The sequence below is a fragment of the Gordionus sp. m RMFG-2023 genome, chromosome 1, assembly GCF_954871325.1.
Source record: "Gordionus sp. m RMFG-2023 chromosome 1, tfGorSpeb1-WG-v2, whole genome shotgun sequence".
Classification (NCBI taxonomy): domain Eukaryota; kingdom Metazoa; phylum Nematomorpha; class Gordioida; order Chordodea; family Parachordodidae; genus Gordionus; species Gordionus sp. m RMFG-2023.
This window is the reverse complement of record NC_088775.1, coordinates 92999329-93071417: the sequence shown is the minus strand read 5'-3', so window position 1 is coordinate 93071417 and position 72089 is coordinate 92999329. Positions and strand designations below refer to the sequence as shown.

The 72089-nt window shown below is 29.1% G+C and overlaps 2 protein-coding genes across 3 annotated transcripts; one reads left to right on the top strand and one right to left on the bottom strand.

Moving 5' to 3' along the window:
* The first annotated feature begins 21147 nt into the window (after positions 1-21147).
* LOC135932022 (cysteine-rich motor neuron 1 protein-like) lies at positions 21148-24581 on the top strand. Its single transcript, XM_065469361.1, has 11 exons — positions 21148-21256; positions 21369-21677; positions 21795-21845; positions 22006-22134; positions 22686-22907; positions 22994-23044; positions 23372-23488; positions 23541-23765; positions 23880-23930; positions 24240-24356; positions 24439-24581. Exons 1-11 carry the CDS (start codon positions 21154-21156, stop codon positions 24564-24566), a joined length of 1503 nt encoding a protein of 500 aa, XP_065325433.1. The 5' UTR covers positions 21148-21153; the 3' UTR covers positions 24567-24581.
* An 11538-nt stretch (positions 24582-36119) lies between these two features.
* LOC135922981 (G-protein coupled receptor-associated protein LMBRD2-like) lies at positions 36120-59505 on the bottom strand. Of its 2 annotated transcripts, XM_065457550.1 has the most exons (13): positions 59294-59505; positions 58833-59185; positions 53242-53409; positions 51688-51913; positions 50239-50313; positions 45276-45400; positions 44952-45199; positions 43899-44086; positions 43653-43786; positions 42616-42757; positions 39969-40083; positions 39348-39581; positions 36120-37902 (listed from the first exon to the last, which is right to left on the bottom strand). In XM_065457550.1, the coding sequence occupies exons 1-13, from the start codon at positions 59465-59467 to the stop codon at positions 37370-37372; spliced, it is 2715 nt and encodes a 904-aa protein (XP_065313622.1). In that variant the 5' UTR covers positions 59468-59505; the 3' UTR covers positions 36120-37369. The 2 variants fall into 2 exon arrangements, with proteins under 2 accessions (XP_065313622.1, XP_065313623.1); XM_065457551.1 differs by lacking the exons at positions 53242-53409; positions 58833-59185; positions 59294-59505 and adding an exon at positions 52288-52409 and having other exon boundaries at positions 36122-37902.
* Positions 59506-72089: the final 12584 nt, after the last annotated feature.

Sequence of the window (72089 nt, the reverse complement as noted above, 5' to 3'; positions counted from 1 at the left end):
TACTGGCTCGACCCTTTTTAAAGATCAAGCCGTTTAACAACGCTACTAGGCATAGCTTTGAAAGGCATCTTATACTTATCTCCATTCTTTTTATATGTATAAACATATTATAAAAAAACATAAATTAGATAAATGAAGAATTCACGAAACAAATAAAATTATATATCAATTATTATTTTCAAATCTTAAACTGTCGTAATTATGATATCATTAAATCATGGGGTCATCTTTATAACATTTTTTTTATTAAAGATTATATAAGGGTATTATGGTTAATTTTAGTTAGAATTGTGATTTATAGATATTTACAATTATTCTTTTTCCAATTTATAATAAAACTTTGGGATATTTAGTATATGAAATACTTTTTGAAAGTTTTTTTTGTTTTCTTTTTAAAGTGAATTATGTAAATATTTTTTTACCGAAGGTAATATATAAAATAAGAGTGATAAATTATATTCAGGATTCGGATATACACTATAATTATGATAAAAAAAATTAAAAATACAGCAACATATTTAAAATATTTCTAATTTAATTTAGATGGTAGCTAAAAGGGTTAGAAAGATGGTAGAAAATACAGGTTAGAGTTGATATATATATATAAGTGGTTGATGTGATTTTGGCAGTTAGCAATCCAAACAAAAAAAATCAAAAGTATACGACTTGTTTGAACCCTTAGATACTGTTTATTATTCCTAATCTCCGAATAATATAAATGTAGCATAGTAGTAGCACTCCAGAGATTTTAGAATTAAAAAAAATCTTACGTGATCAGGTTTTATTCAGTAGACTTTTATAATGCTAAACTATATGCATAATGAAAAATTTATTTTTTTATCGAAGTGGTTTTAACTTTTAAGCGATCCCACTATCCAAAATCTTTTATCTCGAAACACTTTGTATCGAAAATTTTATCACCAATGTCATGTATCGCAAAGAAATTGAGGAAAGTTGCCTCGACAATCGGAGCGGATACAATATCGCGAACCTTTTACTGCGAATTCATTTCCGAGAAACTGAATAGCGCACACCATCGAGCAAATAAGATTTTAGCGAAACTTTAATGACGAACCCATTTGTTGAGAGATTTATTTATCGCGAATGTATATGCGGTTTTGAATGAGATGTAGATTTCATTTTATGCTAGATGTTTACAAAATAAAGAATATTGTCCTTTTATTGTGTCGAAGGCATTAGTGAATTCGAGTTTAAATATGACTCTGTTTCGGCATTAGCGAAGTAGAGAAAGTGCTATCGGAAACTCAAAGCTTAACTGAAGTGAAGGATACACAGAAGAAGCATAAAGAGCTTCCTTTATTTAGAAAACCGTTTAATGGGAGAAGAAATCTTGCACAATAAGGCTAATTAAAATTTCATTATGTTTATTCTCTAATTAAATAAAATGAATCCTTTTCAAATATAACAAAAATCTAATAAATCATAAAATTTAAAAAAAATATATATTAATAATGTGAGTTGGTTAACAGTGCAATTTTGTAAAAGAAAACAAGTAATGACTCTCATCATTTAAAGCCTGTAATTAAATGCTGTCATTAGGAATATATCGGAAATATACATAAATAATCCAGGTAAAGATGATGTGTGAAAACTTAAGTGAAAATCCTTCATATCTATACTTAAAAGGTTGGAAGATTTAGCCACGGAGTCATAATTTGCGATACAAAGATGACGATACGACACTAATAAAGGTTATATCTCCTTGTGAGAAAGTGGTAATTTATTTAAGGTAGGTTAAATAAAAAGCGAAATCAACGCCATCATTCCCTCTTTATTTTTATCCGGTTGAGTAACTGCCATATTTCTAAATATGTATTATTATTTTTTGTAGCGCCCCTAAACTAGATTTTAGAAAAAAAATAACTTAAATGTGGCCTTTATTAAAGGATATTAAATAAATGGATGCTAAATATGACTATCGGTTCTCCACTCTATTTGATTACTGTGTCTAATTGTGAGATTCTAAATGATACCATTATATAAAAACTATAAATAATAGGGACAGACACTAAAAGAAAAGTATCGCGAATATGTATAATTTAATTTTTAATATATATATATATATATTACAAGATATAAAATTAAGAAGGAAGCATTCGGGACCTAATAAATAAGGTTCACTTTAAGAATTTATTTGTAATCCATAAAAATATAAATGAGGGCGATTTCCTGATAATGCTGCTATCTATGAATCCCGGGTTTCAGAGTTATTAGAGCCTCGAGTGCCGGTTATTACCTATTTTATTTCAAGGAATAGTATAATAAATATTTTATTTCAAGGAATAGTATAATAAATATTTTATTTCAAGGAATAGTATAATAAATATTTTATTTCAAGGAATAGTATAATAAATATTTTATTTCAAGGAATAGTATAATAAATATTTTATTTCAAGGAATAGTATAATAAATATTTTATTTCAAGGAATAGTATAATAAATATTTTATTTCAAGGAATAGTATAATAAATATTTTATTTCAAGGAATAGTATAATAAATATTTTATTTCAAGGAATAGTATAATAAATATTTTATTTCAAGGAATAGTATAATAAATATTTTATTTCAAGGAATAGTATAATAAATATTTTATTTTAAGGAATAGTATAATAAATATTTTATTTCAAGGAATAGTATAATAAATATTTTATTTCCCATTTTCGGATCTATTTTAAGTTTAGCTCCTCCAAATTAAACTATACCAGATCGGGTTGAAGAATATATTTTCAAAGCCCTTCTGAAACATCCATGAAAGTACTTAGTTGAACGTTTTAATAAATGGATTAATAATTTTATAGGTATTTTAAATAGCATAAGTGACCCATCTTAAGGGGATCGAGATGATAAGTATGTGATAAAATATTTGATAAATAATATTTAGCCATTAATTTTCATAAAAATGAATGTGAATAATAAAATTATACCTTATCATTATTAAATATTGACATTAATTTGAATGGTTAGTAGGTTGAATAAGTTTGTTGAAGGTTTATTTTATTTAAGGTGGGATCATAATGAGTTTTAAAAAAATAGGAATTAATGGAATGATATGTTTTGAAATTTTCTCGACATTTGTTATGATGAGCTTAGAGGATTCAAATAGTTCATATAATATGTTGTTGAATAAATTTATTAAGGGATTCGTCGCGGATATCCTGGGAACTCTTGAAATAAGAAATGGTTAAATTTTCAGGTGAGATAAGTTGAGTTGATTAACATATTATGTTAGTGGTAAGATTTTATGGGTTTTTTTTTAAATTAAGTTAACCGTATAGTAGTAGGTATATGTACGGATTTTTAAATAGCTTTAAGAATTGGGACATTAGATTCTAATACCAAGAGTCCGATAACACTATCTAATTTGATTTTAAATATTATTAAGTAATAGTAATCCTATTAGGGAATTTTAATGAATTATTATCGCTCACAAACTATAGCATTATAAATGGTAATATTTGAAAATCATGTTAATGTAATTGCGATAAATATATTTCTTAGATTAATTCGAAGATAAAACATAGTAGTGTAGGCATGCTATAAATTGAATGCTTTTTAGGCAAAATAATAAATCAGATTTTAGTTCTAAGCATTAAAAAAATAATAATTTCTGGTCCTATGTAAAATCCTAGGCTGAAAGTATTACTAAAGCTGAATGGTTATATTAAATTTATTTGAAAAAGAAAAATTCTAGTTATGAAACCTTTAAAAGCCTGTGTTACATTTACTAAATATTATTGGTTTATTAAATTAAATTTATTAATATCAAACATGGGAATGACTGTTACAAAGAAATAAATAAAAGAATAAATTTGTAGCTATAATATAGAGCCAATACAAACATTATAATTTTTTTAACATATTCACTAATTGAATTATAAATATATATTTAAAAAATCAAATAAGGATATAATAAGAATTAAATTTTTTAAAAAAAATACATGTATATAATCTATGAAGAAATACATAAAAATGGAACTAAGAGGAAAAAAGAAATTATTTTAAAAAAAAAGGATTCAAAAATAGGAACGGCAGATTTCCCGGCAGATTTCCAGGGATCTGCTGACGTAGGCTAAATTCTTCATTGGGATCCTCTGAGATCTGTCATAGTTTAAACTAATATTTATTTTTTATATATAAAAATTATATATAGTTGAGGGAAAAAAAAAATTTTAAAATTGAAATTTAAAAAGTTAAAATTGTTGCATGTGCGCCATTGTATATTTAAATACTTAAATAATTTAATTGTATATTTAAATACTTAAATAATTCAATTATTTATTTAAAGTTCAGTGAAATTTATTTGTATATCTCAAGGCAATTAAATATATATATATATTAATATATATTTTCATTTTAAACTATACTTGTTTTGTTTTTTTTTTTAATACATAAAAAATATATTGTACTTGAATAATAATCGTTCCAAATTTAATCTTCAAGACTATAATTTAACCTTTTGAATTCCTCCGTAATTTTTAATACAATCACACACCATTCTTTTCCACCATATTCATTAAAAATAAACCTTTAATCATTAGATGTATAAATTGGGCTTGATATATTTTAAGAAAGAAATTAGGGAGCTGTTGCTTGACTAATCTTTATGGAAATGCTATTTGTAATATTTAATAAGTGGTTAATATATCAAATTTAAAATGCTTGATTAATATATCAAATTTAACATGCTTGTATATTACTTAAATTAGAAATTAAATTTATTTAATATTAAAATTTAAACACTTTATTAGGGCCTAGCATTAAATTAAGATAAACTAATTGAAGGTCTTTATCTTCACCAACGCCATTTGGTACAAAAGTCATCCAAAACAATTATAATCTATTTTTAATTATAAAATGAGGATTAATAATACATTTATAACGACCCTTGGACTAAATAAATATTTCCTTTGAAATTTCCATTTTAAGGTTAAAAAAGATATATATATCGAGCCAAAATAAAATTTAATATTCTTCTACTAAACAGGAATAAATTTTAATTATTAAATCTACATATAACTGAGATAAAAAAAATAGCCTAAAATTTATTTATATGATATATATAAGTAAACTTCTACCAATATTCTTCTTATTGATCTTGTCAATTTGCCAATTTGATGGTAAGAAAAATATTATATTCTTTTAATCATTAAAATTATTTAATATTATAGCTTTATATTAAAATTGATATATAAAATTAAGGTATTTTGATATAGAATTAATACACATACCCACTAGCTAAGCTAAATCCAAACCTGTTCAAATATCCTACCAGGCGCTGGTTAAAATGGTATATTAATTTGAGCCATTAAAAATTAAAATAAAGGCACAAACCCATACCATACAGTGAAATTTTATATGAAATTAAAACTATATATAAAATTTAAAATGCTAGTATTTTGCTAAAGTTAAAATTAAAGAATTTTGCTTAGTTGAGGCCAGTATTTTTCTATGGGAGAATGGAGAGGCGTTAGAAAAGCATCGTTTATTAGAGTTTTTTTTTTCCAATAATTTATAAAAGATCTTTATATTCAATTATTGCGTGTTATTCCACAAAAATTAACCAAGATAAAAAGCAAAATTAATTAAATTTTAAAAATGGTAAAATATAAATATTTGTAACTTTGTGCCACGATAAATATTTCCTTAAAAATTTTCTTTTTTCTTTCGCGCAAATTTAGATATTATATAATCATTTTATGTACAAGAATACCAGGAGTTTAAAGTTAGTGCCCATTAAGACTAATATAATGGTAAACATACGTAGGTGGTACTGGCACACAATGAGAAGGCCTATGAACTACGTAGGATTGAGAGTTTGGAAGTGATGGGCAAACGTAAAAGAGGAAGGCCAAAACTTCAATGGGGCCAATAAAGTTAGAGGCCAATATGAAGAAGATAGTATGAACAACATAAGGTGGAACTCGATATTGAAGGAGCTTACCACCAGAAAAGGTGAAAGCTTAAAGAGAAAAAAAAAATAATCATTTGGATGAGTGTTAAAGATCGAGTCATAATATTATTATTTTTTGTTTTACTTTTAAATTTTTGGGAAAAAATTTTTCTTTTATACTTAATTAAATTAAAATTATATTTATTTATTTAAAATTATATTGAGTTGAGAAAGCAAAAACCTAAAATTAAATTTATAAGATACGAGTAATCTTTGATCCATTATTCTCGCACATGGTTTTTTAAATATATCATTTTTTATTATTAGTAAATTTATAAAGAAAAAAAAATCAATTATATTGGTAATTAATCGATTTCTAAGGTTAATGGTTTTTTTTAAAATATATTTTAAATATAAAAATTGTTCAATTTAAAATTATAAACTCTAACCTTAAAATTTTTAATTATATATTAATTAATTATGAAAATATAATTAAATTATATAAATAATTGGTCATATATGAAATTTAATTGTACATTGCTCAAATTAAAATACAATTTATTTTAGATTGAAAAAACCCTTTACAATAGGCATAGCCAAATATTATCTTAAGATTATAAATTGTTTAAAATGCAAATAGATCAAAGATTTTTATTTAGCTTATAAAGAGATGTTTTGAGCTATTATGAAATTGATATCTTGAATAATAATTTGATTTTTAAAATGTTCCAAATAATTACATGAATAACTTCAAAGTACTAAATATGCATAGCTAACATATTTTATATAAATAACGAAAAATCTCTGAATTGTTTCTTCATCGAAATAATGTATATTTCTCATTCATTTTTTTATGAGTAAAACGCCTTTCTTTGAATACCTATCTACAAGTATATATATCATAGGATTATTGGGCACTTAATTTTTAATCAAACATTTATAATATATTGATATAAAAAATGAAGGTCATTGAATCACGCGGAAATGTTTTTTGACGCCTATTGGTTGATTTATTCTTATGGTATTGCAGTTTTAAATAATGGTTATTTAGTAAAAGGAGCTAATAAAATTAATGGCTTTTTGGAATGAAAAAGATAAATATTTTGTAAATTAAATATACGAATATCATATTGTTGCATAATGTTAGGTAATTATATGTTTATATTTTTTTTAAACATTATTATAAATGTAATTTATATTATGTATTTTAAAAGAAAGAAATAAAAGATGCATTTTAATTCAAGGGAGTCTATTTTAATTTAATCTTTCAAATTTATTGGTTATTTAATTAATCGAGGTAAAGTTAATGAACGAATTTAAAGTTTACTAACTAATTAAGAAATATATTGAAAAAGTCTTAGTTTCATAAAAGTGGAAAAAGTAAAATTCATATATAAATAAGAAACAAATTAATCGATTATAAAATGCTATCTATTTTCTAATATGAAAATGAATTTAAAATATTTTTCAACACAAAAATACATCAATTTATAATGAAAATGTCAAATTATATATTTATTCAGTTTAAATTATATTAACTTTAGCCACACAAAGAAATGACATGATTTTTAAAATCAATAGGTCTAAAAAAATTAAAAAACTGGCCCTGGCTAATCAATTTTTATTTTTTTGCAAATAGAATCAATTAATCAGCTGACCAAAATAAAACTTAGGTTCAAAGTTGTCAAAATTCAAAACTTTTGGAAATTAGGAAAGAAAACAAAATCTCCAAAAGCGTTTTCTTTCTGACTGGGGAAAAATGATTTGATTTTATAACTTTTTGATATTTGACTCGAATACAAATATAATTCTATAAAATTAATAAAAATTTTTTAAAAAAAAATTTGGAGATGGAAGAAATAGGCTAAATCTTTACAAACATGGTTTTATAAAGTATAATCATCGTTTAATATAATATTTATTCTTTCGATTGTTTCATTATTTGAGTAGAATATAACGAATAGTGTTGTTAAACGGATAGTTTTGAGCCGATCTTTATAAATGGCTCAATCAAAATTTTAACAAGAAAACAATTGTCCGAGCATAGAGGTTTCGTTAATAGAACCTTTGTGCTATCTATGGGTGAAATCTTCAGGCTTGCCTAATATTTTTGCGGATAAAATATTACCAACACTAATAACTGATATAATATATTATAAAAGCTTATTACCATTTTTATTTTTCAAGGATAAAATTGATAATGGCGATAAAATATGAAGGAGGACACAAGGATAAAGATTAAAAAAGACTAAAAAAGAAGCATGGAAAATTATTCGATTTAAGAAATAAAAGTTTAGGGCTACACACCGAGTAGAAGTCCCTTATCAAAAAATCGTCAAGGATTTCGGCAGAGTATATTTAATCCTATACAAATATATGAAACATGATGGGGTTTTCTTGAACTAATATAGGTGGTTTTGTCGATATACGAATGAAAATAATTTAATCTTTTATATTACCATAACTTCAATAATAATAATCTAGTCATATATATATATATGCTTGGTGAAATAATTTAATCGGTAATATGTTAAACTAAACGGCCTTAATCAATGATATATAAACATTAAATTTTAAATTGAGATGATATATTGCTTATAATATTATAACAAGTCCAAATTACGATATAACATAATGTCTTAAAACCATGATTTATAAATAATCTATCATTTAAACAATATATGTTTTAACTTTGTAATATTATTTTTTTTATAACTAATGATTGTATATTTTATTTGTATAAATTTATGGATTAAATTATTAAAATTATAACAAAATGAATATCAACACATAGACTAAACTATGAATTTACCATCATACCGTAATTATGTTGTTGGAATAAATACTTTTGAAGATAGTTGAGATTATAACTTTATAATAGATGGATGAATCGAATCATCGGTGTAAAGAGCATTTCATGATTGGCTGGAGATGGCATCTATCTAGGGCGCATAATTCCGTAGCCGCATATCCGCTTAGATGAAGCTTGCGATTTGTTTACCATCGTTTCAGCGTTCTTAACAGCTACTATACATTTTACTTATTTTAACTTTTGTTTACAGGTAATATCGTATAATGTGGTAAAATAGTTGATGAAGTCTAATTTGCACGACTATATCTATTAGCTAGCAGTTTAGTCATTTTAATTTAACATTGAATACGGTAATTCGCAGCTTGGTTCATTTTAACTTAACATCAATTACCCCGACATGTGTTTAAAAATAATATTCCTTTCAGCAAATTTGACACTATAGAATTCAAGGATACTTTTGGCTCTATATTTATGAACGGAAAACATATGGACAAGACAAACTGCTAAGAAATTATCTGCATTCATTTTATGAAACATCTAAATTAAAATTTATCTCGAATAATTTCTGTTTCCAGGGGTATTTGGACAGGTCAACTCATTGTCCTATTGTTCAATTACTATACATTAGATAACTAAGAACTGGAAAATAAAAAAAATTACCTTCTTGCTTTGATAGAACTCCTTCACCCGCTCAGTAGACAAAATATAGCCAATTATATATTTAAAATCTCTTGAAACATTTACGATCTAATATTTGGCATTAGCTGTTGCGTTATTCAATCGCCGTTTATGATATTATAGCAATGGCCACCCCCACGTTGAACCCAAAATCGACACTTCCTACCTGATACTTATACATTTAACAAATGATGGTGTATTTTATGTTTATACCAATTCTTAGCAGATGACCTCATTCAAGACCTTCACCTCTCTCCCAGAACGCTTCTCCCGCTTCTCAGCCCTTTCAACGAAACCTCCTTTAAATCAGGCTTCTAATATATTTTTCTCGGAATCTATTCCTCTTTACCTAAAAAAAAATCTAACATCATATCAAAAATTCCCAAAGATGCCAGGTTTTACAGGTCGTTAAGTCTCTCTCTGATTGCATCTCCTCTCTATTGCAATGTTTTAACAGTGAGACGGAATGGCTAAATTTCCTATTCTTTGGTTATAATACCTTTAGGGAATTTCTTTGACCCCCCAAAAAACTGAAGACTCCTGCTGCAACATTTCTCCACATCTCCAAGATTTTAAGGGTCACATAATTTTTTAAAAACAAAAAAAAAGGTTCCCCTATCTAAAGCTAACTATTTTACTAAGAAAATCGACTTTTTAAATATTTAAGGTGCTCTCAAATTGACTTCTTCTTATGATACACCAGCTGACCATTCAGATGAGATCCTTTCAAAATACCCTTCTTCCACATCAATACCAATCACTCAGCAACCATATCCCCATTGTACTTCCGATTTCACTTCAGACGAAGTAAGTAAGGCAGTCCTATTATCTCCGACTCCTGTAACAGCCTAGATGGAACCAGACCCATATCCCTCCAGGACACAACTTCTCTATTAATCAGTTCAGAAACTTCCATCCCCATTAAAATCACAAACTTGTGCAACCGAATCTTATATGGTGATATACCCAGCTTTGTATCCCCCATACTTTTTGGTGCCAGACTTATAGCCTTGCAGAAATCTGGCTAAGATATCAAACCCATTAGCCTTGGATTCAACTTTCCGCTGCCTTGTCTCTAAAATGATTGCAACCAGGATAAAATATGAGGCCTCTCACCTTCTCATCCCCACCTCAATTAAAGATAGGAGTCTTTGGAGATGTGAGACCGCTGCATATATCTTACTCGTCTTTATTTGGAGAGCAATCCACATATGAAACATATCGAGTACATCTTTCCCATGCTAAACCAAATTTCTATATTCTTATTACTAATTTCCATCATTTAGCAATTCAACTCTCAAAAAAAAAATACTTTCAACAGAGCGCTTTCACTCCACATCTGGTATACAGACGGCGTAATCCTTAGTGGACCTAAAATGGAAACCAATAAGGCCGAACCCATTATCGAAGAAATGGGTTGCGTTGTTGGTCTCATTCTCAACCTCCACAAAATTAGAATTTGTGCAAGTTAAAACTCCTCCGATCAAAATCTCGACAATTATCAAAATTACCTCCAAGGAGGAGCCAACACATCTAGGATTTCCGGCATTCACGGTGATTAATAGGGAATATTTTATCAGACGTTGATTGGGCAAATCTTCCCGCCGATCAATAACAATTTAAAATTTTGACGAATAGTGTATGTGCACAAGGTTGGATTTAACTTTCTCCAGCTAAGACACAATATTTTGGTTTTAATAAGGTTTACTTTCATTAAGAGATTGCATAAAATCGAGTCTCTTTTCTGAAATCGACACTTCATCTCCCCTATTTATTGGCACCAAAAAGGTTTTTACCAGGCATTTCACGACTGTTTTTTTATATTAGAATTATTAAATATTTCAATATTGATAACGATTCCTATAGGCTAGAGCATGTTCTTTTTCCGAACTCAAACTTGGCATCGCATATGATAGATCGGACTCTATCACGTGATTCGGTTAATATACGTTAGAAAAATTTTGGTCGTCGACACTTATAACTAACCTCTACATTTAACTCTGTAGAGCTCCGATACGATCACTACTACTTAAAAAAAGTATATTACGCTACTTTCAATAGGGGGTGGGGGGGGGGGGTACTCAGCATTGTAAAATTATGATGATATCATTTCCGGTTAGGCATTAGCTCGGAGCTCAGAATTAAAGGATCATCAGAGCAGTAAGTATCTTATATTAGATTCAAACAACGGTAAAAATCCCCAAATAATAATAAATTTTTTAAAAAGCGTCAAAAAATATTATATTTTATGTATTTATGATTTTCACAGCTGATAATGGCGATTTCTATCCGGTTTTAATATATCCGGCTCGGCTCGGCCCGACTCGACCCGGGTATATTTAAAAAAAATTAAAATACGGGTGGGCTTAGGGCCGGGCAATATTTGATAAACATAATACTAGAAATATTACTTACATTTCCAAATTTATACCTTTTGTTAAATTAATTAATTTATTTCTTATTTTCTTAATATATTATTGCACACATAGTTTGTATTTATTGTCTAAAATTTATATTCTGAATCTCACTTTTAAGAAATTATATCGAAAAATGATTAAAATTTGAAAAAATTGATCGAAATATGCAATTCCTTGATCAAAAATAAGGAATATGTAAACCCCCCCCCCCCTAAATCTCCCTTCCTCTCCAAATTCCTTCTCCCTAAGTAAAGAATGGACTCCATTCTTTTTTAAAGATATTAGTTAAATGTTTGATTTGAGGAAATTTCTAGGAAAACGTAAATATATGAATTTTGTGATTTTTCTAAGAATATAGAAATTTTTTTTACATTTTGCCGAATCCCATACTGCACTTCCGGATTAAACATTTGAAATCACAAGAAGCCTGACCGAACCCTAATTTTGATTTAAAAGCTCTAGAATTCAATTTTCATAAAATCATTTATATATAAATAAAAACCTTTGTTACAAAAGTGTTTATATTATAATATGGCAGTAAAAAATATAATTAACCCAACATGAGGAAATTCAAATTATCGAATTTTTTTCAATGGCCCATCCATAAAGTTCTAATTTTGAAACGCGTCCATAATAAGCACGACGATGGATAAAGCAAAATGAAAAGCGTACGCGAAATATCATAGCCCCATCGTTAAATCTGAGGAAGAAACTGAAAAAGAAAGATAAGAAAAGAAAAGAAAAAAGAAAAGAAAGAAAGAAAGAAAGAAAGAAAGAAAGAAAGAAAGAAAGAAAGAAAGAAAGAAAGAAAGAAAGAAAGAAAGAAAGAAAGAAAGAAAGAAAGAAAGAAAGAAAGAAAGAAAGAAAACACGATAAGAAAACTGAGCAAAAAACGAATGAAGGAATATTATTTTCGATAAGAATCGAATGAATTGATATGGAGAGAATAGGCTAAAGAATAATTAACAACTTATAAATGAAATATTCAACTGGGACAATATTCATTAATGTTTACCTGCACGACATGGATGAAATAATAATATCTAATAATACTAAATATTCATTACAATTTTTTTTTATAAATAATCTATTAGCGAAGGTTTTTTATGACCAGATCCCTAACCCCAACCAACCCTATCCCTAAATTTTTCTAACCTTGCCCGTGGCTCATGAATCTTCAAAAACACATGTTCTGATCTTACCGGAAATGTATCCAGGATATCTTTCTCACAAATTTTATCCAATTTTGCAGTTTAATTTACGAGTCATCATAGGTTAGGTATTCCAAACATGGTGGAATTCATTTCCGGTAGAATCAAATCTCTTAAATTAGATTTAAACGCGCACCAAGTTGGCGGAAATAACACAATGCCGCCAATATTATAAAACTTATTTTATAAGACTTGAAAATTAACTAAGGGTGGGGACCCATTTATTTAGATTTCAATATGATTGATTTTATTTAAGGTTTGAGCGAAAGGTGTCCTAACCGAACAATTTAAGGTGATATTGTTTGAAACATAAATATCGAGAGAATAATTTTAAATTTAAATTAGAACCCAAAAATACATGCCCTTTGAGAGATTACAAGTCTTACAAAAACCGCTGTCTCGACTCCTAGAAATTTATTCTCTTCTTTTGTTCCTAATAAAAGCTTTAATCAGATCCTTAGCATCTGTTGTAATTTTTATTAAAATATTTAGCACTATAATTCCTATATATTCATATAATTCATTACATTTCATAATTTATTTAATAGGGTTGTTTTCAAATGAGATTTATCGTTGCCTAGGGACAACCCCTGCAAATTTGGCAAGTAGCATAATCAGTTAGAGGACAGATGAAGCAGTCATATTGAATAAAGCAAGGCCGACCTTCATCAAATTATGAAAAATTTTACAAAAAAAAACAAAATGAAGTATTCTATAAAATGCATTTTTCACATATTTTGTTTTACATACCTCTCGGTCTAGGAATGGAATTCCTAACCGTCGTATCTACAGCTGTATCGATAACCGGAACTATGCCGCTCCGCGCACCTTTAAATTTTTTTATCATATTCACAATTATAACAGTTGATAAAGAATAGAACAAACAAATCCGTTTAAAAATTGAACTTTTGTTGGTTCCATGAGAACTTTGGTTTAGGTTACTACAAATTTAAAAAGGGGATTCGAGGATTGGTTTCTAGATTTGTTCAGATATTGGTTCCACACTCGTTAAATTTATAATTTATACCTTTAGGGGGGGTTTTTTTCTGTAAAATTCATCTTATAGCAGATATACCTTGTGAAGTGTCGGGCAACGACGCCAAGTTACTGGGTCTAGGGTTGCATTTACAGATTGGACATCCATTGGCATCCAAAACATTTCCAAATAAACACAACATTTCGCATACCGCTGGACATTTCTGGGCTAAAAATTATTTTTACAAATTTCTAAAAATATTTCAAGTATTTTTTCTTGAAATCATAGTAATTCGACGCAATAAGAAAATAGCACAATTTGGCAACCCTGTTAGTTAACCCTGGAGATATTAGAAAAATGGTAATGATTGATCTTAACTAAAAAAAAAAATTAAGAAATAGAAAGAATTCGTACCCGTCTTATCTACAGCTGTAAAGGCATTCGAAAATAATCCGCTCCGCCCACCTTTAAAATTTTTTTTAAAAATATATATTCACAATTATAACAGCTGATAAAGAATAGATCAATAATTTTGTTTTCGTTATATATAATGTGTAAAATTTATCTTGTAGCAGATATACCTTGTAAAGTGTCGGGCAACGACGCCAAGTTACTGGGTCTACGGTCACATTTACAGATTGGACATCCGTTGGCATCTATAACATTTCCAAATTGACAGTATATATGGCAAACTGGTGGGCAATTGGGATTCGGATTACATTGACAGATTGGACAGCTATTGACATCCAAAACGTTTCCAAATTGGCAGTATATACGGCAAACCGGTGGACATCTCAGGGCTAAAATTATCATAGAAATTCGATGTCATAAAATAGAGACACTATGCAATAAGAAATTGTGTACAATTTGACTACCCTGTTAGTTAACCCTAGAGAGATCCGAAAAATGTTCATGAATCTTTACTAAAAAAAAAAATTACGAATAAAAAGAATTCGTACCCGTCATATCTACAGCTGTAACGGCGTTTGAATCGGCGTTCGAAACTAATCCGCTCCGCCCACCTTAAATATTTTTTCCAAATTAATATTCACAATTATAACAGCTGATAAAGATTAGAATAAATGATACATCTTGTAGCAGATCTTACCTTGTAAAGTAGTGTCTGGCAACGACGCCAAGTTACTGGGTGCAGGGTTGCATTGACAGGTTTTACAACCACTGGCATCCATAACATTTCCAAATTGACAGTATATAGCGCAAACGGGTGGGCAGTTCGGGTTAGGCTTACACTGACAGGTTGGGCATCCATTGGCATCCAAGACGTTACCGAATTCGCAGTATATCATGCAAACCGGTGGACATTTCTGGGCTAAAATTATTTTTTACAAAATTTGATTTGCTTATATTTTTTTTCGTCAAATATTTTTTTTAAATATTCGAAAAAATGTAAATGTCATAAAATCTTACGTGTCATCACTGACATTCCGTTGTCCCGCTTTTCTAAAGTTGCCCCGTTCGCTGAAACGATCAAATTCACAGCTGTTAAGATTATTAAAATTAATGATTTCATATTTGTAAATTTTTTTAAATTTTTATTTTATAATGTATATGTAAATATGGAAAGAAGAAAAAAAGTGTGGGGAAAACTAGGTGCTTATATATGTAGTGGGATCATAATCATTATTCACCCTCCAATTCCTAATTTGCTTGATAAATTTTATAAACTATTTAAATATTTCATGAATATTATTATTATTATAATTTAGGAAAATGAATAATAAAAAAATACAAAAAATTTCATTCAAACATTTTGAAAAGTTCATATTGCAACAATTCAATAAAAAAAAAGAAAGAAATAAAGAAAGAAAGAAGGAAAACACCCTTTTTAATAATAATGTAAGAGTTTTTCTTTTTAAATTTATTAAGTTATATGTCCAAAAAATCAAAAAATAATTATTTAAATTCTCTAAACTTTTGGAGCTCTAATGAAAATGAATTAAGTAGGCTATTTTAAATATAAACAACACATTTTTATATTAAAAAAATTTAAGTTTATTTATTTAAATTTATATCATAAAAAAAATATATAATCATAATATAACATCTTTATTCTATAATTATGTCACATTCACTATTCCACTGTGTCTCTTATTTTAGATCTGAACCAAAAAAATCTTTGAACAATCATAAGACAAATACAAATTAGCTTTAGTCCTTGTTCAAATCAAGAAAGAAAGAAAGAAAGAAAGAAAGAAAGAAAGAAAGAAAGAAAGAAAGAAAGAAAGAAAGAAAGAAAGAAAGAAAGAAAGAAAGAAAGAAAGAAAGAAAGAAAGAAAGAAAGAAAGAAAGAAAGAAAGAAAGAAATATGATACAACCTTAATGCTCGAATTATTATATTTTTTATATATAAATTTGTATAATTTTAAGAAAAAAAAAATTAAAATTTTTAGACCTTTTGGGAAAAATTTTAAACGGTTATATTTTTAACATTCTTTTGCTACGATACATATGTAACCGTAATTTATATTATACGCGAAACCCGACCCGTCTTAAAACTCGATCTGATGGTCGGTTTCAGGTAAAAATATCAACGATTCCCGGGTTTTTAGAACTTTGATATATTTTTAATCCGACAGGCCAATGTTCTTCTTGATTACCAAACTGCTCATTTTCTTTGTATCTTCTTTTAGAGCCGTTCCGAACTAAAACACTAAGTCTAAAAATAATATTGTAAATTCCGGCCAAGAAAAACTGCGCAAGCGCGATAAATACGGATATCCGGTAGTGTTAAACGGTTTCGTTTTGAGCCGATTTTTTAAAAATGGCTAAGTCAATATTTCATCTAGAATAATATTACGCAAGACCTGAAGATTTTGTTTGTAGAAGGAAGCGAAGGTTTGGACATTTATTAATTAAATCTCGAGTCTTAGGCAATATTTTCTGGCTAAAATTGTGAGTTAGCTGGGTTTAAAGATATTGAGATAGCCGGTTTTTAAGAATCGGTTTATTGTAGAAAAGAGGAACGATACGAAACCCTTTAATTGACATTGGAGGGAAACTAAAATAGGATATAGATATTAGAAATGTATGGCTAAAAAAAATTGTAGAAAAATAAAAATTTTAACGGGTGGGGCGAGTCTGGACCGATCAATTTTTTTTAAAAAAACAGGCCGGGTCGGATAAATAATATTCGAACCGGACCGGAAAACTTGTGCAAAAATTTTCAACGGCCGTTCCCGGCTCGAGGTATTACGATTTTTAACTATAGCTAGTTCACCTATTAACTTCAATTTTGATACCGTCTTTATGTATTTGTTGCATTTAAGATCTACTACATTATAACCTATTTGGCAATCAGAACTATTTCTTTGAATCTGACACCAAGGCATATGAATCAAATTATATTGGTTATTCTTGAGAATAAACTTTATCAGGAACCTGCAGGAATGCGGAGGTACCATAGTAATTATAACTAATAATAGCGATTTAAGGTTTAAGGTATTCGATTTTCTCAGCATAATAAGACTCGGGGAGTGAAATGAATGATCATGTGACGCAAAGTTCCAATAAGGCGAGAGAAATGATAAGATAGCCCTTTAAATCTGTGCAAGAAACTGCAAAATGTATCCAATTTAAAATTGTGTCACAAATAATTGATATATATAGATAAGAATGTCAGTCAAGGCACGGAACGAATAACGCAGAAATTTAAACCGGAAAGGCGCTTTAATTTTTCGCTGTTTTTTGGTATATAAAATAAGACGCGAACGGATAAAAAAAACATAGGCTGAATAAAACTGATGCAGAAGGGAAGAAAAAAAGAAAGAATAATTGAAATATCTAGCTGGGCACGAATGAATAACTTCCAAATTTGACCGGAAAGATGCTCAATAACCATATCTGTGCTATAAATGATATTTACATACCGATTAAAAGTGTTCTACGCCTTATAATAATCAAATATCCCAAAGACCCTAAGAGCGGGTAATGTACGAATTAATTCTAACAACTCACATATACCTTAAAAATTTTATTTAAATTTATATTTGTTTTTTTTAAAAAAAAAAGATATTCTTTATTATAAAATATATTACAATAAAATTATATGTAAAAATTAACAAATAAAATAAAATACGCGAATAACTATATTTTATAAATATATAATTTGTAGATTTTGAAGATTTGTACAATCAATAATTTTGTTTTCGTAAAGATACAATTTTACATCAGTGTGAAGTGTATGATCACGACTCCAAGTTACTGGGTCTTGCATTTACAGATTTTACAACCATCAGCATCCTTAAGATTTCCAAGTGGACAGATGATAGGGCAAAGTGGTGGGCAAACCCTGTTCATTTTACATTGACAGATTTGGCATCCATTGTCATCCAAAACGTATCCGTACTCGCACTGCTTATTACAAACGAGCAGGCATTTCGGATCTGATTTGCATTGACAGATTTGACATCCCCTGTCATCCACAACTTTTCCGAATCGGCAGTATTGAGAGCAAACTGGTGGACATCTCTGGGCTAAAATTATTTTTTTACAAAATTTGATCTAAAAAATATTCTTTCTTTTTTTTTTTGAATTCATAGAAATAAATTTCGTAAAATCATACATGTCACTACCGACATTCCCATAATCAAAGTCACAGCTGATAAGAATATTAGAACCGATGATTTCATATTTGCGATAAAAAAAAATGATTTTTGTACAAAATAAATTTTGTATTCTAGATAATTTTATTCTTTTTATCAAGGCATATTATATATTTTATATACAAATTAACTATTAAAATATTTCACGATTATTATTATTATTATTATTATTATTATTATTATTATTATTATCATTATTATTATTATTATTATTATTATTATTATTATTATTATTATTATTATAATTATTATAATTATTATTATTATTATTAATTATTATTATTATTATTATTATTATTATTATTATTATTATTATTATTATTATTATTATTATTATTATTATTATTATTATTATGATGATTCACTGGGAAAAATGATTAGTAAAAAAAAAGAAGAAGAGATTTAAAATTAATGGTGGGGGGGGGGAGATTGCAGACTCCGATTCACGCACTTCCGTTTAAAATTTTTGAAATTAAGAACATGATCGAATCCCATTGTCATTCGGCTAGATCGGGATGATCGTTCTTAGTGGGACAAGATTTTTATAATTATGGATATTATATTTTGAATTTTTTTAATAAATAATTGCATTTCTTTCTTTCTTTCTTTCTTTCTTTCTTTCTTTCTTTCTTTCTTTCTTTCTTTCTTTCTTTCTTTCTTTCTTTCTTTCTTTCTTTCTTTCTTTCTTTCTTTTTTTGGTTTTTTCGTAGAGGCTAAAGAGTATTTGAACAAGGACAAACGCTAATTTGGCTTGTTTTAATAGAAGATACCTTTATTTATTGTATTTGTCTTATGATTGTTCAAAGATTTTTTTGGTTCAGATCTAAAATAAGAGACACAATGGAATAGTGAATGTGACATAATTATAGAATAAAGATGTTATATTATGATTATATATTTTTTTATGATATAAATTTAAATAAATAAACTTAAATTTTATTAATATAAAAAAGTGTTGTTTATAATTAAAATAACTCAATTAATTTTCATTAAAGTCTTTAAATGTTTTGAGTTTAATTTTTTTTGATATTTTGAAATATATTAAATTTAAACGAAGGAAAACTTTTAATTTAAATAATTATTAAAAAGGATGTTTTCTTTCTTTCTTTCTTTCTTTCTTTCTTTCTTTTCTTTCTTTCTTTCTTTCTTTCTTTCTTTCTTTCTTTCTTTCTTTCTTTCTTTCTTTCTTTCTTTCTTTCTTTCTTTCTTTCTTTCTTTCTTTCTTTCTTACTTGACTTGAACAAGGACAAACGATTGTATTTGTCTTATGATTGTTCAAAAATTTTTTGGTTCAGATCTAAAATAAAATACAAAATGAATTATAGAATAATGTTATATTCTCTGATTGGTGTTATATGAAATATTATACAGTATTATGAATTATAATTTTTTTATAATATAAAATTTAAAAAATAAACTTAAATTTTAATATAAAAAAGGTGTATATACATACTTTGCCACATCCTGATATTATGGTATAGTATAATTAAGTATGGATTAGCAAACCAATCTCATTTGATTGATTATTTCATTCTAAAATAATATGATATAATTGTAACGTATATAGTAATTATCATTATTTTAACATATCATTACGAAAAAAAATGATTTAGCCATAGCCGAGATAGATTTGATCAAAGGATTTTTCTCCCTTCCCAAAATTATTAGTTGTTCAAAACTAACTAAATGAATACAAATAAAATATTTAAAAAAATTAAGTTGTCATTATATGTTCTCTAAGTTACATGTTGTGACATGCTATTTTTAGTGATTACTACAAAGGAGACCTAAATCAGTTTAAATAAAAATTTTTTGTTAAATTTCGAAAAGTTTCAAAACTTTTGCAAATTTTTAAATTTTAATCAAATCGTAAATGTTAATTTTGGGAGATTTATAAAAATATTAGAAAATTATATTTTGGACATGTTTATATGTTTATATTTAAAATAGCCTTCTTAATTCATTTTCATTAAAGGTCCAAAAGTTTTGAGAATTCAAATAATTTTTTTTTGATTTTTTGGACATATAACTTAATAAATTTAAAAAGAAAAACTCTTACAATAATTATTAAAAAGGGTGTTTTCTTTCTTTCTTTCTTTCTTTCTTTCTTTCTTTCTTTCTTTCTTTCTTTCTTTCTTTCTTTCTTTCTTTCTTTCTTTCTTTCTTTCTTTCTTTCTTTCTTTCTTTCTTTCTTTCTTTTTTATTGAATTGTTGTAACTTTTCAAAATGTTTGAACGAATTTTTTTGTATTTTTTTTATTATTCATTTTCCTAAATTGTAATAATAATAATATTCATGAAATATTTAAATAGTTTATACAAAATATATAATATGCATAGAGAAAAAAAAGAATGAAATTTATCAAGCAAATTAGGAATTGGCCGGTGAATAATGATTATGATCCCACTACATATATAAATCCCTACTTTTTCCCAAACTTTTTTTTTCTTCACTTATTTACATATACATTATAAAATACAAAAAAATTTTTTTTTAACAAATTACAAATCATTTTTTATTGCAAATATGAAATCATTAGTTTTAATATTCCTAACAGCTGTGAATTTGATCGTTTCGGCGAACGGGACAACCTTAGAAAAGCGGGATAACGGAATGTCAGTGATGACACGTAAGATTTTATGGCATCAATTATTTTTTTGACGAATTTCTATGATTTTCAAAAAAAAAAAATACTTTTAACAATATCTTTTAGATCAAATTTCGTAAAAAAACTATTTTAGCCCTGAGATGTCCACCGGTTTGCATGATGTATTGCGAATTCGGTAACGTCTTGAATGCCATTGGATGCCCAACCTGTCAATGTAAGCCGAACCCTAAATGCGGACCCGTTTGCCGTATGTACTGCGAATTTGGAAACGTTTTGGATGTCAATGGATGCCCGATCTGTCAATGTAATCCGAATCCGAATTGCCCACGAGTTTGCCGTATATACTGTCAATTTGGAAATGTTATGGATGCCAACGGATGTCCAATCTGTAGATGCAACCCTGCACCCAGAAACCTGGCGTCGTTGCCCGACACTTCACAAGGTATTATCTGCTACAAAGATAAATTTTACACATTATATATTACGAAAACAAAATTATTGATCTATTCTTTATCAGCTGTTATAATTGGGAATATATATATTTAAAAAAATTTTGAAGGTGGGCGGAGCGGATTACTTTCGAATGCCTTTACAGCTGTAGATAGGACGGGTACGAATTCTTTCTATTTCTTAATTTTTTTTTTTAGTAAAGATCAATCATTAGCATTTTCTAATAATTGTTGCTATTTTCTTATTGCGTCGAATTTCTATGATTTCAAGAAAAAAATACTTGAAATATTTTTCAGAAATTTGTAAAAATACATTTTTAGCCAAGAAATGTCCAGGGGTATGCGAAATGTTCTGTCTATTTGGAAATGTTTTGGATGCCAATGGATGCCCAATCTGTGATTGCAACCCTGCACCCAATAACCTGGGGTCGTTGCCCGACACTTCACAAGGTATATCTGCTAAAAGATGAATTTTACAAAAAAAATGTCGTAGTTTCTATATTAAAAAATGTTAAATGTGGGCGGGCGGATTAGTTTCGGACGCCGTTACAGCTGTAGATATGAGGGGTACGATTCCTTTTTATTCGTAATTTTTTTTGAGTGACGATCATTGATGAGCATTTTTCGGATCTCTCCAGGATCACGGAAATGATGCTAATTTTATTTCCCCACGCTTTAACTACCGGGTAGTGTGCTATATTCGCATTGCTATTATATCTATTTTAAATCCTGCCAAGTACATCTTATAAACATGTGCCAGGGATCTGACCAAAGCTTTTATCGGGATCAAAAAAGACGTTCTTCTACGAGTAGAAGAAGCCATTTTTTAGCAAACTTCGGATCTGTCAAAGACATATATTTTTGGGTTCTAAGTTAAAATTAGATTTGTCTAAAAAAAATATCGATATTTTCTTTTAGCAATATCACCTTAAACTGTTCGATTGTGACACCTTTCACTCAACCTAATCTTTTTTCGAATGATTTCAAAAAAAATGTATTAGCCCGGAAATGTCCACATGTTTGCAGGTTACATTGCGAGTTCGGTAACGTCTTTACTGCCGATGGATGCAAAACCTGTCAGTGTAAACCGAACCCGAATTGTCCACCTGTTTGCGCTATATTCTGTCAATATGGAAATGTTATGGATGCCAATCGTTGTAAAACCTGTCAATGCAATCCGGCACCTAGTGACTTGGCGTCCTTGCCCGACACTACTTTACAAGGTAATCTCTGCTATAAGATGTGTTACTTATTCTAATCTTTGACAGCTGTTATAATTGTGAATATATATTTTAAAAAAAAATTTAAGGTGGGCGGAGCGGATTATTTTCGAACGCCTTTACAGCTGTAGATACGACGGGTACGAATTTCTTTTTTTTTGCATCAATCATGAACATTTTTTGGATCTCTCTAGGGTCACGGAAATAATTCATAATTTTTTTTTCTCCACACTTTAACTACAAGGGGTAAGTCAAATTGGGTAATTTATCATTGCTTTGTTTCTCTATTTTATGACATTGAGTTGTTACTAAGACTTAATTAAGCCCCCTATATTACCCGCGCTTAGGGTCTTTGAGATATTTGATTAATATTATAGAGTGGTGTTAGAGGTGCTCAAATATCTATATTAAACATAAGCAATATTTCTTTTAAATTATACTCCTTTAAAAATTTTTTTTTTTATTAGACACTAGAAGATGCCCTAAATATAAGTGCTCCATATTTTGCGTATTAGGTAAACGTGTGGATGCTAATGGCTGTCCAATCTGTTCTTGTGAAGAATACCCTGATTCTAGATCTAGAGGTAATTTATAGAATACTTTTTTTTTGTATGTCTTGTAAAAATTTTCATGAAGGTGTAGCAACTGTGTGCCTTCCTATCATGTGCCCCCCCTGTCCATATGGATATGTTATTGGGCATCATGGATGCCCAAACTGTCAATGTAAGCCAAACCCGAATTGCCCACCCGTTTGCGATATATTCTGTCAATTTGGAAATGTTCTAGATGCCAATGGTTGTAAAACCTGTAAATGCAACCCTGCACCCAGTAACTTGGCGTCGTTGTCTGACTCTTCACAAGGTACATGAGACCAATTTTACATTATATATTACGAAAACAAAAGTACAGATTGTTCTATTCTTTATCAGCTGTTATATAATTGTGAATATATATTTTATAAAAAAAAAATTTAAGGTGGGCGGAGCGGATTAGTTTCGAACGCCTTTACAGCTGTAGATACGACGGGTACGATTTTTTTTTTATTCGCATCAATCATGAGCCTTTTTCGGATCCCTCCGGGGTCACGGGAATGATTCATAATTTTTTTTCTCCGCACTTTAACTACAGGGCGATTGAGTTGTTCTAAGAATTAATTACGCCGTATATTAGCCGCGTTTAGTGTCTTTGAATGCTTCTATTTAAATACAATATTTTCACAATTTTATTTTTAGAAATTAAATAAAAAATATTCTTGAACGGTGTTCAAATTCTCTAACACAAACGTATGCAATATTCCTTTTAAACTCCTAATTTCTATTTATTTTTTCTTATTAGTCAGATCTAGATGTTCTCCTATCAAATGTTTAATATATTGCGAATACGGTAACGTAGTGGATGCTAATGGCTGTTCAACCTGTTCTTGTAAAGATTATCCTGATTCCGCATCTAGAGGTATGTTAAAAAAAAAGTAGAAAAAGCATTTTATAGAATACTTATTTTTTGCATGTCTTGTAAAATTTTTCATGATTTGTAGCAGCTCAGCCTCTGTGCCCTCCTATTATGTGCTTCGTCTGTCCATATGGAAATGTTGTTCAAGAAAATAGTAATGGATGCCCAATTTGCAACTGCAAAATGTACCCAACAACGATAAATCTCGATTGAAAACTCTATGAAACAAATTATGCAATATATTATTATTTTTTTATATAATATAGCTCTATTAATTGCTATTCACATTGTTACTTATTATAAATATTTTAATAAAAATTTTAAATCTACACCAAGGGACATCTTATAAAAGCAGGATCAGAAGAATCCAAAAAATTTTACAGTTATCTTAGTTTTTCTAAGAGTCGAGACCGCTGTTTTAGTTAAACTTGCGATCTGTCAAATGGCATGTATTTTTGGGTTTCTAATTTAAATTTAAAACTAGATTTGCCTATAATAAATTTAATTCGATCTTAAAAAAAGTATTTTTTTTCAGCAATATCTCGTTTAACTGTTCGGTTGTGACACCTTTCGCTCAAACCTTAAATAAAATTCTATCGTATTGAAATCGATATAAATAGGTCCCACCTATAATTAAATTATTTTCAAGTCTTGTAGAAAGAAGATTTATAATTGGAGTGGGTGACGTTCCCCTTATCTATGTTAGCGGCATTGTGTTATTTCCGACAATTTGTAGTGCGCGTTTAAATCAAAATTAAGCGGGAATGTATTCCACCATGTTTGGAATAACTAATGAATTTCAGATAAATTATGTCACGAATTTTTTGAAACTTTGTGTGTTTTCTATGAATTTTTATATAAAATTATATAAATGATTAAAAAAATTAAACTTATTGTCTAAAAAATTAATGCTGGGAGGGAGTACACTTCCGGTTAGATCGGATTTATGAATTGAAAAAAAATATGCCCTAAAAAGATGATTCCAAGTTTGACAAAAACGTCAAAGCGAAAATATAATAAAATAAATTAGAATAGAATAAATTATAATAGAATAGAATAGATTAGGTTAGGTTAGGATAGGCTAGGAGAGGATAAGATAAGATAGGATAGGATAGGATAGAATGAGAATAGAATAGAATGAAATAAAAATGTAAAAAGGAAATATTCCTATGACTAAGGAAAGAGTTCTCAAAATAAAGATGAAAATTAAAAATTAAATAGTATACTTATTTTTATGACCATAAATTACAATTTTATACGTTTCTATAATGGGCTGAATTAATATTTTATTTTTATCTTGAATTTATCACTTTTAATATAATCAATAGATCGTGTCCAGACTAGTCACCAAATTTAACATCCTATATGAATATCGCATTAATTTCTTTATGACTCTTCATACTTAAAATCTGTCAAGAGTTCTAAGAGGCCCCTGAATATCGCTAATTCTTTTCATTATAAATGTTTCCAATTGATATTTCTCCTTTTTTTAATTTATTATAATATAATATATATTGTCATAGATATAATATATATTGCATATATAAATTTAACCTGATAATAAGATCAATTATTTAAAAATAAATTTTAATATATTTAAAAATATTTGAAAAATATATAATAATACTATTAAAAAAAAAGAACGGAGATGGTGTGACGCAGGGAAACAAAAATGAAAAAGGAACGTAAGCGTTGTCTATGATAGCTCTTTGGCTAGAAGGCTACCATTGAAACTGATATAATTAGCTTTGTGAATCGCTTTGGATAATCGTTGACGAAGAAAAAAACCCTCTCGAGGTTCTTCTGAGAGTTTGCTGATTTGTGATCCTAAGTTTTTGAAAAATGCTAAGGCGAGTTTGCCGAAGGTGCCAAGAGTGGTTGATATGATTGGGATGAAGCAATGATCGTTTATTATTTCTGTGTATTTAGAAATTTTAAGTTGTTCCTTCTGGTCAAGGATGTTGATGGCGTGGTTGGATGGGGCCAAGGGGTCAATACAGGAATAGTCCCATACCAAAAGTTGACCTCTCCTCCATGGGATTTGAGAGATCCCATCAGGACGTTTACCGTCAGATCTAAAAAGACCCTGTGGTTCTAACGTGGAAGGAATTTGGGCGGATTTCAGACATGTTGGATGATTGTATTACATTGCTTGTGTCTGATGAATCGTCCATTGCAGGAGCGACAATGTAAACTATGTCTACCCTTCGAGTCAACTGGCTAGTTGCACCCTGAGCAGATGTGGGGGTGAGTGATGGAACAATTTAGACGAATGCCGATGGCATGGGTAAATTCATTGTTGGATAGTTGAAGCTGAAGATTGGTAGATGGGATGGCCTCAAGAAACTCATGTCCCGTACCATTGAGCAAGGAAGAGAATAGGGTGCGGTCGGTAGATTGCATGCTAGATAAGAGAGTTTCAACGCAGCGAGCAACCACTGGTGTATCCCAGTCTTTCTGTTTATGGGTTGTGGGGGGATGAGAATCAGCATTGATCCTTGTTTTCCAAATATCCATAGCCACGATTAAGGAAAGGTCTTCTTTAGAATTATGGGCGGTGGTTATTGGCTTTGTCAAGAGACTACTCGATATGAAAGTAGTTGTTGCTAAGTCAAGTGGAGATCTGATGCCGAGACCACCAAATTTGGTTGGAAGAGTTGCTTGGGTCCAAGCGGTTTCGTTGAATCTGATATTTACTATTTTTTCGGTTAAGTCCATTATTCCTTTTTCGTAAGTTTGGAGAGGAATAGGATATTTAAAAATTGGTGTTGACCGAAGTGCGTAAAGAATCCTTGGTATAAAAAAGAAATTTTTTAGCAAAAAAAGGACTTGTGTGGTGGAAGAAGTGTAAAGATGTCCTCCAGTTTAAGGAGTATGTCAAGTGTGGAATGAAGAAAGGTGCTTATTGCCTCGTGTCCTCCAACAGGCGATCCTAGATGTGTTAATTCAACGCTTGATGTGAATTTGAAATCGTGAGTGTTGGGAGCATTAGAATTTAAAAGTGAGAATTCAGATTTGCTCTGGTTAAGCGAAAGTCCAATGGCTGTGCCCATTTCTTTAAATATGGTGACTGCTTTGGCAATTTCACTACTGGGACCACTCAAGATTCTATCATCAATATACCAAGCGTGGAGCGATAGAGTACATGAAGAGTTTATTGATTTTATCATGTCATTGATTCCAAGACTAAAGAGAAGGGATCCGAGAGGGTCACCTTGTTGGATACCATCACAGAAAGTATCTTTTCTTTGTTGAATTGTAAGATTGTTGGTGATTGGTAGCAAGAGAAAAGAAATTTGGTATAAGCGGGGAAATGGAAGCAAGTTGAATGTAGGAACGTGTTGCGCGAAAGAGTGTTGTAGGCGTTAGAGAAGTCAATTTTTACTAGGGATTCGCAAAATATAAATATATCATAATTTTTAAAATGGTTAAAAATTTATTATAATGGTTTTTATTCATTTTCAACCAAAATGACAAATCAAAATTTCCAGCACTTTGCAACTCTAATTGTTTCGAGTTAAAATCTATCTACAATTATCTATTTTCTTTAATAAACTCTTCTTTTTTTTTGAAAATATCGGTTTAATTTTCATTTCATTTCATTTATTTATTTATTTTTTGTATTTATTTTTATTTCGTGTTTTTATTTAAATTTCGGGTGCGTTTTGTATCGCTAATTCCATGTAATTTAAATTTTATTTATGAATATTGTTTTATTTTTTAAAAATTTTATTGTTATGAAAAATTTACTATTCTCCCAATAATTTTTCCTCGGGACATTCTTTAATGTCAAGGTTGCTTCAGATGGAACATTTGGCGTTCATTCCTTAATTATTTTGTTTTAATATACGATTTCTTATCATTCTAATTTATCGGGCGAAGAAAATAAATTTAATCTTTTGTGCACTATGCTAGAATTTCAAAGACCTGTGGAGGTACCAGCTGTACGGCCCGGCCCGGATTTTTTTAAATATACGACAGGGCCGGGCTTAGAGGCCTGCAGGTCTCTGTAGAATTTAGAGTTTTAGATGACAGAATGTAGAATTATCATTGGTTCGCTCTAACCAACGTTTTATTTATTCTCTTTGGAGGTGAAGCTACTTATCAATAGCCAATCAATTCCATTCAATACTTTTTAGGGATTTCGGATCCCATCTTGAACACAAAACCTGGAATCGTTGCGCATGCTCGGATTTTTTTAAATATACGACAGGGCCGGGCTTAGAGGCCTGCAGGTCTCTGTAGAATTTAGAGTTTTAGATGACAGAATGTAGAATTATCATTGGTTCGCTCTAACCAACGTTTTATTTATTCTCTTTGGAGGTGAAGCTACTTATCAATAGCCAATCAATTCCATTCAATACTTTTTAGGGATTTCGGATCCCATCTTGAACACAAAACCTGGAATCGTTGCGCATGCTCGGATTTTAGTCGATCATAAAAACAATGAACTTTTCAAAAAATATGGAATTGGAAAAAGATTAATTATTCCCAAAAATTAATGGATCCAAATCATTTTTCCTACCAGCTGGCGGCATAACATCAGCTGTTCGATGGAAAAAATTAAATCGAACGCTTACTCCTCCCCTTCGGACCTCAAGAAATAATTCGGGAAGGTGTTTATACCTGTCATAGCCTCTCATGATTGATAAATAGATATTTATAAAGAAAATGCCAATCAACAATAACTGCGCACATTGCTGATTGGTGGAAAATAAAATAATATTATAATGAAGAAACGGTATTCGTTAAAAAAATAATAAAAAGGATTCGAAAAGTAAAAAAAATATTGTGTATAACATTTATTTTAAGATTGACAGGTTGAATAGAAGTTTAGAATTTGGTAGAAAGTGTGAGGTTTTAAGAATTTTGAGCGGAGGATCTAAGGAAGTACCTTCATTTGGGTAGGAGAATTATTAAATTATATTTCACAAAAGATCCTTCAAGACAAATTTAATAACTTAAATTACAAAGCCTTAAAATAAAGATATCAAAAATATACCTCTAAATTTGGAGGAATCTTATCATATTTTAGCCAAATATCCAATTATGATCCTTTCATATTTAAAATAAGTTGAATTTTTGTTATATCAAGGACTTTATTATCATCAATATATATATATCCAATCAGTAATACATTCATAAAATAACACATCAAATCTTAAATTACACAAAAGAATATTATATAATAAAAATGAAACTTTATTTCTCATGAATGATATTCATCATACAATCATATCAGCATATCATATCCCATCAGCTGGAAGAACAAAGCTAACTAAGAACCCGTGATCTTTCTTCTCCATAATCTTCCACCAACAAAAAACTAACTTCGAAAGATCACTTTTGATTGACATTTCATATATATATATACACAAATATGTAACAAAAATACAAAACTGCAACAATATCCAAGATAAAACACCATCCATAATTTGCTATGCTCATTTTTATTAGTATTAATCAGGCGATGAAAAAAAACACATTTAATTATGGTTGATCTATTGCCCTTCTGCTTACAGCATTTATACATGTTGCAGTTAGAATCCCCTTGTATTGTTAGGAACCAATATATTTGCACGGAGATTCTGAGAACACGTAATCACATATACTTCCTCCTGAAATTAAGTATTTTTTTAGGTAGAAGTGTTGTTAAACGGCTCATTTTGAACCGATTTTCGGCTAACCCAATATTTTAGCCAGAAAAATATTGATCTAAGCCTCGAAATTCCGCTGAATGATGTCTAGATCTTTTTGCCCATCTATGGAAAAAATGTTTTTGGCTCTCGTAATATTATTTTTGGATGAAATATTGAGTAAGCCGGTTTTAAAAATCGGCTCAAATCGAGCCGTTATTAACGACACTATTTGGTAGTGACAAAAATCTAAACAAAATGAAAAGATTACGACAACCTAGGATTCCCAGGCTGTCACCTATCCAAGTTCTAACCAGGCTTAACGTTGCTTAACTTCGGTGTTCGAAAGGGAACGGGACCAAGAAGAAGGACTACAAAGTAAAAAAACCTATTAGGGAAATAATTTAAATTTATTACTCATTTAATATGCCGGCGTCATTTTGAAAGAGTCAACATAAGAAAAATATCCGTCGATCCCTGGTGGACAAAATAACCCAAGGGGGTCACCCCCTACTCTAACCCTAACCCTAAAAAAACAGGGTGTAAATGCTGTTATGTCTCTTTCTTTCTTTCTTTCTTTCTTTCTTTCTTTCTTTCTTTCTTTCTTTCTTTCTTTCTTTCTTTCTTTCTTCCTTTCTTCCTTTCTTCCTTTCTTCCTTTCTTCCTTTCTTCCTTTCTTCCTTTCTTCCTTTCTTCCTTTCTTCCTTTCTTCCTTTCTTCCTTTCTTCCTTTCTTCCTTTCTTCCTTTCTTTATATTTTTTTTTGTCTTTTAATGGGATTTTTATTTTCTTAGGAATGTCTAAATATATATATAATGAAAAATTTAAACGATTTATAAAAATTTATTTGTTAAAATAAAATGAAAATTTATATAAAAAAAAATAAAAAATTTTCAAAAAGTAATTTTAATGAACAAGTTTACCATTTCCCCTAAATGTACAAATGACAAACTAGAATCTTATGAACCAATCACGTTTTAGAATCATATATAAACTTGGTAAAAAATAACGTTGTTTAAAAGAATTAATCGAAAAAAAATTTAAAGATATCACAAAAGAGATCTGTAAAAGTAGACTCGGACCGGGTCGGGTCGGGTCGGGTCGGGTCGGTTTTTTTTGATATAAACTTGACGCCATTATAAAAATATATCTTTTATTTTTGAGTAATTTATAAAAATTTTATTTCTTATATATTTAAAATAAATTCGGGGCGGGTCTGCAAAACCTTTTTTAAAAAAATATTTCGAGTTCGGGCCGGGCTTGAAAAATCTTAAAATGTTATCGAGAAAAAGAATTTGACAGATCCTTCTCAAGGAAATAATTTTGTATCGCGATCGATTAGATTGTCTCACGATACATCAAATAATTTACTTAAATAGTCAAGGCGAAGATAAATTTCAGATGAAAAATTTTATCCGTTTCAAAACCAGAAAGACTCAACAACCAAAAAAAACTCACATCAGTCACGTGGAATTAAAAGCAGGAAAGACTGGAAAAAAATAATTTTTTTAAATAAATTTTTAAATTCCCTATTGTTCTTTTTCCAATTTTCCCCTTGCTCATTTCCTCTTATTTTTTCGAATATTCTCTAGGCTAGGGCAAAGGATCAAAACGATCCCTTAAACAACACTATTCATCATGATGGAATATGTCGAAATCTAATAAACACAATTCAAATATATTTTTTTTTAAATATTATTTATAATTTTAAAAAATTTTGATATATAAAAGAAAACGCCATCTAGCGGATAGAATATTATTGTTCTGCCTTTTTATAAATTCTTATTCTTATTCTTACTTAGCACGTCGTTGATCATAGACCTGCCCCAATTGTGCGAACGTGAATTTTACGAAGGCTTCACCTTTCATAAAATCATGCCTATTTTTCTTTTCCTCGAGGATACCAACGAACCCCTTTAAACCCAGTCGTAATTTAAACAAAATATAGTGGAACTTACCCATACCTATTTTTGTAATAGTTGAAATTTAGTAATTAATAATATAAAGAAATATATATATCTTATCAAATTTTTGAAATCCATAAGAATAACCACATCAATAATATACAAGTAATTTAGAATATTTGAATGCATGGATCTCTATTCAGGTCAACGGTCCGCTCCTATCGGCCTTAGACCGGGACCGGACCGATTGTCGGACTGATTAAGGACCGTGGTCCGGACCGGTCTTTTATTATTATTTATGTTCGCTTTATTCATCAACTTCGATACATCATATGTTCACCTTATTATCACTTATTCTCCCAAAATTATTAACATTCTAAGCTAAAAAAACATCTAAACCTTTGTCTAAACATTTCATTTTATTTATAAAAAATTAATTAATTCGCTATTAATATTAGTTTATTGGCTCCTCAAACTTTGTATCATTTCAAAGTTAAATTCCATTGTACCATTTATCATTACATTTTACAATATTTCCTTTCTCGCGGACCTTTAATATGATCAAAATTTTTCTTGCATTAGAGATTTTCCGAGTACCGATTTTTCTTATAGGAAAGACCGACACAAGATTTTTTTCTTTTTTTACCATGCAAGTGAAGCCTTGTGTCCCCTAATAACCCATAACTGTTACATACCATATTGATTCAAAAATGTTCTTCTTTATAACACCAAATATTGTCACCCAAATTTTCTGTCCCTTTTTGAAAAAGTCAATTTTTTTTATCTTTCAGTCGATTTTTTGCCAGATATCTGGGCATTTACCGAAATTATTATTCATATTAATTAAATTTACATAACATCCTGATATATTGTAACCTTGACTTACATTCCTTCACTTCTTTTCCTTTAATTCCTAGAGGATAACCACCGATCTTTCCAAAACATTAATCCTTTAACTTTTTAAACCACTTCCTGTTAATCAATCTTGATTTCATTTTAAAAAAATACTTTTGAAATTACTTTTTAAGTCCATCATTTTTTTTCAAATATTTATCCGATACCACAGTATCTTTTTTCAATTCATTTGATACCTTTTATCGATACATCGGTATTACCATTTTTTCAACTGATCCTTCAGTTTATTGAGCACCGTATCCTAACTCACAGCTAATATTGCCCATTCTACACTAACAGGAACAGTTTTACATTTTTTAACAAATATTTAACCACATACTATAATGACCAATCAAATCAAATTCATCAAACTTCTAATCAAGAACTTTATAATAAAAATCTGTAAGCACGAAAACCTTATCAAACATACCAAACTCACTATCAAACTTTTTAAAAATATATACACCATTTCATATTTTTCTACGTTCAAAAATTCAACCAGCTGATCTTGTTAAAAAAAAATTTCTTGCCTTTGAATTTTGGGTTAGCCCATAAATCACGGGTGTGAATCAATACTGCGTTGCTAAACTGCGTCGCTAAAAAAGCAATTAATCAGAATCAGTCAATCTACCATCATCTTCTCTTCTCTTCTCTCTTCTCTTCTCTTCTCTTCTCTTCTCTTCTCTTCTCTTCTCTTCTCTTTAAGTACAATAATTTATTGAAATTTGGCAATTTTTGACACATTTTTTTTGGCATGTATACAAAAAAAATAAATTTTTAATTAAAATAAAATGTTACATTTGGTAACAATACAAATTCAAGTGACATATATAATACCTAGACTGACGATTCATTCATTAAAAAGTGTTACATCGATGCAAATCAGCTGGAGACGCCATCTTGGTTACACTAATCGTTATTAAAATTTTTAAACGAGAGCCTAATTTATTCCTATATCTGACGCAGACTTTATTTAAAGAATTACCTGATCATCGAGATAACAAGGAAAGCAAGTTATCAATTTAATAGTAGAGTTTTTAAACATGAGAATAATTTACTATATGGGTTACCAAAATGGCGAGTCCAGCTCATTTGCTTTTAACGACGCTTAAAAAGGCATTTTAATGAATGAATGAATCGTCAGTCTAGGTATTATATATGTCATTGATCAGTACATAATTGTGCTAAACGTTAATATACTTGTACATTTAGATAATGATGGTTTAAGGCGATAATGTTAATCGTGTGATATATTAAGTTAAACGTTGTTATTATGTAATTATATATCAGAAACCTGCAAGAGATACTATAGTTTTTAACATGAGAATAATTTACTATACGGGTTACCAAAGTGGCGAGTCCAGCTGATTTGCTTTTAACGACACTTAAAAACGCATTTTAACGAATAAATCGTCAGTCTAGGTGTTCGTTAATATACTTACACATTTATGATGGTTTAAGGCGATAATGTTAATCGTGTGATATAATAAATATAAACGTTGTTATTATGTAATCATATATCAGAAACCTGCAAGAGATACTATAGTTTTTAACATGAGAATAATTTACTATACGGGTTACCAAAGTGGCGAGTCCAGCTGATTTGCTTTTAACGACACTTAAAAACGCATTTTAACGAATAAATCGTCAGTCTAGGTGTTCGTTAATATACTTACACATTTATGATGGTTTAAGGCGATAATGTTAATCGTGTGATATAATAAATATAAACGTTGTTATTATGTAATCATATATCAGAAACCTGCAAGAGATACTATAGTTTTTAACATGAGAATAATTTACTATACGGGTTACCAAAGTGGCGAGTCCAGCTGATTTATCAGAAACCTGCAAGAGGTACCATTTGCCGGCGCGGTCCGGTCCGTGTTTTATTTTCAGGCCCGGCCCGGATATTTAAAAATATATTTTATTAATTTTTGATTTTTACAGCCTGATAATGGCGATTTCAAATATTTGGTTTTAAATACGGCCCGGCCCGAATAAAATATCCGAGCCGGGCTTAGGACCGAGCCTGCAGCAGGTCTCTGATACATATTATTTAAGAGAAAAAATTTTCTATATTAACAATTAAATCTCAATATCAATAGTAAATAATAAAAGACTTTCACGTTTTTATTAAAGAAAAAATTTAATATATAAAAAACTACTTTCGACGACAAGACATTCTAAAATACTATCCGGCGACAATCGACTTAGCATTTTCCTGGAGGAGGATAATATCAAATTAATTCTGTTTTTACTTATATTATTATTGGAAGAAAAAAATATATATATTTAACTAGCTTATATTACTATTGGCATTTCATATTTTCGATTTTAAAATTTAACAAATATATATCCACAAGAGGGCGTTTAATGCTTAAATATATATTTATATTATCTTAGAAAACCAGAATGATTATTAGTTAGCGCTTAAAAATGATAGGTTTCTTTGACATTTAATTAATAAGGTTTAGAATCGAAAAATAATAGAAAATTTCAGAGTTGTTAAAAGATACTTTTTAAATGGATCTAGATACAGATACATCGTCTAAAATAATATCGAGATACAGATATTTTAATAAAAAATCTATCTAGATACAGATACCACATTAGATCCTTTAACAACTCTGGAAAACATGGCAGATATTGCTGGCGTTATTGATCAAAATCTTTTTATTTTTGGGTTTATTATTCATGTAATATTCATTAGGTGTTAAGCATTATCCTAAAAAAAATAGTTTGAAAATATTACGATTTGACCGAATGCCGATCACAAAACCGACCAATCAAATTCATTTACGCCATTTTTTAAATTTTTTATCATTTATTCTCGAAAGATTCCTATTATAGGAGAGTGTTAATAAATTTTAAACAAAATCAAATTCGTTTAGGCCACCGTAAACATGATTTCTATCAAATATTCGAATCGCAAATACCCCGAAATTTATCATCCATTTAAGGGTTCGATCTTGCAAAATGTTGTTAAAGGGCTCGTTTTGAGCCAATTTTTTTAAAAGTGGTTAACTTAATATTCCATCCCAGAGAAATATTACGCAAGCCTGAATATTTTGCTCTTATAAAGGAACGAAGGTTCTAAGGGTTCTAGACACATGTTATCGAAATCGCGGGGCTTAGGCAATATTTATCTGGCTAAAATACTGAGTTAGCCGTTTTAAGAAGTCGGCTCAAAATGAGATCGTATAATTATATTCTATCAATTGACCCAAAATGATGCCTTCTTAACAAAATGTATGATGAGTAGCGAGCTAATATTCTTCTCTATCTTTTCCTTTATATATATAATTTATTTTTATTTTTTTGTTATATTAATAATGTATCTTCATCGAAATATAAGCCTGGGACAATAACATCGATATTACAAAATATACATAAAAACAAAGGCGTTTTTTTTACGAAGAAAAAAATATCATATATATATAAACTTACATAATAATATGATAAACATGATCATTAATAAAATTAAAAAACATATTACAATAAATAAACGAGGATATCGTTAAAAGTTTGCATTCTATAGCCTCATTTCTCGAGCATTTCTGTCAAGAAGTGTTGAATTACCTTTCCGTCACTTTATGAAACGTCTATCATATTTGTAACGTCACTCTATCACAACTAACTCGAAATAAGAAAAACAAAATATTGGCTAATAATGATGACACGCAAACAAACAAACAATAAAAATGGTAAAAAAATAAAGAGTGAAAAGTAAAGTTAGTCGGTTTTTATTTAGGCCAGGCCCTCGTGATAATGAAATTTTTTTGAAATTTAAAAAACTTGACTTAAATTTAAGATAAGATTTCCAAGAATTTAAGTTTTTTTTCTTTTTTTAAAACAAGAAAATTAATATGATAAAAAATTGTCTACTACAAGTGGTGTGATGATTTAATGAAACACATGTTGACAATTAAATTAAAACCCATCCATTTATATAAATAATTATGTTTGCAAAATTAAAATATAGATAATGAAAAGCATTATTGAAAATTCTTTTTATTTTAATTATATTTTTATAATTTAATAGTCAACAAATGTTTCATCAAATCATCAACAACACTGTAATTAATGTTAAAAGTATATAATAAAGAGCAAATGAATTTGACACCAGGAGACAGGGCTCATGTTAAGATACAAATAATACGAGATTATAAAATATGGGAAAAATAAATAAAAAAATTATAAATAATTATACATTTTTATATTAAATATATATTATATTATCTAAATTTATAAGTTAATTTTTTGTTTAAAGAAGCATTATATAAATTAAATAAATACATGTTTTTCCTAGAGGATTAAAAAAAAAAAAATATTGCAGAGACTAGATTAAAATATACATTTTGCGTGGAGAAAAAAAAAAGAGGAGAGGAAAAATGGGAGGTTTACATAATTGAGGGTTTTTTCAGCTACTTTCCGCATAAAAAAAATTATGAATTCAGTTGTATAGTTTAATGAGTGGCGTACGTCATATAAGTTATTATTTACAATTTATATAAAAAATCATAATTACGCAAAATTTTGCGTTTTGCGTTAAATTAAACGCACCTCTTCTTCTTTCTTTTTTATATGTCTTGAAAAATATTTTTTGGGGCGACTTTGAACCTTAATTTACTGCTATTCGCGGCGTTATCGGCGCTATTCGAACTATTCGGCGTGTCGGCACTGTCGCGGTTATTGTGGCCGAAATTGGCTCTTTCCGCCGGATTGGCAAACTTGTTCTTGAAAGCGGAAAAATTAGAGGACAACATTCCTTTCAATTTGTCGGCATTGCCGCTCTCCAGAATAGTATCCTTGAGTCGACGATACAGGGATGGCTGAGAAGCCTTAGGCAGCAAATCTTCCCTCGACGAATACAACGGAACGTTGCTATAAAAACTATTCTCCCCGTTCGGGCGGGCGATGATCGAGTTTCTGTCGGTAAACGTATCCGAATAATTCTCGTAATTACCGTCTTCTTCTCGGTTAGTCGAAATGCCACCATATTTTTTCCTCAGGATTTCGGTGCTCAACAGATGATTCTTGCTTTTACGATCCGCGCTCTTGTTGCCAGTTAGGTCCTTGTAATCGTGGGTCACTAAATACCGGTTTCTGAATTCTAAAATAAATAAATTATCAAAATAAGATAAATATCCCGAGGAAAATAATGGATTTCAAAAAATAAGTAGATTAAATATTTTATAGAGGTACTGCCTTTAAGCCCTATTTACGATTTACTCGTGATCATATTTCCATTCCCTTAAGAAGCATTCATATTGCGTCTTTAAATTTTTCCGCCTAGTAAAGGCCAGCTAATGATTTTAAAGCACACAGTCGGCACCCAAGTCGACGCAAAGAATTATATTTGAAAGTTAGCGCATTCAATGACAAACATAAATCATGATTCTAACATTTAAATGGATTGGAACAAGAATGCTTAGTTCCCACTGCCTCAATATTCTGCCTTCATCAACGGCAGATAATTTCGTTCCCCGTTTCTTTTAAAATAATCGAGGACCTTTAGCAAAAAAAACCCGATCCGGTACTGAACATCGATAAATTTGTTCTAACACTCCATTAACACTGGTATCCCATTCAAATGATGCCGCCTTAACTCGCGTCTAGAATTTCCAGGAGGCCCAGATGCTGTCGACTTCTTCTTAAATGGGTTCTCATATTCTTTTATCAGTCTTAAAAACCATTACTTTCTAAAAAAAAAAATAGCCATACGACGCTTCAATCTATTTTAGAGTGCGTCCAAACTTACTCATCAATATTCGTAAATCACGAACAAACCAAGGAACTTTCAGAATCCGTTAACATTTTCTTCCGCGTTGTCTTGGAATTAGACTTAAGCATCTTTCGCTCCTTATCATCCAAATCTAGCGGCCTTGGGATTCGGCTCACATCTATAAATAGGATGCTGTTTACATCATTTCCACACTTTCTAATCGACGGCTCAATCTATCTGTCAGAAATTTCACTTTCGAAACCAACAACAAAGAGTAGTATTTAGTGTTGTTAAACGGACTTACCCAATATTTTATCCAAAACAAGACTTCCTGCCATCTATAAGCGAAATCTTCAGGGTCGGTGCAATTTTTTTTCGGCTAAAATATCGGGTCGGACGGTTGGCGATAACGAATAGATCGAATCTACCATCATCCAAAACCTAGGTCCCTCATATTTTATATCAGAAACAATTTAGGATCTTCTCGGATTGGTCTTGAGCTCATTTGTTTTGTGGTGGAACGGATACCCCCCCCCCCCCTTTATTATAAATTTTCCAAAGATCGTAATTCTGGGATTTAACATGTTCAAAGCTTTAAGAGAAAAAGAACTACCGTTTCTGTTAACACTTACGTAAAAGTTCTTTAGGTTCAAACTCAGATGGCAAAAAGCCTAATGCCTCCTTAAAAGTTCCTTTTATGACGATTTACAAATAACGTAACCGATAAAATCCCATCTATATTAAATATTCATTGAATGCGAGGAGAATGAAGGTCTTTTATGAAGGTATCTAGTGAGTACGAAATATACTTATATATATTAAAAAAATGGAACCTCTTTTAAGGAGCAATTTTCCTTCCTCGACCATGGCACCAATCCTCGCTCCCATATCTTTGCCGTCTACATCGTCGTCATCTAAGGCAGCGGTGTTATCGCCACTGTTCTTCCCGATATTGTATTTACCGCCATTTTGAATGGTGCCGTTTTCCACGCGGGTTTTAAGGTTGGAAAGAGCGTAGTATCTATTGAAATCCCCGGTAGTCAGTTTATTATAACCGACCGACCTACCTGTTCATTTACAACAAAAAAAGGGAATTCGATATATAATAATTCGTCACTTTCTGTCAATCAATTTAGAGGTGTCTAATTAGACCTATTCCTGTCCATCCGATTCTTAAATATTCTTGTAAATGCCCCCTTATACCTTCATCCGATTTCGAAATTGGGTTCATAAATTCGAAAAAAATAGTGACAGATTTATGGAACAACCCATCTAACCCCAAAATACATTTTTTGAAATGGGGCATGTTCTAACGAATCCCGGTTACAAGTTTTGGATTCAGATATTTAAAATTGGGGAAACGCGTCCTACAATTATGTTAAAAATTATTTGACGCTTTCTTTAGTGCGTTTTCTTACTTCCTCTGTATATATGGATTAGAAATTGCAATATACCTAATTTTTGTATGAGGTCGAAATAGTTGGCTAAGCAGAGCACGAAGATGAGCATAGGGAAGTAGACGTTAAAGCCCTGACCTATGAATGGTATTAGGTTCAATCGTCCCATCACCTGATTTTATTTTTTGAACCAATTAAAATATAGCTCATTTTTTTTAAAAGCAAATTTTTCGAGAGAACTGCGCAGGCGTATTTATATAAAAATAATTTTATTAACGTTTATGCCAGGTATGGTAGTGAGGTAAATGGGAATCGGTTACTTTCTTTTATTTTGGGGTTCACTTTATTCTATTTTTTTTTATCTAAATAAATATGTATTTTTTTAACTTGAATTTCCACTTTTTGGGTTTTCTTATATTACGACACAAAACAAACTTTTTCCAAACAAAAAAAAAACTGACTTTTTATTTTTCAAAAATCTTTAATAATTATAATAGTCACAAAATAATAATAAACAAATTTTTTTTACAAATAAACAATTCAATAATCACCTCGTTAATAATCGACAAATTTTAAAAAATAAATAAATTAACAATTACATCTACTACAACGATTTTCTATAATTAATTACACTAACATTTAATTGATAGAGTAATAAATTTGGCCAAACTAAGGACCAAATATTACACCTTTTCCTCAAAAAAAATTGGACTCCTCCTCTCTCTCCTCATCCGACAAAAAGAAAGAAAGAAAGTTCTCTTCTCTTCTCTTCTCTTTTCTTCTCTTCTCTGAAAGAAAGAAAGAAAGAAAAGAGTACATTTTGTCGGATGAGGAGGGAGAGGAGTCCAATTTTTTTTGAGGGGAAGGTGTATTTGGTCCTTAGTTTGGAAATATAGAAGATTTTCGAAAAATAAAGTCAGTTTTTTTTTGTTTGGAAAAAATTTGTTTTGTGTCGTAATATAAGACAACCCAAAAAGTGGAAAATCAAGTTTAAAAAAAACATATTTATCTCGTTAAAAAAAAATAGAATAAAGTGAACCCCAAAATAAAAGAAATTAACCGATTCCCGTTCACCTCACATACGTGTAATAAATATTATAATTTTAAACGAGAGAATACTAATACTAGGCTAGTTATATATATATATTACCTTATTCATTACAAACTTAGCAAACATATGTTATCTCCTAGTTACATAAATTACCTTATTCATTACAAACTTAGTAAACATATGTTATCTCCTAGTTACATAAATTACCTTATTCATTACAAACTCAGCAAACATATGTTATCTCCTAGTTATATAAATTACCTTATTCATTACAAACTTAGTAAACATATGTTAACTCCTAGTTATATAAATTACATTATTCATTACAAACTCAGCAAACATATGTTATCTCCTAGTTATATAAATTAATTACCTTATTCATTACAAACTCAGCAAATATAATGTTATCTCCTAGTTATATAAATTACCTTATTCATTACAAACTCAGCAAACATATGTTATCTCCTAGTTATATAAATTACCTTATTCATTACAAACTCAGCAAACATAATGTTATCTCCCATATAAACTAACTTAATTTTACATTTTACGGGAAATAAGATTGCCATCATTTTATTTATTTGTTAACTAAACCGAAATCGAACTCAGCATAACGAGTAAAAATAAATTTACCAATTACTCAAACTAATTTAGGTGTCGTTAAACTATCCGTCTTCAGTCAACTATTAAAACAGTGTAGTTATATTTTTATCCAGAAATATTCTAATCAATCTTCCAAGATGAGACTCAACTTGGAAGCTTTATTGAATTTTTTAGGCTAAAAGCTGGACTCTAAGACACAATAGAGAGGGTCAAAGATAGGTAATCTTACAACACTAACCTAATTAAGCGCGATTCAATTATAACTTCTTCATGTATATAAAGAATTTTCCAGAGTTGTTAACAGATACTTCACTTGTATCTTTTTTATTAGCTCTTATTTTCCTTAACACTTAATCAGACCGACAATTTTTTCCTTAGTTATTTGCTTTGGTGTCTTTTGGCCTTCGCGATCTATAAGAATTTTATGGTATAAGTAAATTCTTTTTTTGTTTTGCTTGGTAATCAAATTTCCCTTTTTTTTTATTCAAAGGTTCGTCAAAAATATAATAATCATTCCCGAATAACACTACAGTTTTTGTACTTCCGGTTTCCGGTTTTAATCGGGTTTCTACCACATTTATTTATATGTCATATTGAAGATCTATTACTAAGCTATTATAATAAAATTCAAATTATTGCTCTAACTCTATCCTCGAGATATTCGAAAAATTAATGATGAAGGTGTCATTTTTCTCGCCCTTTAAACGCTCATATTTTGGCGAGTAAGTGGCGTAAGAAAGTAAAATAATATACCCGGGCCGGGCATGAAAATTATTTTCTAAAAAAATATCCGGGCCGGCCGGGCCGGATATTTTAAAACCAAATATTTGAAATCGCCATTATTCGCTATAAAAATTAAAAAAATAACCTTCATTAATGGCGCATATAAATTTTAGGTTACCATGACAGCCACGCGATGTATTACGTAAAGGCGCGAGCTTATAAACGCCGCGTAGCCATAATAATAAAAAAAAATATCGATTGTTATACGAGACTTATCATCTGTTGGTCAAAAAAAAAATGCGAGAGGTTAGTTAATCGAAATGTTACTTGAATGAAAGCTGTGTCAATCGGCTGACCGTCATCGGGACCTTTCATGTTATCGATGGTACTGGATACCGCGTAACCTTGGTCCATGTGGATCAGACTCAAGAAGTTTAGGCAGAGAGGAGAGGTTAGCCGAGACAAAAGCCTAATAAATTCATTTTTTTAAAAAAAACCAAATAATTTACGTTATAGTAAGTTTATCGTCGACATCAAAAAATGTGTATATAATATATATATATATACATATGTATAGTGGAATATTCTGGAATCTATTAATTTGTCGAATTGTATTCCCTCCCTTGGGTAGATATTAGAGACCAGCAAAAGTCGACCCGGCCCGTACTCGAAAATCGGGTTCGGGCCGGGTCGGGTCTTGGAAAATTATTTTAAATATTTCTAAATTTAATGTAAAATAAAAATATTTGATTTTATTTATAGGAACTAGATGCCATATAACACGAGTCTTTTATTTTGAGTGATTATAAAAATTAAATTCTATACTTAAATATATTCGGGCTCGGTTATTTTTTTTTAAAAAAAATTTCGGGTTGGCCCGATGCAGATCACTAATTACCATTGAATATCAAAGATTTTAATCCCGTGATTTCAAATCCATTTTAAACTAATTCGATTTCCCATATTTATACATTATTTAAAATATTAACCCCCCCAAAAAAAACTACATAACAAAATTGTTCGAGACACGTGAGGAGGAAGGGACTTCTACATGTGCAGGAATACGATTCCAGTTTGCAGAAATATCGAGTTTTTAGTGATTTAATCTTCGAAAATTGTCGTTCCTGTCATAGAAATAACTCTCTTATCCTAAAAATCAGCATTTTCTCGACAATGAACATAAGGGCTTTGAAGATATAACGCAAAGGCGAGAAAACGCTTCCATTTTGATTACTGAAGTTGGTCTACTAATGCGTTGAAAAAAAAATTTCAAAAAAGCATTCTTCAAAGTATTTTTTTTTAAAGGGTTTTTCCATCAATAGAGAAAAATAAATAGAATAAAATAAAGATGCCAAAAATCTTACATTCCGGCAAAGAGCAGGCTGTATTCGTCGGTGTGATGATTCGGTAGCAGGCAATAAAGATCGAAGATTCTGAGCTTGAAAATGGTGAAATAGGCGCAGAGGGAAAGATAGGTCAGGGTCGATATGGACACCACCTTTTATATTTTGCGCGTTTAAAAAAAAATAAATATAAGAATTTTTATAAAATGACCGTCATTTCTTTTTTTTTTTCGATTCTTAAAATATTCCCGTTGTAATATATAATACCTCCACGAGGACATAATTATGAAGATGAGTCTTGGCCAACCGGAAAAAGATGGCGAAAATGGACAAGATGGGAAAGTTTCGCTTGAACATAAACAGCTCGGACCAGATTAGGGCCAACGATAAGAGACAAAAGCTAACCGCCAGCAGCTTGTAGATACAGGGCCTCACGTACAGTCTAACGAGCGTTACTGTAAAAATAAATAAATTTAATAATACAAAAATGATTTATTCATACTCTTTCCGATCAGCATTCGTAATAATGCGTTTGAAAGCGTCGGTTGAATGCAAATCAGCTGGAGCCGCCATTTTGAAACCCATATAATATGCTCCTTGTTACCTCGATTATCAGGCAAATTCTTTAATAAAGTTTGCGTTCGGACATAGCAAATAAATTGGCCTCTCGTTCAATATTTTTAATAATGAATTGGGTAACCAAAATGGCGTCCCCAGCTGTTTTTCATTGACGTACACTTTTACTGAATGCATCGACATTCTAGATATTATTATATGTCATATGGAATAGATATAGTAAAGCGCTATAATAATAGGATAATGTACAATATTATCTATGAAGAAAAAAGGAGAATATGAAAGAAAGTTATACAACGATGGATTTATGTTGGCATATTTAATTTCTTGACACGAAGCAAGTCTTTTACAACAACGAAACAAGAAATTAAACTGCCAATCTTCTGTCAGTATTTGAAAATTGATATAATTTTCTAAAAAACTTCGACAGTATCACGATCGGTCGCATTGGACCTTGGATTTTAAAATTTTATTTCGAACAATTGCCAGATCGTTAAGATTCCAAAATGGCTGATTAGAGTTGGGCAATTGCCAGTGATGAATATTATATATATATACTACAGCTGTTCTTATCTTTTCTTCTCTTCTTTCATTCCATTGTATTTTTTTTCTTCTTCTATTCTTTTGACAAAATTTTAAAATCATCGATTTTCCAACGTATTTGTATTTCTCGATTTTTTAAATAAAATTTCGACTTCTTGAGTGAGTTCTTAAAATTTTATGAAAAGATAAGATAGAAGAAACCTATGGCGCGAGAAAAGCGGAAGTTGAGACATCTTTCCATTCCGGTTACGCGATGGCCGCTCTCCTGGATCGGGCGTTTATGAGCCGACGCGTCGACGTAGGCGTAAAAGTCGGAATCCATTCCGGAGAGGGTGGAATCAAAATTTTTGTCCCCTCTTTGGGCTCGGCTCAAATCTCGCACAGTTTCGAGGATGGATTCCCATTGCATTTGTGTTCGGTAATGATTGGTGAGACCGTTTATGAGTCGCCTAAAGAAATGTATCATTATTGTAGCAAAAATAAGTGTATAAGCGGTTAGCATTTTTCTAGATTTTGATTACTCACTTGTGAATTTTGATGAGAGTTTTAGGGTTGGGTGGATCGAATTCCAGGGCGCTCTGCAATCTAGTCGAATTTTCGGCCTTGTTTCGGGTGGCAGAAAGTATCTTGCTCCGATAATTTTCTGGTAACTTTATCATTATATAAAAAATGTTATTTCAATAAATTATATCATTCATTTTTTTCTAGGGCTGTGCCGATCCACATATTTTTCACCGATCCGATTCGATCCGATATTTTCCGGTGCTTCAAACCCGGTCCGGTATTGAATGTCGGTGCAGCCTTAATTTTTTCTAACCCAGTTTATTTTCAAACTAGTGTCATTTTTTTTTCAAAAAAAGGGAATGGTTTTCATTTAAAAACTTTAAGGAATTTGATTTTTATCGCTTCAAAATACACTGGGAGCCATTTTAAATATTTCAATACGCTTAATAGCTTAAATTGTCTCGAAATTCAAAACGTCAGATTTTGAATGAAGCTCTGTCGTCAAATTGAAAACCTTTCCACATAAAATAATATTTTTTTATAATTTATAAATGTTTTTTTTTAGCCCATCAACAAAATACCGACATATGTGACTTCCTGAATGAGCTTACAATTACAATGAATGCTAATAAATCTAACATTGTTAGAAAGTGCATAGCCGCCTTCAAGAATTGTAGATGATAAATTATATTATACCAGAAAGAAAGAAAGTTATTTCTTTCTAATAGAAATTTTTGTATTTCGTTACTTTCATTTTAATTTTTGCATTTTTTAAAGATTTGATGGCAAACGTATCCATACATTCATTTAAAGACACGTATCATGAAAAATGTGATATTACCAATTAATTATTATCCATTGTCGATAAAGTGGGAGGATAAATGGAGGCAACGAATGAATGGAAACACAGGGAAAACGTGGGAGAAACATTTTGACATCTAAAGGATACTTGTCAAATTGAAATTCTTTAGAAGCTACTACTGTTTTAATCCTTCGTATTCTTTTCCTTCCTTGACACTGAATTTTTAAATGTCCCCACTTTCTACAACGAAAACATTGTCGCATCCGCTTTATATCAAATCGATTCGACAAAATACATTCTTCTTCCTTTTCATCCTCCATCAGTTTCTCCCACGTTATCCTTGTGGCATTCGTTGCCTCCCTTTATCCTCCCACCTTATCGACAATGGATAATAATTAATTGGTAATATCACATTCTTCATGATACGTGTCTTTAAATGAATGTATGATACGTTTGCCATCAAATCTTTAAAAAAAATGCAAAAATAAATATACATCTCCCCCCCCCCTCTATGTATAAATTATTCTACTCTAATTTTTGTTTGATCATGGTGACGAATACCCTCCGTTCCATTTTCAAATTTTATACGATTTAATTTTTTTCCTAAAATTTTCTATTACTATCCCTCTTTCCCAAAATTATATCCTTATTATTATAACATCTAGCCCGTACCATTTGACCCCATATGATATAATGTACAATCGATTTCCTTTGATAAAACCTCTATATCACATCTTGGTTTTATAAGATCCAGCAATACTTTCGTCCTTCTTCCCTCTGTCCTGCTTTAATTGTGTCATCTTGATAAATATATAAATATAAAATTAATTTATTCATAAACTAAACCTTTTCTTGTAACATAATGTTTTATGTTACAAATATTTGGTCGGGTTTTTACCTATTTCCCACTAGCACTTATTAGCTCTACATCGCCTAAATATTATAAATATTTTGTTGTTAAAAATCCTAATTTTTACTTTTGTCGATCCCAACTATCGTAAAAGGACCCAGCCAAGGCCGTGTCATTTTTCCACCCTTCCTATCAGCTCGACGGCTGTTCCAGATAAGCACCTTATCATTGATTTTATAGGGAGTATTTTTCCCAGTATTGCGGGTACTGTAATCCCTCTGCTGCTTAAGCTGGGCTAAATTTATATTGCCTATGGCAATATTATGTATGTCTTGCATCTTGCAAACAACACTTTCTAAAGTGTATTAAAGATGATCAATTGACTTGGACAGATGCCCTGCCTGGCATATTATTTGCCTATAACACATATGATCATGAATCTTCGAAATTCACGCCCTTTGAGCTGATGTATGGTAGAAAAGCAATACAAGCTTGTGGGGCATAATAAACCAATTATAAATCATATACTATATATTTTGTACTTAATTATATTTAAGGATGATGAAGATTATGACATAGATCCATATAATGTTGAGGAGATAGATAGGGAAAAACATTTTCAAAGTGTTGTTTGCAAGATTCAAGACATACATAATATTGCCATAGGCAATATTAATTTAGCCCAGCTTAAGCAGCAGAGGGATTACAGTACCCGCAATACTGGGAAAAATACTCCCTATAAAATCAATGATAAGGTGCTTATCTGGAACAGCCGTCGAGCTGATAGGAAGGGTGGAAAAATGACACGGCTTTGGCTGGGTCCTTTTACAATAGTTGGGATTGACAAAAGTATAAATTATGATTTTTAACAACAAAATATTTATAATATTTAGGCAATGTAGAGCTAATAAGTGCTAGTGGGAAACAGGTAAAAACCCGACCAAATATTTGTAACATAAAACATTATGTTACAAGAAAAGGTATAGTTTATAAATAAATTAATTTTATATTTATATACTTATCAAGATGACACAATTAAAGCAGGACAGAAAAAAAGGTTAAAACTTTTAAAAATTTATTAAATAACTTTTAAACAGTTCCCAGGTTACCAAGTATAAAGTTTTATTCTTCTACCATTAAAAATGTATACAGTTGACTTAATTATTAAATAATATTCCTTTTTTAGATGATGAAGAAAATTTTCAAGAACCAGCAATTAAAAATGTACAGCTTAATTCGGAAGAAAATCATATGAAGGGTAATATTTTAATATTTAATCTTTTTTAAAATGTCTAGTTTTGAAATTACTAAATACGATAGTTGGAGAGGATTATAATTGTCAAAACAAAAAAGGTATAATAAAAAAAATATATTTAATATACATATTTTTTAGATGATGGAGTTAAAACAATCAGTGAAGCATTGAAAATGCTAAAGCCTGATGAGCATCGACCTCATAGTAATATTTTTAAGAATTGATAAAATTGATTTTTTAGTATAATAGTTGTCCCGCCTCACAATTTGAAGATGGTAGATTGCGAAGTGGGCATGCAAAATAAGAAAGGTAAAAATTTGTATAATTAGTAGATTAATACATATTTTTTTGGATGGTGAAATTATATTAGATAGTGTAATTTCTAAGAAAGAGGTTTTTCTGCCTACTAACAGAAATTGGAAAATAATATCATTCTGAACGCTTTCATTTTGCGATCAAGAAAAGATATCTAAAAATATGATAAGGGTGTGATTGGAAATGATTATTCTACCGAACGGATTATTGGTGATGGAAATTGTCTCTTCAGGTATTTTTATTTACAATAATATAAATTATTGTTAATCATTTATTGTAGACGTATAAGAAAAGAGGTTTATGATGACGAATGCCATTATAATTTTCTGAGACAGCAATTCTGTCTCTTTATGAGAAGCAAAGATATTGTTGAACAGACGGAGGGGTTTTTGGGAGATACCGTTGATGTATATTTGGAGAGAACGGGCATGGCCCTAAATGCAACTTATGGAACAGGGGTGGAGATAGTTGCTATGGCAACTATGCTTCAGACAAATATTGTTATTCATACTATTTATAAATGGGCTTATTATACCCCAATAAAAATATTACATAATATCAAAAAATTTAATGTAAATATATATTTAAGAAATAAATTTTTATTTAATCTTATTTATATCGCGTATTTTATTCACATCATATATATGTATTCATATCGCGTATTTTAATCACAACATATATCTTAATTATATTGTGTATCTTATTTATATCGCGTGTCTTATTTATATCATATTTTTTTAAATAAGTTTTGACCTTTTTAAGTCATAAATAAATAAATTTTGCAGGGAGAATAAAAATTGTCATAAATGTCAAATAAGTTTATAATTTTTATGATGATGTTAATATCACTATATTTATTATATTTAATCATTAAAAAGTAGTCAAAAATGTCAATTTCCTTAACTAAATGATTAATTTTTATAAGGAGCAAAACAATAGTGATGTTAAAAGTTACTTTTGAAACATAACTAGTTACAGTTACTAGTTACATTGGCAAAAACATTTTTACAAAAGTAACTTGTTATTAGTTACAGTTATTTTCAAAAGTAACTAGTTACTTACTTTATACATCATTCATATGCGTATTATTTATTTATTGAATGCATTTATTTAATATAAAATAAATTAGGATAAACAAAGTATAATCAGTTATTTAAAATAATATACAATTTATTTATATAAAAAAATATCGCAAAATTGAATATTTACATCGAATATAAAAATATATATTGAAAAAAAAACATTTATTTTTCATAAAAATTAGAATCTAATAAATGTTTATTTGCTTTTAACAACAAATTAATTTCAAAGTTATTATCTAGGAGACGTGCTCGTTTATCTCCAAAAATGAGCTTATTTTCCCTGGGTATATTTTAAAAAAAATTAAAATGCGGTCCAGGCCCGGGGCAAGTCGAACTGGTCCAGTCCCTACAGATCTCTGGTATAAATATTAAATATCGTTTTATAAATAGTTTCGAAAATTTTTTCATATATATATATCTTGGAGATGTCATTAGACCAGACAGGAAGAAGCCAGATATATTTTTAGACCGGAAAAACCCGCATATTTATGGGACTTTTCGGGAGGTTGAATCAACATCGATAATGTGGACCAAACAATAACGGTCCGTTTTAACTGACCGGTTACAACGACTTTTGACACCGCCTTTTATTTATTACTTACACACTTTAATATTGATGCTAAATAACAAAAAATAAAATACATATGCATATAAATAGTTTCTAAAAAAAAATATATAACTTTCTCGATCAGAATTTCTATCTTAGGTCTTATGGGATGAGATTCAGGAACGGTCATCGACAATTGCTCTATTTCCTTTAAAAAAAAAATGTATATTTGATTGATAATAATTGTATCGTTTAAAATTACCAATAAGTAACTTAAAATTCAATTTCGAGATCCGATGTGGAATCTTACCTCATAAATTTATTTCTGTGAAGGTATCGTACCATTTCATTCAATAACGGAAGTGGAAGGAACAAGAAGACCCAGTGGGCGAAGACCAATAACAAGATTGATGAAAGTGCCAGATAATGACACGAAAAAGTGAGATCTGATCTAGGGGCGATACCCAGAACCGAGGAAAATGGAGAATGGCGATTTAAAAAAAAGTGCCATTAAACAAAAGCAAAGAACAAATATATAATATATCAGAGTCCTACAGGACCTGCCAAATCGAGGTTTTAACATGTCAAGAAATAAAAATATAGGCTCGGCCAAGTGGTTCGAACAAAAAAAATTAATGTTATATTTCCTTCCTATTAACCTTAATATTAAAACAGCTGACATAAAATAAAACGTAAATTTTCCCCTGACCCACCATTTAAAAAATTAGGGGGTGCGGGCTAGGGGGTCTGGGTTTCAATAATCTTTTGGGGGTCAAAAAATTTCGATTTCGCGGGTGGTTTTGTCCAAATTCGATTATAAATGGGACAGTTATAGCTATTGATCCAAACTATATAAGTCTGTTCTGCTCATTTTGCCCCCCCCCCCAAAAATAATTTAAAGTTCCGCGCCCATTGTTCTTAAAAATAGAAAAACCCGCCAAGGCCCGTTCGGAGAGTTGCGAGCGAGCTAAAAAAAATCTCGCGTATCGCGGACCTCTAACCTACACACCTCGCGAAAGAAAGGAATTTTAAAATATTGTTATTTACGTGTAATAAATAAATTGTAAATAGTTCCTAATTCTGATATAACATTTGGAATGTCAATCAGAGAGAACCGAGGATGAGGATGATTAGATGGAATGCGCGGGGAATCTCTGAGAGAGAAAAACTAGCAAGGAATTGCGAGCAAGATTGGGTAAATAGAAATGATCGGAGAGGTAAGCGACGAAATTTGAGCATGTGGATCGTATGAAAAAAGAGGACTGGGCAAAGAGATGCACCTTGATGGAAGTAGGAGGAACAAGACCTAGAGGAAGGCCCAAGATGACGTAGACAAATGTGTTAGCGGCGGAATATGAGAAACATGAATCTTACAAATATTGATGCTCAGGACCGTCAAAAATGGAAAAGAAAAATTAGAGGGAAAACAGGCCTACCTGGGTAAACCTGGAAATCGCCATAAAGCGGAGAAGAATCAGTTGGCAGGACATGGTTAGAATGAAAAAAAAAAGATTAAAGAATGGAAAAAAATGAAAAAGTTGGGAAAAAAATGGGGATAGGTAAAGGGGGAATATAAATTTACTTCTATGATTTCCTCCAAACTTTCTTGGCTTTCCTGTTTGAGGGGGTAAACAATGGCCGCCTTGTAGAAGCATCTCATGAGTTTTGAGTTGGCCGCGCCCCCTACAAACGCGGAATAATACCAGACTCCCCGGGGAACTTGAATCAGACCGTAACCCAGTAGGAGAACGAGTAAGATGAGACCCCACGTGTTACTAGCGGAAGATATTATTAGCAGGAGTTTGGTTCTGATAGGAGAGGGGGGGGGGGAGAATTATATTAATATATTCCTTATAATCCAAAATTATCGTTATTGTTTGAAAAATATTAATTACGATATTCCTTGCCTTGCATAGAAAAAAAACATGACATTTATAATCAAAAACTATTTAATCCGTATATCTAAATTAGTCGTTATTCTTCGAAAATTAATAGGGCTAAAATTGAAAAAGTGAATGATATAAGTTAGGGTTTAATGGGTTTGTTAAATAATAGTTTCAATAAATCTAGTTCAGTCTATAATGTAAACGAAAGCTTCATTTGAAACGTTAAAAATTTTTGATAAGGATTTTAATAAATTTTTCTTTAAATCATAAAAAGAATAAATGGCGATATCATTTACTTTTTGATAAATAATTGAATAGTGGTTAATAAATTATATAAGAATAGACGGTGCTAAATGTAGCACTTCATATATAAATGGAAGAAATATTTCTGGGCATAAATTGAAAGATTAAAAGTAAAATTAGGTGAGGCTAACCAAAAGAAAATTATCGTCTGCCATATGATAATTGTAAATCTTAATAATTTGATATACATAATTGAAATTTATAATTTATTAATAAATGCTGTCAGATATGATGTGGAAGATTAATCTTATCCGGAAAAAATATTCTAAATAGGATTATCATATGTGGAATGGAACCATTCAAATAATATATTTAAAAAAAATTTTTTGTAAGTGTAATTAGATTAGGATCAATAAAAGCCAAAAAAATTTAAAGGCCATCTTGCATGACATTACTGTAATATTTTATATAAAATATAATGTTTATATATAATTTATTAAAATATAATGTTTATATATAATTTATTAAAAAATAATTTATATAAATAAAAATTATATTTTTTTAATAATTGTTTAACGATTTTAAAATTTTAAAATTAAATATACATTCGATTAGAACTAAGAGTTGAATTAATTTTTTTAAAATTTGCATAATTGATAAGGTCGTAAGCCGTGAAAATATTCTATTTGATCTTACGTGAGTATTACCAAAAAGATTAAACTGCCTCAAAATCATTTATTATAACAATTACTCTTCCCAGCCTGATATGTAGATATCAAAAGTACAATTAGTTTGCGTAGCCTACATGCAACGAACCAATGAAATAAAACTATATTTTAATAGTTATGGAGTCTGTACAAAAGCTAATTATTTAATATACATCAAAATCATATAGAAATACATTAAAACAACACCCATTTTTAAAAACCGTGTTTTGAAGGGGTGGGGGGGGGGTATATATAGATAGAACCATCTAACTTTAAATAATCGAGCAAAATATTAATTACGAGTCGATATGCAGGTTCGGTTTCAATGCCACGTAGATAGAGATGAGCACGAAAATTACGATATAAGTCCCGTACCAGACGACGTTTTCGTACAGAGCCATCTTCAATTTCCCGAATACCGTGAAATTACCCGCCTTGGAATAGCTTTGCATCATGGGAATTATCAACCTGTATCGTCCATTTTATTTTTATAAACACATTTTTTTTAAAAAAATCGTTTGTGATGAAAAATTGATTGACGTATTACAAATCTTTTGGGAAAATGGACGATATTTAATCGTAAGATTTTTCTTTTACAAAGATTTTTAGAGGTCGGTCTAATGATCCGGAAAAATCTTCAGCCCAGCCCTCCGTTCCAGTGTAGGATCGTAAAATCACTACCCATAGATCACGACGGTTTAATATAATTTTTACATATTTTAACAATGTTTATTTTCAATTTTCATGTTATATTTTTCAAGGATATTCTTAGTACAACAATACCGACAATTTGTATATTAAAATTCCTTTATCTTATTTTCCTAAATATCGCCTTTTTATTTCATATTAAAAATATTAGGGATGTAACCGATATTTTTTATCGGGTCGGATCGAATCGGGCCGATATTTCATACATTTTAAAAGATCCGATAAAAAAATGGCGTTTTTAACAAAAATAAAATATTATCAAATTTAAATTCATTTTTATGTTCAATTTTTTAATTAATAATTAATTAATTAATAAACATTCTGCAATATTGTTATTTTTTAGCGCATTCTGTTTATACGAGTGTAAGATAATCTCTTCAGAATCTTTTTTTAGTGAAATTGACAGTCCACATCCCCGCAGACTGACCTCTGAATTGGAAATCTTGGTATTTCTAAAAAGAAATCTTCGATATATTAATTTTAATATATTAATTTCAAATTTCATAATATATTGGTTTATTACTTTACTATGATAAATATTATTAATTATTATATACTTTTAGAATTGCAATTGAAATTGAATATAAACTATATAACTGATCAGATCATTATAATATATTTGAATGACAATATGTTATGGTGTAAGATAGATTATAGATGTTATACTAAATAAAAAGTATATTAATATCTTTAAAGAATACAAAATTAGATATGATATCGGATAGGTAATCGGCTGATATCAATTTAATATCGGATCAAATCTGCCTCAAAAAAGTGGTATCGGTACACCCCTAAAAAATATAAAGATTAAATGAATTAAGGCAAAAAATATCTGTAATCAATTTATTTTATAAATTTACCAAACCATTTGAAAAACAGTTAATACTCTCACATTACATTCTTATTTTTAAAAAATATTCAGGAACCAAAAAATCTTTTACTGCCCTTAAAAAGATTGGAAATAAAAATATGGAATTGGGTTAATTTTTTTAATAAACATGAGAGAAAATTTGAAATTTAAGATTTTCACTGCACATTCTTATTTGTTTAGGGCTGTGCAGATATTAAATATCGGATCGGATCGGCACCGATATTTATTTACAGAAGTATCGGATCGGATCGGACCTGGAAAAACCGATCCGGTCCAATCATTTTACTTTTCTTTTTTCTTTTGGTTATTTTATATATATTTATTTTACATTAATAATATTTTCTAAATATTTATTGTTTTTAAAATTAGATTTTATAGTATTTAAAAAGTTTTTTTTTAAAATAAAAATAGAAAAGAACACCCAAAGTTTATATTTATTTTAAATCTTTTTAAATAATTAACGCCAATTTTATTATTATTTGTACTTTTAAATAAAAGAATTTTTTTTTAAAAATATGGTATCTGAATTATGGAAATATTTTACAAAAGAACAAAGATAATTTTGCAAGATGCGTTATCTGCGGAATTCTAATTTCAGGGGGAGGAATAATGAAAAATTTAATTAATACTACCTATAACCGTAAACATTTTTTTAAATTATTGTAGAAATTTTTAAAAAAATTAAATTAAATGCATAATTCGATTTTTTTGCATAAAAAATGGTTCAAAGGAAGGGGGGGGGAAGGTAAAATCATAAATATCGGATCGGTTTTGAACCAATTTCGGATCGGATCGGTTTTGAACCAATTTCGGATCGGATCGGTTTTGAACCAATTTCGGATCGGATCGATGCAAAATATGCGGATCGGCACAGCCTTAGTAAAATATAAATCAATTATAAAGTTAATCGTTTAAAAGTGAATGCATCTAATTTCATCTTCGACGAAGATTTGTTAAGGTGAGAATAAAAATTTGGGAAAATCATATTATAAAATATTGGTTCAAAGTGAAGTAGATTGATTCAACATGCTGATAAAGGTGGAATTCGATACTTTAAAAAAAAATGTCGGCATTTATTTCCAAGTTTTAAAAAAAAATGATACTTATTTTTAAAACAAGTTTTTAAAAATGATACTTATTTTTAAAACAAGTTTTTAAAAATAATTATGGCAAGTAAAAATAATAATATAAGAATGTTTATTTTAAAAATGGTCAACTCAATAATTTAGCCAGTATAGCCTCCTAGGCCTCGAGATATTGACAAAATATGTCAAGAAAAATCTTAGGGTTTGGGTAATATTTTTCTTGATAAAATTTTGAGTTAGTTGTTTTCAAGAATCGGCACAAAACAGGCTGATTGACATCCCTGATAAACATGTAAGGTTTAGGTTGTACGACAAATCATTTTTATTACTGCAATTCTTAATAATCTTAATTTTATGACCTTTATATACTTTTCTAACTTTGTTTTTTATTACTTCTTTTACCTTTTAATTTGGCTTAAAACAATATAGAAAACTATTTTTATTGAAAAGATTCTTTTATTTTTTTTAAAAAAAAACTAAAATACAATATAATATAATACCTATATAATATTATATAATACTAATAAAAACTTTTATTTATTTTTTTTACATAATATACAAATAAAAATAGACACTACATTTTTTTAATATTAATAAAAATAAATAATTACATACACTACATTTTTTTAATATTAATAAAAATAAATAATTACATAATTAGTTTTGTTAAAAACGGTTGCCAGAAAAATATTGCCTAGGCCTGGAATTTCGATAATATGTGTTTAGACCTTTGTTCCTTATGTGCCGTATTCGTTGGTATCACTCCCATTTCTCTGTTTGCTGGAAACGTTCTGGGCGGTCCATTTGAAGTCCATCTACTGATCCCATTCATAACGGAAGACTGTTGATTTCTTACACTTGGACTCTCTGGCTTTGTGACCATTCCCCCACTACAAATAAGGCAAGTCAAATTGAATACCTGTATCCCAGAACCTCGCATTACATGAATAGTTGACTTGAGGTACCAGCATTTGGCATAGACATCATATAATTAGAAGGTCGAAAGGACACAGGCATTCCTTCTCCAATTTATTGATGGATCCAATTGTTATGCCACTGATCCACTAATTGATTTGACATGTCGAGTGAATTAATTTGGATCGATCTATTATTACACTTCATGTAAAATGTATCCATTTAATTTATTTTTCTTTTAAAATTAAACTTTATAATATTTAATATATTTATTTTTTTAAAACAAACTTTAATAACACATTTCCCTAAATAGCATAATACCCCCTTTTGTATAAAGAATCCACTACACAAAACAACATTATTATCTTCATTTTATTATTATATTTCCAAATAAGGTGGACTTCAGATGGACAGCCGAGAAGGATTCTCGGCAAATAGAGGAATGGGGGTGATGCCAATGAATACGGCACCTAGATATATGAACATGATGACGATTCCAAATAATACGATACAATCCAAAACTTGTCCCGATATGAGTCAAGAGAGATGGAAAAAATTTCTATTAATTCAAGTATAGTGAGGATTCTAAATGGAATTATGTCGGTGACAGAAGGAGGAATGCCAAGTAAAATGGAGGACGTATTAATAAATGCTCCTTAGTAAAAAAAAAAATTTGGGCTTGTATAATTTTAGTTTTGAATTAATATTTAATTAATTAGCAATGATTTTATTTTAAAAAATATATATATATGTAATTAATTTATGTATTGTTTATGTTATGTAATCATTTATTTTTATTATTATTATAAAATGTAGTGTTCATTTTTATTGTATATATTATAAAAAATAAAAATATATAAAAGTTTTTATTAGTATTATATTATATAGTATTTGTATTGTATTTTAGTTTTTTTTAAAAAAATAAAAGAATCTTTTCAATAAAATGGTGTCTATATTATTTTAAGATAATTAAAAGGTAAAAGAAGTAATAAAAACAAAGTTAGAAAGTATATAATCAATTCAGGAACATATATAAAAAGTAAGGTCATAAAATTTTATAGTTAAATAATTTTATTTGCAAACAAAATTAAAAAATATGAAAATAATTTCCATCAAATCTACACAACACTATATATCCTTCACTCTAATTATCCCAGGCAATATAAGAAATTAAGTGTTAAAATTTGTTTATCTAAGATCCATAGTAGCGCTATAAATTTTCAAGATTAAAAGTGGCGGGCCAAAAAAACCTAATTCTTAATTATGTAAGTTGGAATGGCCCCTGCAAAATTGATGAGAATTCATAGTTCATGAGAATGTATATTTTATCTATGCCTGTTATAGTGAAGGTCAAGGGTCTGATCCTATTGGTCTTAGACCGGGATTGGACCAGTCTTTTTATTTTTTAAGGTCCAGACCACAGTCCGGACCTGTCTTTTATTATTGTTTAAGTTTGCTTTACTATACAATAAAAAAAAAATTTATATTTTATTTTATGATATTTTTCTAGAGGAGTTATTTTAGATTTTGTTAATTTTTATTTTACTATATGAAAACCATAAGTTTGTCCAAAAAACATTTTACTTTATAGTCCCAATATAAAACATAGAATATGTGTTCACTGCAGTACCAAATTTAATGTATCGTCAGCAACTAATAATTGTTTATATTTTAATCAATAAATTAATCAAAATAAGCAGTAATATTATTTAAATATAGTTCTATTTTTTTTAAAGAAACTGTCTGTATAATTTATTGTAAAAATTACTTAACCTTATTCTTAATAAAATAATTAGGTACCTTAAGCAGACATCTGATAAAACATAAAATATATATTTCTAATGATAAAAATGAAAATATCTCAAAAAACATTATCTACTCTTAATTTTAATATGCCCTCCACAAGCACAAAATCATTTTCTTCAATACCATTGGATAAATTTTATTGTTTATATAATACCCTTATATTTAATAATATGATAAAACAAATCAAATTAGGTTAAAAAAATATGTTTTTTAAACAAATAAAAAGACCAGTCCAGAATCGGTCTTTTTATTTAGGACCACGGTCTGGATCAATCTTTTTCTTAAGGACCATGGTCTGGTCTGATGGTATTGGTTGTCTGGACCAAAGACCGGACCGTGACCTTCACTAGTCTGTTAGAAGCAAGAGAATTAAAATATAACTTAGTAATTGTAGAAAAAAATCAATGGATAATGGTTTAAATAATTTAATTATAAATACAATAAGTATTTTTAAGATATTATATGTATTTAAAATATGTTCATATTTTTTTATAATGTTAATTTACCATGTTAAGACTTGTGATGCCCAATAAACTATTCTCCAAAGGCAAATTAGAACATTTCTATTAATAAAATTCCATGGTTTTTCACATGTTTTGACATCATTCAAATTTAAAGTTATATTATCCCCAATTAGATTATTTGAGAGATTAACATAAGGTATATCATATGTTATTGAAATATTCGATAATAATGGATACATAAATGTATTATAAAAATTTGATAGATTCATATTATTTGTAGAGGTTATATTCGATAAAAGATGCAATTCATCTGGAAGATCATGGCTGATCCTATATTTGCTGTAATCTTGAATAATAGAATTATTAAGTCTGGCTAAACATTGATAGTATGATGTCTATTTAAAATATTAATATTTAAAAAAATGTAAATATAATGAATAGAAAAAAAATATGGCAAAAAACTTAAAATAAAGAATATATTATGATTGGTAATCAAAATTTACCATTGATACATCCAATGGAAGAATGGATATAATGATGAAAGAAAAATACCAAGCTAAAAGAGTAGCTAATGTAACAGCAATTCTTTGTCTTTTCCAATTTCCATACTTATTTAGAATGTAAAGAGTTAAGAAGAGTAGAAGAAGGATTTCTCCAAATAATATAATTAATGCCATCTTACCATTTGAGAAATTATATAAAATTAAAGATTTGCTAAAATCATAAAGATAATCTTGTCATATATTGACTTCTTAAACATTGATAGACGGAATTTTGTATTATACTTTTTTTTAACATTTTCATTTTTTCATGACATTAGAACTATTGTTTTTTAATGTCCTTTAAACTAGATTCTTCTTTACATACCTGATCAATTATTTAGTTATTTAATAGTTGTCCAATCTATTTTGGCAATAATATGAATATTACTGTGTTTCAAACGAAGTGGATAGGGCAATGATATATATCATTGGGATAGGGAGAATTTATTTATGAATTAAATTCAATCTAATTTAGTGTCAGGCTTATGTTAGAGTCGAGTTTATGATATACATCCACAGGCTCGTGATTAGAGTCATGTAAGGAATTTCGGTCTAGCTCGTGATTTAAACCAAGACATGTGATTTGGAGCTACATGCTATTGAAGATAATTGAGGGGAACCCTGATTAAATATTATATTATATTTTATTATATGAAATAAATCTATTTGTAAAACTTTATCAAAAAATCAATTTTTAATTTTTTTAAAAAACGAAATGGATATAATAATATGTTAATTTTTGAAAAAAATGAATATATTTTTAAACTAAAAAAATTTAACTAATAAATAATTTCTTTTAAAATATCTTCCAATTCCAATCGTAAGCCTTTAAAAAATATATTAATCCCTCCCCCCCCCAAACGAATGTAGATACTTAGGCATAATGATGGTTGGGAAAATTATAAAATTTATTCTCAGTTTGAACTCTTAAAGAATGCCAAAATGCTAAATTCAAAATAATTTGAGCGATAAAGCATGTTTAGATTTATGATTTTTAGAGAGCCGGTTGTTAAAAATTTTATGTCCTCACTCCGTGTGAAATAATCCTTCTAAGAGAATAAAATGATGTGATTGCATGTAGTGTTGCGTAATCGGCTAATTTTAGCCGACTAAAAACGGCTTAGCTGAGATTTTAGGTGGAAAAATCGGCTAAGCCTAATTAGGTATAGCCTAAAAATCGGCTAAACCTAATTAGGCTAAGCCTAAAAATCGGCTAAGCCAAAAAATCGGCTAAGCCAAAAAATCGGCTAAGCCAAAAAATCGGCTAAGCCAAAAAATCGGCTAAGCCAAAAAATCGGCTAAGCCAAAAAATCGGCTAAGCCAAAAAATCGGCTAAGCCAAAAAATCGGCTAAGCCAAAAAATCGGCTAAGCCAAAAAATCGGCTAAGCCAAAAAATTGGCTAAGCCAAAATTGGCTGCTAAAAATCGGCTAAGCCTAAAAATTGGCTAAAATAAATTAGTCAAAATTCTGCATCGATGCTTAGCATTAATTATTATTTATTTATTTTAGTGAAATAATTTATTTTATTATTATCAACAAATAAACATGATATGATATAATATTTTTTATTTATATTATTATATTTTGAAATGAAAATAAATTTATTTATTTGATGTTTTTTTAATAAAAAAAATGCTGCTATATTGTAAAAATGTAATATTCTTTATAATATAATTTATTAGTGATTTTCACAATCTTCTTTGTAAATACATCTTTTATTGAGGAATTATATTGTAAATTTTATTAGATAAATAAACAATCTTTTAGGTGAAATCTTTTATCATTTTTTTAAAATTATCTGGATTTTATGAAACTTTTTTGATGTTATTTTATATGATCTTTTTAAGGATAATATTTTAATGTGACAATTGTCATAATCGTTCTTTTATAAGTTTTTTGAATTTTTTTGAAGAAAGTATGTTAAAATAAGTATTAATAACATGTGTAAATACAAATTTAGTGAAGATGTACCAATGAAAAGTGACAATTGTCATAATCGTTATTTTTAAAGTTTTTCGAATTTTTTTGACGAAAATATGTTAAAATAAGAATTAATAACATGTGTAAATATAAATTTAGTGAAGATGTACCAATGAAAAGTGACAATTGTCATAATGGTTAATTTTAAAGTTTTTTGAATTTTTTTGACGTTTTCTATAGTACATCTTCACTAAATTTTTATTTAAACATGTTATTATTACTCATTTTAACATATTTTCGTCAACAAAAATAAAAAAACTTAAAAAATAATGATTATGACAATTGTCGCTTATCTAGAGTACATCTTCACTAAATTTTTATTTAAACATGTTATATATACATATTTTAAAATATTTTCGTCAAAAAAATTCAAAAAATTTTAAGAATAACGATTATGACAATTGTCACTTTTCATTGGTACATCTTCACTAAATTTATATTTACACATGTTATTAATACTTATTTTAACATATTTTCGTCAAAAAAATTCAAAAAATTTTAAAAATAACGAATATGACAATTGTCACTTTTTATTGTCTTCACTAAATTTATATTTACACATGTATTAATACTTATTTTAACATATTTTCGTCAAAAAATCAAAAAACTTTAAAAATAACCATTTTGACAATGTCAATTTTCTATGGTACATCTTCACTAAATTTTATTTAAACATGTTATCAATACTTATTTTAACATATTTTCTTCAAAAAAATTCCAAAAACTTATAAAATAACGATTATGACAATTGTCACTTTTCTATGGTACATCTTCATTAAATTTTTATTTAAACATGTTTTTAATACTTATTTTAACATATTTTCTTCAAAAAAATTCCAAAAACTTATAAAATAACGATTATGACAATTGTCGCTTATCTATGGTACATCTTCACTAAATTTTTATTTAAACATGTTATTAATACTTATTTTAACATATTGTCGTCAAAAAAATTCAAAAAACTTTAAAAATAACGATTATGACAATTGTCACTTTTCTTTGGTACAACTTCACTAAATTTATATTTACACATGTTATTAATACTTATTTTAACCTATTTTCTTCAAAAAAATTCAAAAAACTTATAAAATAACGATTATGACAATTGTCACATTAAAATATTATCCTTAAAAAGATCATATAAAATCATCAAAAAAGTTTCATAAAATCCACCTCATTTAATATAAAATAGATAATTTTAAAAAAATGATAAAAAAATTATAAAAGATTTCACCTAAAAGATTGTTTATTTATCTAATAAAATTTACAATATAATTCCTCAATAAAAGATGTATTTATAAAGAAGATTGTGAAAATCACTAATAAATTATATTAAAAAGAATATTACAATTTTACAATATAGCAGCATATTATTTTTTTTATTAAAATAACATCAAATAAATAAATTTATTTTCATTTCAAAATATAATAATATAAATAAAAAATATTAAATCATATCATGTTTATTTGTTGATAATAATAAAATATTTACATTAAATATTAAGAAAATAAATTATTTTACTAAAATAAATAAATAATAATTAATACTAAGCATCGATGCAGAATTTTGACTAATTTTTAGCAGATTTATATAGGCTTAGCCGATTTTTAGGCTTAACCTAATTAGGCTTAGCCGATTTTTAGTTTTAGCCGATTTTTAGGCTTACCTAATTAGGCTTAGCCGATTTTTAGGCTTAGCCTTATTAGGCTTAGGCGTAGTTTTAGCCGATTAGGCAATTGCATGTATTTTCTATAGAATAATCTAATTAAGCAATTTAAATACTTTTATTTTAAATAAATAAATATATTTTATAGCCTCTTTAGTCATATAATATCTTTTTTCAAGGATATATTTACGTTCTAACTTGTCTTTGCATTGTCAAATTTGAAAGTAACTACTTATGATTATTTTAACAAAATTATCTCCAATAAATCTAACTACCATTAACAACACTAATTAAATTTTAAAAATTATACAGTTCCCGCATTATTATAAAAAATTTTATCAAATTCATTTTAAAAAACGGGAAGAACCTTGCATGATATGAACCTTAGGAGATTAAAAGTACTATAAAATGTTCCTGATTTGTGTATATCATATGTTATCAAATGAGATTGGTTGCTATTATTATACCATCAGTGAAATTTCTAAAGATTTCTAATGGTGCAGACTTCAAGAATATAATTTTTAAGTCAATTTATTGATATTTAAATTTAAAAATTATATGATTACATAACTCAAAATAGTTTCCTATATATGTTGACAATTTAATTTAATGTAGTTTATAATAAATTGATCTTTTTAAAGTTAAAATATAAAATTGAACATTCGTTTTTTAAGTAAATTGATTTATCAAATATAAAATATAAAATTTAATATTAGTTTATAAGCAAATTGATTTTTTAAAATATAAAAGTTGTTTTTAACAAAAAGAAAGAAACAATTCTTATTACATTTGAAATATTTTAAGTTACGCCATAAATAGCTTAAGGATGTAAATAAACAATTTTTTAAAGTTAAGATAAAATACATGAGTGTCACTGTTTAACATTTCACACTTTTTTTTTATTTCTTATTTGCCCTCTGTCTATAATTTTTGTCGTTTGTCATTTAACTCCTTCGTTGATCTTTTTTTTGTTGTACGTTTTATCAATTTAGTTCCACACACAAAAAAAACTAATTTTGTTTTAATATAAGGAAGAGAAAAAAAATTTATTATAAAATTTAATTCATTATAAAATTTTCAAATTTTCTAGGCAACACACTATTTCTAACTGGTCTTTGAACGTTGCGATTCTGATCATTCACTTGTACATTTTGGTTTCTTGGTTTATCACCTCCCCTTCTAAAATTCAATGTATAAGGTGATGCATTATTATTAACATTCGTTTTAAAAACTGTTGCACCATTAGAAGAAGGTTCAACATTAGTTGATCTTTTTTTTATTTGGTCCAAGTGTCTTTTTATAATTTTGTTCCCAGTATCTATCTCATACAACAAATTTCCGTTTGCGCATTATTGTACCTTTTTCCCTATTATTATCCTTAAAAGTTTTATACCATATGCTGTCTCCTATTTCTATATCCCTATCTATTGATATCTTGCGATTTAGTATATGATCTCTTTCATCCCTCGGTTTTATCAACTCCCATTTTGTCCTAATCATTCTGGAGAACATTATTTCGCTTGATATTTTGTTGGTCGTTGCGTTGGGTGTATTACGATAATTAAAAAGAAACTTTTCTAGAGCTATGTCTACGTCTATTTTATTATTATTTTCCATATTCTTTTTCATATTCATTTTCATTGATCTAATCATACGCTCACATTGGCCATTGGACTGTTGGTGGTGAGGTGCGGTGAGTAAGTGTTCGGTTTCGTGATCTTCGCAAAATTTCTTAAATAATTTATTGGTAAAGTTAGTTCCATTATCACTGACTATTCTATTAGGTATACCACATAAACTTATTATTTTCATCAATTCTTTAATCGTTGATTCCGTTGTTGTGTTTCTCATTCTCCTAATAATAGGAAATTTGCTGAAGGCGTCAACACATACCATAAAATTATTATCTTTGAACTCTGCAAAGTCTATGTGTACGCGCTCGAATACTTTCGTTGCTGTTTCCCATGGGTTTTGAATATTATGAGGATTGTCTGCGTATTTATTGCAAGCATCGCAATTCTTTACCTCCTGATCTATTTCTGCATTTAAACCAGGCCACCACATACTCTCTCGCTAATGATTTTGTTTTTCCAGCACCGAGATGCCCATTATGCAACTCTTGCAAAATCTCTTATCTTTCGGTATTATGATCCTATTCTCTTTAAAAAGGCAACCTTTGATTAAACTCAATTCCAATACCATATTTTTATACGTTTTGTTCTTTATCTGCTCATGATTCCTTATATCGTTGATTACTTCCATTAGTTCTTGATTATTAGTTTCTTTAACTATTCTTTTAAAATTTATTGGTGTGTCCCAAAAATTGTCATCAATTATTTCGTCATCTAACTTTTGTACCATCTCTTCTGTATTCATTAGTGGTAATCTGGACAAACAGTCTGGTACAATATTTCGTTTCCCGGGTCTGTGAACTATCGTAAAGTCATGCGCTCCCATAGCCAAGTTCCATTTTTGGAGTCGCATTGATATGGAAGAATTGTCCTTGAGTCCCTTCGTAAATATATACAGGAGTGGCTTGTGGCCGGTAATTATTACAAATCTTGTGCCTATTAAATACTCCTGGAATTTTTTAACCGCGTAAATTACCGACAAAGCTTCTCTCTCGATATTGGTATAATTTAACTCTAATTTCAATAGTGCTCTTGACGCGAAAGCGATGGGTTTTTCTTTGCCATCACCCTCAATACGAAATAAGACTGCGCCTAAACCTTTTTTTGGAGCATCAGTTATCAGAATGTGGTAATGTACACTGAAGATAAAAGTGATAATAAACTGGGATATATAGATATTTTAAGACAATTAATTTAAGTAGGATAATATCAAACAACTAAAATAAATCTAACATATAAAATAATAAAAGTTTTATTTAAGAGGGTCACATATTTGTAATCTATTTTTTTCTTTTTACAACTCTTTATATATGATATTTATTTAATATGTTAATTTAAAATAATAAAAACAATCATTCATCAACGTTTGAAACTTTAAGTTAATCGATCAACGTATTAACAAAATAATAGAAGAAATTATTAAGTTAATAGATAAATACAATAATGTAAAATAAAAGAAATAATAAAAAATTAATCGACATATATGTAAAAATAAAATGAATAATATAACCTTTAAAATTTTATACCCTTAAAAAAATTACTTTCTTACTTTTCTTTTATCTAAATGTAAATACTTTAAATTGTTCTTTTCTTATTTAACCTTAAAAAAATTAAATTGTTTTATTTTTTGTAGATAGTTAAATTTTGTACACTTTATATATATCAAATAAAAATTAGTAAATTTGTAATATAGATTTAGATAAAATAAATAAAAAAGGTTTAATTTATTGTTTTCTCACTGCCTTCATTGTTTTATCACTATACGTTAAAAATTAATTTAAAAACGATATATTAACATGTTAACTCTTTCTTTCTTTCTTTCTTTCTTTCTTTCTTTCTTTCTTTCTTTCTTTCTTTCTTTCTTTCTTTCTTTCTTTCTTTCTTTCTTTCTTTCTTTCTTTCTTTCTTTTTTTATATAAATAAACATGTTTATTTATGCGCACAAATTTAAAATTTGTATATATTATTGTCCCAACACCTCTAACACCTCTAATTGGTATATTATGTTTTTAAATAATAGTAATTTGTAGTAATATAAAAAATATATACACGTATCAAAAATTTAACTCAAAACTGTTTTTCAAAGGAAGAAAAAAAATAGCATTCCTAAGATCTCGAAAAAAAATAGAAGAAGAAAGAAAAAAAAGATATCTGATAAGGAATACATACAATGTGGGATGAATCTAGAGTAGCAAGAACGCCGCTGCTTTTACTTTTATTATCCCTGAGACTCAACCTCAAAAGATATTTAATTTTTTTAAATAAATAGATGGCGGTAAAATTGAATGCAAATTGTTACATATATATATTATGTAAAAGCATTGATTAGCAAAGGTGATTAAAATATTAACTGTAATACATTATCTAACTGTTAAATATATTTGTAAAAGTGGCCCTTTTACCTAATATCTTGTAACCAATTCTATATAATAGAGGATTATCAACTATAAAGTAGATCTTAACATATAAAAAAAATATAAATGATATATGTTTTGCATGCACAAATAAGTTGCTTTATGAAAAGCTGACGAAAATAATTTTTTCTCAAAATTTCAATATTTAAGGTTTAAATTAAAAAAATTTTTTTATATATAAACATCATTAAATTTGACCTGATAATTCACACCATATGAAAGTAGAATCTTATTCTAACTTCATTCTGAAAGAGATATTTCTGAAATTAATTTTACGAATCCAGTGTCAACAGATTCCATGAAAATAATGCTTTAAATAATATATATTATGATCTCTTTTATTCCTAATATAACCCTACTATTTCTACGACACAAGGATTAGAACTCAGCAATTGCTACATTCCAAAATATCCATGCTGCTCATCATAACTAGCTTATCTTCAACCAAAGAGACAGTCTAAATTGATCAATTCTCCAAATTACTTGCGAAAACTTCCCTAGGTGAATCACACTATATCTTAACCCTTATGCTGATTCCATTCCTATCGACAATAAGAACCTTAATGATTCAAATTATATTCATCTTTTCTCATCGTCCTTTTAAAATTTTCCAAGAGTCTTAAAAAAATGACTTCCCTCGTGCTATTTTTTTGATTCGCTGCTAATCTTACCTTCTTCCAAGAAAGATTTTGCCACATTTCTATCCACCATTCTTTACAAGAAAGAAAGAAAGAAAGAAAGAAAGAAAGAAAGAAAGAAAGAAAGAAAGAAAGAAAGAAAGAAAGAAAGAAAGAAAGAAAGAAAGAAAGAAAGAAAGAAAGAAAGAAAGAAAGAAAAAGGATTGTTTATTTTATTTATATAAATAACATCCTTTTAAGGTCCATTTAATTAAAATAAATACAGTTTTATTTGGAACTCTCTTTTTCTTTTGTTTTTAATAATTTTTTTTTATCGTATTCCCCCCCCTCCTCTCTTCTAAAAAACTAATTCCTTTTCCTACCTTGCCCCCCCCCTATAAATATAAATGTCTTTCTTCTGCACTTATCATAATTAGAAAAAAACGTTCAAACTGTGGGCTGCTACGCAAATCAACAAAAAAAAAACCTAAAAAGCACGGAAGAAGTGGTAACTGGTGTCATTTATCACAACAGTCACCTTTCACATATCTTATCCCCCCCCCTACATTTTCTCTATCACATTTAACGTTAACTAATGAGGACTCACCCTGTACTTCCGATGAGTTACCAACACCCTCTTTCTTCGACGAATTTAACCTAAATCACATATATTAGGCTAGATCATATAGCGAAACTATTAATAACCTTCTAATCAACTTTAACTCCTCACAGCAGTGGAAAAAGCTCTTTTAATTTGGCCTTCATGCCTTTCAAGTTCCAACTGACAGAGGCAAACCGTCCATCACCCAAAAAATTAAGAACAGGTTAAATGATTTAGACAGTATTTTAATGGACATGACCACCATGCCAAAATTATCCATAGGTAAATGGGGAAAAAATAGATAATTTAGATTTAAAAGGGGTACTTGGGCTGTCCTCTTCATTAGACACACTCGTCCTCATTTTTAAAACTTATGCCCAATTAGCTATGAAGCATCCCCCACATCAGGCATTACAACTGTAACCTGGTATAAATCCCACATCTTACCTAATGGAATTTACCCCAGAGGAAGTGAGAGCTATCTCGGCCCTTCAAGATTCAGCACATGGTTTTTAAAGCATGAGATCGATATACCTTCAAGACCTAACCATCCCTTTTCTAAATTCTCAAACTACCCTACTCAACAGTATAACTCTCCTTTGTAACAGAATCTTATATGGTGATCGCCCAGTCAATTATTTTTGAAGCAAAACTAATGGCTCTTACGAAATCTAACAAAGACTTACGCCGATAGCCATAGGCACCCTCTTCAGTAGTGTTGTTAAATGGCTCTTTTTGAGCCGATTTTTAAAAACGGCTAACTCAATACTTCACTCAGAAAATTATTACGCAAGCCTGAAGATTTTACTCAGTGAAGGAACAAAGGTCTATACATATAGTATCGAAATCTCAAGGCTTAGGCAACTTTAATGAAAATCATGTTAAATATTTTTGGAATTTTCTAGAATTAATATTTTTGGAAAATACTAATTTTTTATATTAAAAAATGCTATAATCCTGGTAAGGAAGATGGGAATATGGAACTGGCGCAATCTGCAAATCCATAAGCTCTCCAGATGATTTTAAAGATCGGCTAAAGAATCGTAAAAACCCACTTTCAATACTATTATAGGGGTGATTAAAGTGAAATAGAAAAGAGAAGAGAAGAAGAAGAGAAGAAGAAGAGAAGAGAAGAGAAGAGAAGAGAAGAGAAGAGAAGAGAAGAGAAGAGAAGAGAAGAGAAGAGAAGAGAAGAGAAGAAGAAAGAGAAGAGAAGAGAAGAGAAGAGAAGAGAAGAGAAGAGAAGAAAAGAGAAGAGAAGAAATTCAAAAACTATACATATATTTCCCATGCATATAAATAGTGTTATAAATTAGAGATCTCGAAAAATTGGACCCGATGCAGATGTCATTATAAATTACAAAACGTGTGCATGACTGTCATGTGAATTTGACTGGCATTTGAGATAAACGGCCGAGGTATTTACATAAAAACATGTGCAGCGAAATTTCCTTTTTGATTGAGCTAATTTTTATTTAAAATTCATTTTGCGACTTGTCATTCAAAAACGTCGATTAGGGGATTATGTAAAATCAGTTAAAGAAAGATTATAACTAGATCTTCGCGCCGAAAAAACTATCTCGACGATTTGATTGGTCATCGACTGCGCGCCATTTTATAGCCGCCGTCCATCATAGGCGGCGTAAATGGTCCTACTTAAGTTTTTTTGAATTGCTATTGAAAATAACTCAAATTTTGAAAATTTTATAGTTTATCACGAAATCAAAAATCATTTAAATAAAATTTGACCGACAAGATGATGATCTCCCAGAACTCGACATCAACCCAATCACATTATTTTAAAAAAATATATAAGATAAAAATGGTTTAGAAATAATACCCAGGATCAAGAATCAGAAATATATTCTACAGAAGATTTGTTTTCAATTTTATTGGATTTCCGGAGAAGATTCAACATGTAGATATTGATTAAGTTTCCATTTATCTGAAAAATAGCAGAGTTAGATGATCTAGAAATGTTGAAAATACATTTCCGGTCAAATAAAATTTTTCCGAATCTCAGTGGATTCCATATCCAAATTACTGCGCATATATTTGCGAGCAAACTTAGATGATAATAACTCGGCTTATAAATGAACCATTTTTAGTCATGTGATAATATCTGATCTCCGGAGAACCGATAAATTCATTCATCTTTTTGATAATAATATAGATAAATAATTAGATCTTTATTTTTTAGGGTTTCAAAAATCATATGAAAAAGATGTAGAAATTTTTTTAGCAATTATAAATCATGCAATGGTCCTCAGAGAGCATCTGTGATGTGCATCGGGTCGAATTTGGTCAAGCCCGGTTCGGATCAATTATTTTTTTAAATAGATTCATGGCCGGGTTTGGGCCGGGCCGGGCCGGTATTTGCCGATCTCTAATAAGAATATACTTCCTCCATTAGATGCGTATGAGAATTCGGAACTAGTTAAATAGGTATATTTTAACTAAACCCGACTATCGTTAATTCTCTTTATCTATTGCTAAAAATCCCAAAATATCATATATTCCTTTAAAATTTGATAAACATGTTAATGATGATGATGATGATAACATTGTCGTTTTACATTTAGTTCTGATGTAAATGATTGAGTAATATTTATGCTAAATTTCTAAGTACTATAATATTCCTATAAAATTTGATAAACATATTCATGACTATGATGATGATGATGCTTATAACATTGTCATTTTACATTTAGTTCTGATGTAAATTATTCAGTTTTATTCTAATAAATATTTGGTAGTTGGAAATATATTTTTAGAGTCAATCCAAAAAAATATGGCCAAAAAGAAGAAAATATAGAAATAATGCCACCTCAACTATGATAATGGTAAATATAATTTTGTTCGAGTTAAATAGTGGTTCCTTCTGAATCAAGACATTAATCTTATCCTTCAAAAGATGGGACAAAATTCAATCCTCTAAAAAATAAAGATTGTTACTAAATGTTTACGACTTCAGCAAATTAACTTTGTCATCCCCTAAAGTTATACAGGCCTAAATTGTTACCTATGATATGGATGGGAAATCCTTCTATTAGCCCAAATAATTTTTGTTAAAAAAAAGGTAATAATATTATTTACATGTTTTGTTTTACTCTCCTCCCTCCCCCAATGCGCCTTACTATTTACAACAACTGATAGAGATTATCTTAACTCCTTAAAAGACTCACTTTGGCAGTATTTTGTGAATGATTCGTAAGAAAAAAATCATATATAAATATGAGAAGCGAATCAAAAATGATCTTTTATTCAATCTTTGTGCCAAACAGCTGGGCTGCTGGTTGGAGGCATGATATCTTCTAGATTATTTTTTTTAAATAAACAATATTGAAAACATTTGATGATCTTTTAAAGAACTTAACCTTTACACCACCTCCCATGCCAAAATAAACTCTGGATTTATATCCGGTTTATTTAAATGTAGAAAACATAGGATTTAAAAAATTAAATAAATTATTTCTATCGCGGTCGTGATATAATGGTTCCAGCACGTACTATCGCTTAACTCGTTACCGTAGAAAGAAAGAAAGAAAGAAAGAAAGAAAGAAAGAAAGAAAGAAAGAAAGAAAGAAAGAAAGAAAGAAAGAAAGAAAGAAAGAAAGAAAGAAAGAAAGAAAGAAAGAAAGAAAGAAAGAAAGAAAGAAAGAAAGAAAGAAAGAAAGAAAGAAAGAAAGAAAAGAAAGAAAGAAAGAAATATTCATACTGATGCTTCTTTGTTATTATAACATTTTATAAGGCCCATTCTTATTCTCCTAGACTTAGAAACCCTGAACCTGGGCCTGGACCTGTACTTTTTCTTAGAATTAAGGTTCACTTTTTTATCGTAACAAA

Excerpts from the sequence above, each read along its gene's own strand:
- LOC135922981 (XM_065457550.1), bottom strand. The coding sequence starts at position 59,467 with ATGGCATTAATTATATTATTTGGAGAAATCCTTCTTCTACTCTTCTTA. Across the intron at positions 51,914-53,241 it reads CCGAACCTGCATATCGACTC|AACCAAACTCCTGCTAATAA; the intron begins GTAATTAATATT and ends CTCTCCTATCAG. Across the intron at positions 37,903-39,347 it reads AAAATTGCTCCTTAAAAGAG|AATTCAGAAACCGGTATTTA; the intron begins GTTCCATTTTTT and ends TATTTATTTTAG.
- LOC135932022 (XM_065469361.1), top strand. The coding sequence starts at position 21,154 with ATGAAATCATTAGTTTTAATATTCCTAACAGCTGTGAATTTGATCGTT. Across the intron at positions 21,846-22,005 it reads TACAGCTGTAGATAGGACGG|CCAAGAAATGTCCAGGGGTA; the intron begins GTACGAATTCTT and ends ATACATTTTTAG. Across the intron at positions 23,766-23,879 it reads GTTGTCTGACTCTTCACAAG|GTGGGCGGAGCGGATTAGTT; the intron begins GTACATGAGACC and ends AAAAAATTTAAG.